The following is a 72089-nucleotide window of genomic DNA, read 5'->3' as shown; positions in this document are numbered from 1 at the left end:
TTCACCGCATCCACTAAGAGCTTTCCATCTTCTACGATATAGTTCTTCCATTTCCCGTTGTACCCCAATCCTACATATACAAATCACAAAATACTGTCTCTAACACTGTGTCTTCCTCTGATCTTACCACATGACCTGCCCATCGTATCCTGTTAGCTTTTATATGTCTGACGATGTTACAGAGTCACCAATTTAATATTGCGGTACATTCCCTACTCCTCTGTTAATTCATCTCTTTGAGGGCCAAATGTCGTTCTGAGAACATTCCTTTCAAATACCTGCAGCTTTTATTTCCCGCTTATGTGGAGTTCATGTTTTACTTCCATATGTAACAACTGGATAAATAATTGACAAATACAGTCTTAATTTAGATTGTCTTTAATGATAGGGACTATAATGCTTTATTTCCCGCGACTCTCCTTGCTGAGACCTCTTTTTCAATGCAATTGTCATCTATGATTACTACCCCCAGATATTTAAACTCTTGTATTACTTTAAATTGTGGTCTTTAATAGTTATGTTCTGCCTAATTCTTGGCCTTGAATTTTTTGTTTGGTTTCTAGCATGTATTTCGTCTTCTCTTCATTTATGTGAAGAGCAGATTGCCTGTTTTCTCCTCAAGTTGTGACTGCACCTCTCTCACGTCTGTAATAGAATGAGCGAATGCATTTAGATCATCACTATGAGCAAAGGCCAAGAGTAGTTTTGATCCCCGATTCGTTTTCTTCCGAATACCTTCTGAATTCAGAATGAGTCTCTTGAGCAAGATAATTGATATAACTTTATATACTGTGATAATAAGCGGTACGCCATTATAGTTTCGAAATTTCTCTTTATATTGTTTCTTATGTATGGGTGTTATAACGCTTCCATTCTATTTTTGGTATTTTAGAACTTTTCTGTTGTTGCCATACTCTCAGAAGTTTGTCATAAAATTTTTGAGGTAAAACGTTTCTTCCTTTTTTATTAATTCTGCATTTATACCATCACTTCTTGACCATCTGTCATCTTTAAGAGATGCTATCGCATAAGAGATGATATCGCATTCTTTATTATATCAGATTAGTTATTAATGTAAATTATCATGAAGTAAAATTAGTAGAGTAAAAATGTATAGTATAGTAATTAGTATAGTAAAAATGCATCATAAAAAATGAAAATAATGATATAAATATTCTTAAAATACCAACCATAATTTGGATTAATGCTGAACCATCCTGTATGATTTTCTTGTAATTACAAGATCTCATTTATTTAATAACTATCTCTTTTAGTATATAAATGGGTTTGCGTTTTTCGAAATTGACAAGTTCTGCGGTCTGTGGTTCTTAACAATTTGTTTTTTATACCTCACAAATTACGAAATTTCTCATGATATACATGATAAAACAATATAAATATATACATCTTAAATACGATGTAAGGTCGATAGTCGGAGAGATAGAAGCGGATTTTGTGCGTGATAAGTAATATGGAAAACCTATACGGGGATATGTTGAATTAGTTGTGTACATGACTTTCACCAACGGCCGGAAACCAGAGTTGGGGCCGAGGGTAGTTATAAGGGGTCAAAGTCGCGGATTTAATTATTTTTTTTATGACGCTCATGATCGAGATAGTGCACCAAAAATTGGGAATAAGTAGGTCATGACGTAACTAAGTAAAATCTCTAGAGGCGGAACGCTGCGTGGCCGACAAAGGGGTGGGGGTAGGGGTGAATATAAAAAATATAAAGGTTTTTTTGCGACGTTCGTGATTGAGATAGTGGACCAAAATTTGGGAATAAGTAGATGATGACATTACTAAGTAAAATCCCCAGAGCCGGAAACCATAGTTGTGGATGAGGGTAGTTATAAGGGGTCAAAGTCGCCGTTTTTATTATTTTTTTTTGTGACGCTCATGATCGAGAGAGTGCACCAAAATTTGGGAATAAGTAGGTCATGACGTAACTAAGTAAAATCTCCAGAGGTAGCAGTCTGCGTGGCCGACAAAGGGGTGGGGCAGGGGTGAATGCAAAAAATAAAGGGGTTTTTTGCGACGTGGGTGATTGACAGAGTGCACCAAAATTTGGGAATAAGTAGACCATGACATAACTAAGTAAAATCCCCAGAGCCGGAAACCAAAGCTGGGCATGAGGGTAGTTATATAGGGGTCAAAATCGCCGTTTTTATTATTTTTTTTGTCACGCTCATGATCGAGATAGTGCACCAAAATTTGGGAATAAGTAGGTCATGAGGTAACTAAGTAAAATCTCCAGGGGTGGAACGCTGCGTGGCCGACAAAGGGGTGGGGGTAGGTGTGAATATAAAAAATATAAGGGGTTTTTTGCGACGTGCTAGATTGAGATAGTGCACCAAAATTTGGGAATAAGTAGACCATGACTTAGCTAAGTAAACTCCTCAGAGCTGGAAACGAGAGTTGGGGATGAGAGTAGTTTTAAGGGGTCAAAGTCGAAGTGTGTATTATTTTTTTTGTGACTCGGCACAACAGTTGTCCCCCACGCAGCGTTCCGCCCCTGGAGATTTTACTTTGTAATGTCATGATCTACTTATTACCAAATTTTGGTGCACTACCTCGATCACGAACGGCAAAAAAACCACCATATATTTTTATACTCACCCCTGCCTACCACCCCTTTGTACCCCAAGCAGTGTTCCGCCCCTGAAGATTTTACTTAGTTACGTCATAACCTACTTATCCGAAATTTGGTGCACTATCTCCATCATGAGCGCCACAAAAAAAATAATAAAAACCGCGACTTTTACCCCTTATAACTATCCTCGTCCGCCACTCTGGTTTCCGCCTCTGGGGATATTACTTAGTTATGGCATGGTCTTTTTATTTCCAAATTTTGGTGCACTATCTCAATCACGAACGTCGCAAAAACCCCTTACATTTTTTATATTCACCCCTGCCCCACCCCTTTGTCGACCACGCAGCGTTCCACTCCTGGAGATTTTACTTAGTTACGTCATAACCTACTTATTCCCAAATTTTGGCGCGCTATCTCGATCATGAGCGTCACAAAAAAAAATAATAAAAAACGGAATTTTGACCCCTTATAACTACCTTCCTTCCCCACTCTGGTTTCCGGCTCTGGGGATTTTAATTACTTATGTCATGGTCTACTTATAACCAAATTTTGGCACATATCTCAATTACGAACGTCGCAAAAAACCCGTTATATTTTTTATATTCACCCCTACCCCCACCCCTTTGTCAGCCACGCAGCGTTGAGCCCCTAGAGATTTTACTTAGGTACATCATGACCTACTTATTCCCAATTTTTGGTGCACTATCTCGATCATGACCGTCATAAAAAAAATAATAAAATCCGCGACTTTGACCCCTTATAACTACCCTCGGCGCCAACTCTGGTTTCCGGCCGTTGGTGAAAGTCACGTACACAACTAATTCAACATATCCCCGTATAGTTTTTCCATATTACTTATCACGCACAAAATCCGCTCCCAGCTCTTAGACTACGACCTGCACCGATCGGTTTAATGGATAAAAATTATTGGATATATGTAATTTAGTAGGTTAAAAATTATCAAAACAAGGGGTGCCCGATATAATCTTGTTCTGACTATAATTAATTAATAATTAAAAAATTACTTTTTTTTCTCTGAAGAAGCACACCATGCGTTGTTCTGAAGATAGCAAGAGATCGAAATGTGCATAAAAAGATGGTGATGGTCTATGAAATCAGATTATCGTAAAATGTCTTTCATTTAATAAAATAACTAGTTTGCAATCTTTCTTCTATGTAGAAAGCTGTTGTTAGGGAAAAACTTACCAAATTATGTAGAAATGCAGAAACAGTTGTAACTATTTATGTTTGGTTTTATTATTCATATTCACTCTCCTTCAGCCAAGCCAAGTATCAGCCAATTTTATATAAACAGTAGCTTTTTCTTCTTCTTCTTCTTTTGGTGCCTATTCGTTTCGAATATAGACGATAATTCTGGCTATAATTATTTTATTAACAGATGCTTTAAATAGATTAGTTGTTGTTGTGGAGAACAATTTTCTCAGGTTCTTTAACCATGATACTCTTCTTCTCCCAATTTCTCACTTTCCGAATATTTTGCCTTAAAAAATTACCTTCAGTTATCTGTATTTAGTGCCGTTTCTTATTTTGTGTCCGAGATATTCTAACTTTCTCCTTTTAATGGTATACATCACCTTTATTTCTTTCCCCATTCTTCGTATTACGGTCTCGTTGATTATCTTGTCCGTCCATGATATTCTTAGGATTCGCCTGTATAGCCACATCCCGAAAGTTTCAAGATTTTTTCATCGCTTCATTGAGTGTCCAGGATTCAACTCCGTAGTATAATATTGAGAAGATATAACATCGTAGGAGCCTTACTTTTATCTCCAGATTAAGATTGCGGCTTTTAAAAAGTTTGGCCATGTTATTGAATGCACTCCTAGCCTTCTCTATTCTACATTTTATTTCTTGTGAGTGATCCAATTGGTTATTTACTGTCGTTCCAAGATAGGTATACTGTTTTACTCGGTCCACTAGTGTTTTCTTGATAAGCAGTTAGGCGTCTCTAATTTTATTTTTTTATTTTATTTCTAGATTCTGCATGCTGACACCGTAGACTTCAGATGGTAAGTTTTCTTGACCTTACCATGATCAAATATTTGCTATATTGTAATGTAATTTTTCGTCTGAAAGTCCTTTGTTCTTGTAATAGATGTTTTTAACTTTTCCGACCTCAAAAACAACAGCAAAGTTGAGCATTTTTCAACAGTCAAACAAGGTTTTTTTTCCATCAATTAAAAAATCTGCATAAGAAATAGAAGTATTTTTATATCGTACATGTGATCCATCTCTTTTCATAGTGGTATTTTAAACCTTTTGGCCATAGCTCTGAAGATGGCTTTATAAGCCGAAAACGCTCAGCTAGAAATTATTTAATTTACACACTTCAAAAGTACACTTCTCCCTATTTACCTGTAATTTTATTTTTGCTGATGACCATAAATTTCTTTTTTGATATATTTACTTGTTTTTTTTTTAAGTTTTATTTAGGTATACTACATTGAAATGTTACTTTTTTGGTATTCTTTTAAGACCTTTCACAGATATTATTTTAAAAATCTAATATTGCAGATGACCGTAACCGCAAAACTTTCAGGAAATTGAATTTATGTGGCGAATATGGCTATGTAATTATGTGTTTGTTACCTGCCAATCTATTATCAAATCTCCAGGTACGACCGGTGTGTACCTAAGTTTTTTCTGATGATGCGATTTGCGTGTATCGATCGATGATAAATCTAATAGCGGTGTGGGCGGTGATGCGATGTTTTATACATTATTGGAGGTTTGACGAAAATCAATTTTATTTAACAATAAAACAATGAAAACTTTTGCTTTCAAAAATTCTACAAAATTTATTAAAAATTAATGTCACTACAGGCGTTTCGGCAGAGTACCTTTCTCATGAGATGTGTTTTTATTATGCACCTACCCTTTATAGTCTTTAACTGAATAAGTTGAGGAGATTGTATATCTTTGTCTCAAGTTAATAATTCAGAATTATATCTATATTTTTTATTTAACAATTTTCATCGATTTTCATTAGGATAGCTCAAGGCATTTATTTTGAATGTGGACGATTTGAAATTGGTCGTTAAAAGAATGATTATGATCTAGAAGGTGAAGTATATGTTTTTCTATTATTGAAAGCCCTTTTGTGTTCTGTTATAAGTTCGTTTAAGATTCTACCAGTTTTTAGGCAGTGACCACAAGTTCATATACACCACTGTGTGTAAATGCTTTTTCTTTTGACCTTTTTGGGTCTTAATATATTTGCTTAAGTTGTTATTTGTCCTGAAGGCTGGTGTTATTTCGTTCTTTTTTTATATGTTTGGCTTTGTTAGTTGATATTTTGCCTCTATATATGTAATAGAGAAGACACACAAAAAAGAAAGGAATAACACCAGCTTTCAGAACTAACAACAACTTAGGCAAATATATTAAGGACAATAAAAACCAAAATAAAAAGCAATTACAGAGTGGTGTATACAAACTGACTGATGTGGTGACTGTCCAAAAACTTACCTTGGTCAAACTAGCAAAACTTTTGACAAACTCATAGCAGAACACAAAAGGACTTTCAATAATAGAAAAACAGATTCTACGTACGGACTTCACCTTCTAGATCATATTCATTCTTTTAAGGGCACCCGGCACCCGAATTCCCATTTAACGACAATGTTAACATTATGTCACATAACTCTGTAACCGAAGCACTTAAGGACCTAATTTTTTTTTATTTTGAAACTAGATGCATTGTTTAGTCCTGCGTAGATTTTTGTAAAGTTAAAGTGAAAGAAACATTTATTTTAAATTTTTTTAAAATACTCTTACAAAAAAACCCAAAAAAGTTTAGATTTTATTTTTATTTTACTTGTTTCTGTACATTTTTAATAAAATTTTACGAGGTATTTGATATTATCTAACTTCAACTACTATAAAAATTTAAACCTTCTATCATCTAAGGATCCAAAGATATTTGACATCAAAAATTAAAAGCCTAGTATTTGGGAAATCGCAAAAACATAAAACACTCTAATAAGTCTAATAGGCTATAAAGCTACCAGTATAAATACGGTAAGTTAAGTGCAGACGTTAAAAAAACAAATAATTTTATAACCAAGGATATTTTTTCTGTAATGTGTTATATATCGTTGGAAAGAGAAGATTTCAGAATAATTTTCAATCATAACCCAAAAAAAAAAAAAATGTGTGTGTACTTTGTACGCACGTAAGAAGTTATGCTTCTATTATAGATTCCAACGAAATCAATATGTACTTTAAACAGATTATTTATATTTTATTTAAATATTAAACTAATTTTAATGCTTACTACTTTCCAAAATTTTTTATTAAAACAATACCGAAAATTAAAAAAATAAAAGAATAAAACACACACAAACACATTTAAAAATGCCACAAATAAATGATTTCTGAACAGTAATTGTTGGCAAAAAATTTAACTACATACGCATTTTCTGAAAAAAAAATTATATAACAAATATACTTCCAGTCATAAAATGTATAAAAAAAATAAAAACTTGCATTGTGGGATTCGAACCCGCATTTATTCGGGTACCTAGGATTTGAAGTCGAAGCCTCTACTCATTTTGCAACCGACACGTACCTGTCATGTGCGAAGATAGGCCAACTGAACCTTTTACTGTTTGACAGTTCTAAATTTAATCAAATTAGTTTGATTTTTGTGGAATTAAAATATTAATTAAAATACAACAAAACATAGAGTAAGAAAACAATATATTAGGTGAAGATTGGTAGAAATTATGTTGGTAATCAATTTATGTAAATCAAAGAACATGACCTACTAGATAGGTACATACATTTTCCAAATGGGTACCTAAGTACCTATGTAATTTGTTATTACAATACTGAAACATTTACAATAATTACGTACCTTTTGCTTTTAAAAAGTATTTAAAAAGTCAATACAATTATAAAATTGCTTTTTTCTCTGTCCTCACAACAATAAAAACTAACATACACAACATTTGTTTACCCATAACCGACATATTGAACAATTGTTGACAGGTTACTATAATTACCCAATCAAGAGCCCGTATAGCGTTAGAGCTGCGCTAAGGATCAAGACTTTTGATGAATTCGCGCACATATAAATTTACTTCCAACGCGCCTAAAGAAGTATAACTTTAAAAACTTAAAAAATTCAATTTTCATACTTTGGCTGCCCTTAATAACCAATTTAAAATTCTCCATATTCAAAATAAAGACCTTAACCTTATTATAATGGAGTGATGGAGTTTAAATATCTAGGCATCACACTATCTAGCTACGTAAGGCTCGAAACAGAAGTGGAAAATCAAGTGAATAGAGCAATCAGAGACGCAGGTTGCCCGAGGGCCGATATTTCCAACCGCACTTAAGCCAAAGCTTACTTTAAGCCTGAGCTTAAGCTTAGATGCCTGTATTTCCACTTCAATTTGAGGCTTAAGCATAGGCTTAAAAGAAATAATTTTAAGCTCTAGCGGGAGTTGGTTTAAGCCTTTGCTTAAAATTTGTTTTCTGTTTTTTTGTGGTTATTTCTATAGATTAATAAATTAGAGTTATTTTAAACTTTTGCCTAATAACGTTATTATTGGATTATTAACGATTATTAAAATAAAATTCTTACTCAATTTGGAAGGTTTAGGCACATGAAAATTATTTATTTCTACAATGCTTGGTATATTTATTTTACAAAAATAAACTTACATTCCAATTTGACATTTTAAGGAGTATAACCAATAAACAAAATTACAAAGATGGATCTTCTATTGCTTATGCAAAATAACAATAAAACATATAGCCAGATAATATATAGACAATATACTGACAACACATGTACCATGTACACAAAATTAAGTGAAGTAAAAATGAGACAGATACAGATGACAAGATAAAAACAGTAGTGGTTTTTACCTCACAACAGTTAGTTCTGCAGCGGGATTACGAACACTCGATGCGAGATCGCAAAACGAACCGTAGGCAAACTCGATGCGAATACGCATCGAAGCCAAAAAGTGATTACGAACTGGGTTCGAGTAGACTGTCAGAAAATCATCGGCAATTTTCGTATTTTTGAACCTACGGGATAATATTTCGAACAAATGGAATGATGTGCACGTTATATGCCAAGTAATTTCTCTCATTAACCTCAATAATTATTACAATAGAATATAAAATAAAGTTTTTATTACATATTTAATTGTTATAAACGTTTATTTTATATTCTAAGAATGGTAGAGTGATAACGTGTACCTAGATATAAAAATATATGATTTTCGAACTTGAGTAGAATTTGAGATTAATTATGATTTTTTACCGTTATTAAAGATTAAATGGCCAGGGAAAGATGGGATACGTTATATAAAAATATTACTAAAAGTCGTAATGGTCACTGCTAACTACCTATTCACTTCATCGAATTCTGTCTCAGAGCTTTCCTTCTCACATATTTTTAAAGTAGGAATAAGTATTAGAGAACTTCTGTCCGTGTAATGAGTGTAATAACACCTCACTGGGAGATTTAAACAATATATTTTTTTAATGTTCAAAACATGAGAATTATTATCAAAACCGTATAATCTAAATATCGTTTGATTAACGATTTACATTATTTTTAAATTGAAAAAGTCAAAGTATGAAGTAAGTAGGTTATGTCATTATGTATTCACTTTTCTTAATTTTTATACTTGGACCGGCAAGAGAGAAAGCGTTATAGGAGATCAGCGATCTATCAGAGAGAGATAGATAGTTCGAGTTGGCAACTCGACAGGGTCGTAGGTATCGAGCAGTGCCTTCGAGTTGACTCGCATCGACAACGTAGGGAAAGAGGTTTTGTAATCACTCCCTACGGTAAACATGGCGGATACGATGCGTATCGAGTGTACGTAATCCGGGCCCAGACATTTTGACATATTCACAGGTACCAAACCAATTAACTTGACAGTTGAGGACCAGTTTAGTTAAGGGGGTCATGGAAATACCAGCTTAAGCTTCTCCTTTCACTTTTGACACAGGCTTAGCTAAGCAAAAGCTTAAGTAGCCGTTGAAATACCGGTCCTAAATGACACAATATGGAAAAATGAAAATATCGGAAAAGAAATGAAAGGCAGAATTTACAAAACAGTCATCATACCAATAATGACATACGCGGCAGAAACACGACCGGACGCAGAGAGGACAAAAAGATGAAAATGCATGACATGTGCTAGAAAAAAGTTATAAGTTTTTAATCTAATATCATATAAACCAATATTTAAAATACCATTTTATATCCTACCAGAATATAAACAATGGAAAACCTTCCCTGGTTGCACCATCCGAGGCTTCTAAAAATGCAAGACTATTCTGGGACTATAGGAAGATGAGGGAATTTTATAATTTATAATTCACATCCCATTTGCTCAGGCGGTAAATTTCCAGCGAGAATGGTTCCCTTAGTACTCCAAATAGAGTAAATATATAAATTAAAAATGAATAAACATTTTCAATTTCGATGCAACCCGAAACTGCAATCGTAAATTTTCTAAACTTTTTTTTATTTATTTTTGTTTACTCCAAAATGTTTTAAAACTGCCTTTTTTCTAGCATTATTGTAAGATTTTTCCAAAAACAAAAATGAAATACTGAAAAGAGACAAAAATGTATAAAGATACAATGTTAGAGCCATGCCTAGTTATTGCCCTTTCTCCAATTAAAATTTTAAGTTTTCGAAATAGCACGTTTTTCTTATTTTTCCTAAAATTGTATAAACTACACACGGATTATTCTTGCAGGGACCTCTTCAACAAAATTAAAAATTCGATTGATATTCAATATTATGGCGGCTGTACTTTACGATTTCCCATAATGGTGGAGGTGCCGGTTTTTGGTAACTGCATAAACCCCTTTATGTTTATTTTTATTTTAAAAAAGTAAACATTTACATTTACATATAGGTCTGGATCCCGCGTATGAAAAAAAAGTTGATTAATAGCAAGCTGAAAATTTGTTAATAGCTTAAGGGTGTCTAGTCGAATAAACTTTGATATATGGGAACACTGAAACAGGGGTAGTTTTAATTGTGGAACAGGTTAAAAATTTGGAACGGTTACAGCACGAAAACGGCACATTTATTTTGTCCGACAGAACAGACTTAAACTCTCTGAACAGAGATTAAACTCTCATGAAAAAATCAGACTGCTATTTATTACCTGTATAATTCCTGTCATTTGACATATTCTACATGTTTCACTCATTAAAACGCCCATTTGGTGATAAATAGCAGTCTGATTTTTGCATGAGAGTTTAATCTCTGTTTGAAGAGTTTAAGTCTGTTCTGTCGGACAAAATAAATGTGCCGTTTTCGTGCTGTGGCCGTTCCAAATTTTTAACCTGTTCCACAATTAAAACTACCCCTGTTCCAGTGTTCACACATATCAAAGTTTATTCGACTAGACACCCTTAAGCTATTAACAAATTTTCAGCTTGCTATTAATCAACTTTTTTTTCATACGCGGGATCCAGACCTAATAGCACTTTTGAAAAATACAAATATTTTATTGTGAAATCTTACAGTCCGTTATACAGTTTAAAAATTTTGATAAAGTTTATTGTTTTAGTAAAGTTTTCTATTAGATTTTTTTTTAGATTGTGTTGTATTTTCGCTATCCTTATATTCATTATATTATATAATATATTATTATAATCATCACTATATTGCACTGAAATTGGTACACATGTTGCAAATTGAATGAGGTTTCTTATAGTCCATGTGGTGAGACCGCTCCCGTCTGAAAAACATTTCTAATTCGGTTTCTCTGCGGATTCATATTCAGAAATGTCCCCTTTAAACAAATCTGAAGGGTGCCGGACGGAATTTTTGGGCAGAAATTGTTTAATTAAACAAATACATGAGATAACCTTTTATTGCTCCAAAAAATATATTTTTAGGTTTTTTGGGTCTTTTTCTAAACAAGAAAGGTATCTTATGATATTTCTCAAAAATTGACGGTTTTCGAGTTATAGGCGATTTAAGATCTAAAAAATTGCGAAAATACGCATTTGCGAGGCTTATGCCCGGATGCACCAACAGATCTTAAGCTTAAGTCGAGAATATCATAAGGATTAATATAATATAATTATAATAGATTACAATAAGAATAACATAATATAATAATAGATATAGTTAATAAAAAGGTAAGAATCTAAAATTATGGTGCAACGTAAGTGATACTCAAGGAGGCCCTATCTATAAGTAGAGCTTAGCTGTAGAACTTAGCCCTATCTATAAGTGGAGCTTAAGATCTGTTGGTGCAACCAGGCATAAAAAACTCATATTTAAATTAGTATTTTTAAGGGTGCCAATAACTTGGATTAAATTTTAAACATTCCTTTTCAAGATTCCGAAGAGTGATCGGATCTAACTTTAGTTTGGACCGTAGTTTTTTAATTGTTAATTATGCGTGTCCATCCGGTTTATTTGCCGGTGCGGCGCGCACTATTTTCAAAAATCTCCTATTTCCCTCCGAAAAATATTTTTTCTAGATTCTTTGGGACATTCTAAATAAAATAAGTTTCTTGACATTTTTCTCAAAAGTTACTAGTTTTAAAGTTATAAACGATTTAAAATGCAAAAATGTGTTTTTGTCATTTTTCGGATATTAAATCGCTTATAACTTTAAATCTATTAACTTTTAAGAAAAATGTCAAGAAATTTATTTTATTTAGAATGTCCCAAAGAATCTAGAAAAAAAATTTTCGGAGAAAATAGGAGATTTTTATAAATAGTGCGCGCGGCACCGGCAAAAAAACCGGATGGACACGCATAATTAACAATAAAAAAACTACGATCTAAATTGAAGTTAGACCCGATCACTCTACGGTATATTGAAAAGGAATGTTTCAACTTTAAGCCAAGTTATTGGCACCCTTAAAAATACTAATTTAAATATTAGTTTTTAAGCCTCGAAAATGCGTATTTTCGCATTATTTAGATATTAAATCGTCTATAACTCGAAAACTGTCAATTTTTGAGAAAAATCACAAGATACCTTTCTTGTTTAGAATAACCCTAAAAACCTAAAAATATATTTATTGGAGCAATAAATGGTGATATTATGTATTTGCTTAAAAAATTTTTTTAAACAATTTCTGCCCAAAAATTCCCTCCAGCACCCTTCAGATTTGTTTAAAGGGGATAGTTTTGAATATGAATCCGCAGGGAAACCGAATTAGAAATGTTTTTCAGACGGGAGCGGTTTCACCAGATGGACTATTAGAGAATATGAGCCAACAGTAGCGTGTCATCAATATAACTTCGAGAGATAACGAAATAATATAATTCTGCGAAACTTTGGCAACAGTGCGTCGAGATTATATGACATAACTTAAATATTGTGACATTATACTCATAGTTGCGCTAAATGGAAGTAATAGAAAACAATTTCATTGCAAGTAAATATATTTATAAAACTAAACCAAAATACAAAGGCTATTACACTTAAAAATCTGACGCAGGTTTGTCAAAATGACAGTGACTATTTCTGTATGTTGTCTAATCAGTTATTAGTTATAATATATTCGATTTCTTGTTAAAGATAAACAATTTTAGTAGTTCCAATGTGACACAAAATCTAGGCATGGGATGAAAAAGTTTATTTGAAGAAAGTGTATTTTTTTTTGTTCTCCTTAACGTTGGTACAGGCTCGTTTTTTAATATTTTATTTAATTATAGAGTAACTTCCACATACTCATGTATTTCTCAAATTAAGCTCTGTACCGCCATTCTTTACTATATTACGAATATTATGTGTGCCAAAAATCTCGACAAAATATTCAAAATTAAAGCCGCAATCTTGGAACGCCTTTTCCGTTTTTAATGACGCGCTAGTGTTGCCTCTTATGTGTCATGTGTAGGTTTTATATGACCTAGCCGCAATTTGTTGAGGACTACTTGGCCATGTCTTTGAGCTATGGGTGGTAGTGAAGAAGACATAATACTTACTTGTTTTGATAATTTTTAGTTTTGCTTCTATGTGGTTCCATTTTTCTTGACAAACTGTATTAATGTAGATTTTTGTTAGTTTTTTTGGTCTAAACATGGTATGTTTGGCATTATAGGAATTGCCATGTTACTGAGACTTTCTTAAGTTTTTGAAAGTTGATTTGATATTGTACAACATGTCTTTTTTGTGCTCAATTATCATGAGTCGGATACTACATCAGTCTGTTTTACACCATTTAAAGGTATTTCGAGACAAGTTGATAAAATAAAAATAATTATTGTTGCTGGTACATTGGTTCAGTGCGTTGGAGATTGCTTGAAGTTGTCAAGTATATAATATGCTACATTGCTACAGTCCTTTGCCAGGTGGGTAACTCGGCAAACTATGCTTAATGCTTTGGATGCACCTCAGTTGGTTTAATTGAATTTTACTAGTAGTTTATACATCTACAATTTAGTTTGCTTCTAATTACAGCTTTATATTATAATAGTAGAAGAATAGTAAGAATAGCACTGCACCTCATATGTAATAAATAGGAAAGACTTTGCCTAGATTGTAAAGGAAAAGTGTATTTGTTTTTTTACCTTTGAATTCAGCTTCTTTGATACTCTCTTTTATCGGTATATTATAGCAAAAGATTCAACAATTCCAAGTAATTAACAAGGTCAACACATTTGTTAGCATTAAAAATTAAATTACATGTATGGTACACACATGTCCATCAAACACCCTTGCAAATTAAACCCTAATGGGCTTTTATTTTGGTTTTTGTTTGCAACAATCGGGCTGTGTAAACATCAGGATTGAGGGTTGGTGATTTTCGTATTCGCGCTAGTAATTTCACGGTTCGTCTGCTTATGCATTTGTCGCTAAACGAATCTGGAATTGGGTATTACTGGCATCAAAATGATTTTGCAGTTGTTTCGCGAAATTAGTATATGATTGTTTACAAAAAAGAAAAAAAAAGCAATTAGGCTTTATTCCAAAATATCCGATATTTAATAATAAAATATTCGTTTGAGAGTGTTTTTCAATTTTCTGCCATACAAATCGAATTAAAAAATTAAATCATAGGTACTCGATTTTCAGAAAACCAGAGCTGAAATAGATATTCAGAATACACTGCAAAAACTTTTTTTTATTTTTAGTTTTATATTTGTTAGAATATTTCGGAAAAAATATATATTTGATTGCTATAAAACTTGTATGATATTCCCATATTTTTTTATACAGTGCTAGTCAAAAGTCCGTACCCCCCTCGTATCTTTTAAACGGTTATACCTATAATAGTGAAATTTGGAGGGAGGAAATAAACGGGCGTAAGTCTCTTAACTATTCATGACAGGTGACGTAATTTTGACAGATGACTTTACCGTGCCACTGTGACAGATAATTTTTAATGGAACCTTATGGCAAGTGATACCTCGTTTAAAAGGTATTGAAAATACCCATTCAGTCATACTAATTTTGTTTGAGTTTAAGCTAATTTTGATGAATAAATGGAATAAATATAAAATTGTAGATGAAGTAAAAGTCAGACTTACTCTCAATTTTTATTATAACTTCCGACGACCGGTTTCGCTCTTTAAACTTTGTAGAGCATCTTCAGGTCAAAGGTAACAAGTTACAAAATGATTCGGATACAAGGTGCCATTAACTCAGTTTTCATTATCATGATGTTTCTTTTAAAGTTATGTTAACGGGATATGGTGGAATAGACGGGCGATGCAGCAAAGGTAAACAAATCTATGGGAATTAGGAGTTCTTGAGGGTGATGAGATAATTGGTGGAAGTTAACCAGCAAATCTGTGTCTGTTGTTATGTTTGTGTAAATCAAATTAGTGAATGACTTTTTACAATTTTAATGTGTGCTGATTTTAAAGGTTTTATTTTATTTTATTTTATTTTAATTTTATCTATATTTATATGTATATTAAAGAATTCTATTTATTATTAATGTAAGATTGACAACGTTTGGATCGTAAATGTATTAAGTAATTATTGTGTATGTTAGAATTTGATTGTGCAGTTGTAAAAAGATTATTTTAAGGTCAAAACCAGATCTGTGACGTGTACTGCTTGTGTGGGACTATTGTTCTAATAAGAGGAGTAGGGTGATCGAAAGTTTATTAATTGTAGTTAAATTGCCATATTGGCAGTCAAATAATAAAATAATAAATAGCAATACAAAAGGTGGATTTAAATTAAATTAATCACCCTACTCCTCTTATTAGAACAATAGTCCCACACAAGCAGTACACGTCACAGATCTGGTTTTGACCTTAAAATAATCTTTTTACAACTGCACAATCAAATTCTAACATACACAATAATTACTCAATACATTTACGATCCAAACGTTGTCAATCTTACATTAATAATAAATAGAATTCTTTAATATACATATAAATATAGATAAAATTAAAATAAAATAAAATAAAATAAAACCTTTAAAATCAGCACACATTAAAATTGTAAAAAGTCATTCACTAATTTGATTTACACAAACATAACAACAGACACAGATTTGCTGGTTAACTTCCACCAATTATCTCATCACCCTCAAGAACTCCTAATTCCCATAGATTTGTTTACCTTTGCTGCATCGCCCGTCTATTCCACCATATCCCGTTAACATAACTTTAAAAGAAACATCATGATAATGAAAACTGAGTTGATGGCACCTTGTATCCGAATCATTTTGTAACTTGTTACCTTTGACCTGAAGATGCTCTACAAAGTTTAAAGAGCGAAACCGGTCGTCGGAAGTTATAATAAAGATTGAGAGTAAGTCTGACTTTTACTTCATTTAAAATGAACTCTCACATGCAACCCATTCAAGATAAAATTGTAGTTTCACATTTAATTAATAAAAATTAAAAATTTCGCATATGCTTACTTGTCAAAAAGGTTGAGGTTGACGTAAAAACTACTAGAGAATTAAAAAAAAATGTGTGTGTACTTTGTACGCACATAAGAAGTTATACTTCTATCATATGATTTCTTAAAAATAAATATACTTTAAACAGTTTGTTTTAATTTTTTTTAAACACCAAACTAATTTTGTGCTTACCGCTTTCAAAAAAAAAATAATAAAAGTATAGGATTGCTCCGGATTCGAACTCAACACCTCTCGATCTCTAGCCGAATGCTATACCAAATATGCTACGATGACAGTGTCTGTATCGGTTCGGACGTACCTAATGACAATTCACGGTAACAAACAGACAAGTATAATAAATATACAATAAAATGTTTTAATAATACTCATCTTACTCCTGAGGAAGACAAATCCAAAGACACAAAAAATATAATAAATATATTTACTAAAAACACTAATATATTTTTTCACACCTTTTCTTGCACTGATATATTTAAACATAACTTGAAAGATTTAACAACTAAACGCCATACTGTCTGTGTGCGCATGCGCGCAGTACCATGAAATTTTACTCTCAATCGCGCCTAAAGAAATATAACTTCAAAAACGTCAACTTTTTTGACAAAAAAACCGTAGGCGGACATTTGAGTTTTTATTAATTAAATGCGAAATTTCAATATTATTATTATTTAATTTATTCACCAAAATCAAAACCAACTAAAACCCATAAAATTAGTATGACTGAATAAGTATTTTGAATACCTTTCAAACGAGGTATCACTTGCCATAAGGTCCCATTTAAACTTATCGGTCACAGTGGCTCTGTAACGTCATCTGTCACTATTACGTCACCTGTCACGACTAGTTGAGAAGCTTACGTCCGTTTATTTCCTCCCTCCAAATTTCACTAATATAGGTATAACCGTTCAAAAGATACGAGGGGGTACGGATTTTTGACTAGCACTGGATAATCTTTTTTACGAGAACAATAATTTAAGGTTGTTCTGAAGCTATTTCCTTGTGGCATTTTTATAATTAAGTATTTTCTATGGGACATAAGCCACAATTTTACTAAAAAATGAATTTATTAACGTTTCGAAGCCCAAATCGGGTTTCGTTCTCAAAATACAAAATACTATTAAAATAAACAAAAATGTTGTTGCTAAGTAAAAAAATTTTTCTAATAAATTTGACTCATTTATATTGGTAATTCAGACGTATATTATACATTTTAAAGTAGAAGACTTTAAAATGATATCGCCAATATTTATGAGTTGCGTTCCTGGGATGAATTTACTAAAAGATAGTTCATTCGATTACATGAAATCAATCCCAACTCAAGAATATCCGTCGCAAAATAGAACGGTATCCTACAACATTCACAAAAAATAATACGAGGAAAATAACAATACCATATATAAAAGGACTACCCGAGAAACTTAAAACAATAGGAAATAAATTCAACATTTCAACAACATTCAAAACAACAAACACATTGAGATCTATTCTATCTAAAACTAAACCTAACAATGAACAAGAAAGAACAAAGAATTGCATTTATAAAATACCTTGTGAATGCGAACCATTTTATTTAGGTGAAACATCAAGACCATTAAACGTTAGAATAAGTGAACATCAGTCTTATATTAAAAATAGAGACTCTGCTAGATCTCAAATATGTCAACACGCATGGGATAATGAACATAGAGTTCAGTGGAGAGATTCAAGTATAGTCCTGAAAGAATCAGATAGTAAAAAGAGAAAAATCAAAGAATTGGCTCTAATTATGCTAAATGAAACCAATTGTGTCGCAAATTCCTCGGTAGAATGCAGTAAGATGTGGTTACCCATACTGAAAGAGGAAGTCAATAGAAAGAAAATACCACGATTAGTAAGTCAATAACATATCGAGTTAGTAAAAATTTTATATTTTAGTATTACTTATTGTATATCTATGTATTATTAATATTATTTATAATTTAAACATATTAAAGTCAGAATTTGGTATTAGTTTTTTGAAGGTAAATTAAATGTAAGACCAAATACTTACGATGTCGGGATAGTATCACGAGGTTTTTTCCTGGTTTTCCCTCGTGATTTACTATGGAATCTCTAACGCGAGAATTTTACTGTCATCGATGCATTTGGTTGTCTTTTTAAAGATAGATCACATGCTATGATTTTTTTGCGACGGATATTCTTGTACTATCTTTTAGTAAAGTCGTCCCAGGAACGCAACTCATAAATATTGGCGATATCATTTTAAAGTATTCTACTTTAAAATGTATTATATACGTCTGAATTACCAATATAAATGAGTCAAATTAAATAAATTATTAGAAGAATTTTTTTACTTAGCAACAACATTTTTGTTTATTTTAATAGTATTTTGTATTTTGACAACGAAACCCGATTTGGGCTTCGAAACGTTAATAAATTTATTTTTTAGTAAAATTGTGGCTTATTTTCCATAAAAAATACTTAATAATAATTTAAGGAGTGGAAATTTAAACATCAAATTATATTAGTTATTTAAGAAGGGAATTTTCATTACATCAATAATTGTGACTCAATCTCACACAAAAAATAATATTTAAATGTTAGGTAAATATAAAACAGTACCCCTAATTTTTTGTTTAATGTAGAACAAAAATCCAGTTGTAATACGCATTCGTTTTAAAAATTAAGTATTTCTGTATTTCACCTAACACCGTATCATACAATTTTCTCTGTGCATTTGATAAATTTGTTAAACACATCAAGTTCTTTATCTTTTTTACTAGGTCTATCTCGTTTCCGCTGCGTCCATTCTTTGTTTCTCTTTCTTTTTAATCGAACAACATTTAGTTCCGTACATCATAGATCTTATGACTGTTGTTTTAAGTTTCTCTTCAGCTTCAGTGGAATTTTTCTCTCACACATCACACCACTCGATTTCTTCCACTTCATCCATCCAACCCTAATTCTGCTGCATGCGTCCCAACCTCCTTCCTAATTTCCCTGTAATATTTGTTCTAGGAGACTCCTTCTTATTGAGTGCCCACCGCAGAATTTATTGAGGAATATCTATCATATGTTTTCTCAAGACCAATGAATACTATATGACGTATGTTTCTATATTCCTGTATTTTTCTATCAACTGCCTTGTTATGAAAATTGCACTGTTGTTGATCTACTTTGCATAAATCCAAACTGATTATCGGAATAATATATATAATATCGGTTTACAATGTTCTTCGACGTTTTCCGATTTCCAATCTCCATCCCGTTCTGTCATTCCATAAATCGTCCTCGAGTTCTCTGTCCCTGATTTCTCTATCAACTTCTTCTCTCCAACTTCTTCTAGGCCTTCCTGGTCTGCGCCTTCCTCTTGGTTGCCATTTGAGGATTTGTCTTGCTATTCTATTCTCCGGCATTCATATCGATTTGTTAAGTAAGAAACTCGCCTCAGCCTGCTATGCTATAAAATCTCTTTCGAAAGAATTCAATTTAGCGTCTTCTACACTAACATATTTTTCCTTGTTCGAGTCTCATCTTCGATATGGTCTTCCTTTTTGGGATTCTAGGTTCTAGTACAGCTGCCCAATTAGATGTTATTTTTAAATTACAAAAAAGAGTAATAAGGTATCTGTTTGGCCTCAGAAGAACAACACATTGCAGAAGTTACTTCAAAGATCACGGAATTTTAACCCTTACATCTTTATATATTTTAGAAACTGTTTGCTTAATTCGTAAACATATGCATGTCTTTCCAGCTAGGCCTCATCATGACTACTCCACCAGAAATTCAGATTTTGATGTCTATTTACCGATCCCGTCCTCTGAGTTAGTAAAGAAATCTATATTATATTCCCCAAAAAAACTATACAACCATCTTCCTTTACAACTCAAATCTGCAACATCTTTCCCCAAGTTCCGTAAAATGACAAAAGCTCATCTATCTAAAAGACCATATTATTCAGTAGAAGAGTTTCTTAATGACTAACTAAGAAATTACAGTAATGTATAATAACCAAACTTATCTATATTTGGGTGTCACATGCAGCAGCTTAAACTTATTAGTTCCTACGTCTATAGTTTACTTTGTTATATATGTTCACTTTGCAATTTCTATTAATTGTTCCAATATACCGATTTTGTTTTTTTTTTTCTTTACTTTATTAACTTATATTTTGTATTTTCGTATTTTTTTTATATTGACGATTTATCAAGTTTCAGAAAATTGTATTTGTTATTGTTATTGTTAGATATTATGTATTTATTTCTTCTGACTTTATATTAAGCTTTGTCCATAAAATTTGTATAATTTTCAGTGACAATAAAGCATATTTCTATTCTCTTCTATTCTATTCTATTCTTCTTACGTGTCCGTACCAGCTGAGTTAATTCGTCCTGATGTCGTTAACAATAGTATATGTAACCCCCATGATTTCTCGGACTCTGTCGTTTGTTATTCTGTCGCGTCTAGATATTCCCACCGAACGGCGCTAGAAGTCCAAGAAGTTCTGTTGCTCTAAGAATTTTTTCTGTTCTGTCTTTTAGGGGCCAAACTTCGCAATTGTATGTTGTGATGCTTTTTATTATAGTGGTATATATTCTTCTTTTATTTTCCTTAGAAATATTTTTATCCCACAGTACGCTGTTCAGTAAGGATATGCCTTTCCTTCCCTGTATATTTTGTTCCTTAATAGCTGCATCTAATTTTCCGTCTTGAGTGATATTTACTCCCAGGTATTTGTAGTCTTCACATCATTTTATTTCTTGATTTTGCTCTACTCGGGGGCTATGTTGGTCTCCTCCGATACTCATGTATTCAGTTTTTTCCATATTCACTTATAGGTCCCACTCTGTAAACTCTTCTAATAGTTTTCACATCATGTAACTAAGATCTTCAAATCTTCAAAACTTCAGAGTCCTGTGCGATGATCACCTGGTCATCCGCAAAGCACAGCGTGTACAAAGTTGAGTCCGTTAGTGGTATGCCCATATTCGTACATTTTTTCTTCCATTGGTTGTGAGCTGCTTCGAGGTATATTTTGAATAGTGTTGGGAGATACAGCATCCTTGAGTTAGTCCTTTAGTTACTGTGAATCCAGGTGTTACGAGATTTCCCGTTTTAATTCTTGTTGTTTGTTGGTAATACAACGTTGTTACGGCTTTAACAAATTCTATATTTACATTTGTTTTCTCCTGTGCCTCCCATAATTTAACCATCGGGACAGTATCGTATGCTTTTCTAAGGCCTACAAACATTAGATGGACTGCTTTCGGATGTTTCTCTTCTATATTTTCATGGTCTATCGTTTTATAGCTCTTTATTTTTTACATTTTTGTTTATCTCACTTCTTGGTATTAATATATCCAGCACCTCCTACTTCTTCTTCTCGTAGCACTACAACCCGGAGTGGATCTTGGCTGACTGCACACCACGCTTCCATCTCGTACAGTCGCCCATTATAGTTGGGTAAGTGGGTAGGTCCATTGTTCTTAAATCGGATGTATTATCTCTCTATCGAATTCGTAAGGTCATTCTTCCTGTCGGGGCTTCCACCCAGATTCCTCCCAGGACATGGCCTGCTAATCTTAGATGCTAGAATTTAATCTCCTGGACAAACTTGTACCTGTCTCTCCTAATACTTTCCACACTTCGCCAGGAATATTATCTGGTCCAACAGTTTTTTCTTTAAATAATTGATGGATTCGAACATTTGATGGAATATTTGATGGAAGTTCATTTTATCTAACAATAAAACACTGAAAACGTTTGTTTTCTATATTTCCACAAAATTTATTACAACTATGTGACTACAGCTGTTTCGGCAGAGTGCCTTTCTCAAGTGATGATCACTTGAGAAAGGCACTCTGCCAAAACAGCTGTAGTCACATAGTTGTAATAAATTTTGTGGAAGTATAGAAAACAAACGTTTTCAGTTTTTTCTTTCTTTAGTTTTAGAAGTGATTGAACCAATTCTCGTTTGTACGAACTTGACATATGAAGTTAAGATATGGCTATACTCTGGAAGACTGGCGTTAATCTTTGGGAATGATATAGAGGATAAGATATTTAAGCCAATTTTTTGTAATGCCGGAATTAAATTTTTTGGGTTAAACCATGGTGCAGCTTATAAACTGTCTGAAATTTGGATTATATAAGTAGAGGCTTTGATCATTTTGGGTATAAAATTTACTTGGATTTTAAATTATAAAAGTGGATAAATTTACATTTAAATTAAGGACGTCAAAATTAAAACATTTTCTGGATAATGCTAATCCCATTGGTCAACGAAAACTCATAGTTAATACTGTTAAATAACTTCCACTAAATCCTGATTTATATCCAATTAACAAATCATTTTTACCCCTGTGGTTAAATCCTCTAATAGATTACATTAAATACCGACCTATAAGGAACAAGGAGGCCGGGATTTTGGCCTTACGTCATCTCACTGGGGATTATTCTGTTATGTATATGTCGACATTCAACATCCCTTGACATATTTCATGTACCTGTATGTGGTTACATGGTGAATGTTTGTGTAACATTAGGGAGAATTTACTTGTTTGGTTTCACCGTCACGGTTTAAAGGTGTAATTACAAAAGGCAGAGTTTATTTAGTTTATTTGTAACAGTATTAACTAGTTTCCTAAATAATTACACTTTTATAAAAAACAACTTTTTCTTATTCTGAAGCTATATCCTTGTGGCATTTTTATGATTAACTACTTATATGGGAAATAAGCCACAATTAAATTGAAAAAATAATTTTATTAATAAAATTATTTTTTCAATTTAATTGTGGCTTATTTCCCATATAAATATTTAAAAATAACTTTTTATAATAAAACGTTTTCATTATTTATAGGACCCAATATAAAATTATAAACTATTTTGTTATACAATAATAATTAAATATTAATAAAATTAAACATAATGATAATTAAATGCAAGTTGTATACACGATTTTTTCTATGATCATTCACAACAAGCAAGCAAATTAAGTAGTTTGTCAGTTTGACAGTTTGTTTACATATTGTGAACTGTCAAAGCGTATGTATTTGACTCGCCATTGGTCACTGAGCGTGTGCCACCTTCATTGCGAATACCATATCGTGATTCTAGTCCATTAAAATGTTACATTTAGGTTGCATTTCTTAGAGGAGTCAATTTTATTTTTTTAATGTGTAGGGGGGTTCAGTAGAAGCTTAAGTTCAAGTTTTTGGGGTCGCCACCCTTGTCCCCCGGCCGCCATATTGGAAAAAGGGGTGCAAAGGGTTTCGCACTGTATCTTCTAAACTAGCAATCCTACAGAAAATTTAATTACACATAAAATGTAGCAAGTTCAATTTACTACAGTTTTATATCTATTACTTTTTATCGTCAAGTGACCAACAAAAGAGTTATAAACAAAAATAAGAGAAAATTTTTTTACAAGTTTCCTTTTGGAGGTTATAACTTTTTTTCCGTTCATTTCACAATAAAATAACATCATAGCGATTTTGTAGAGGATTTTTCAAAGAATAATTTTCACTATAAAGTTATTTAATTATATTTACTATCTAGGTTTTACAGCGCTCCAATCTTGACCAGATTCTCGAATTCTCATAGGAATACAATAAAAAAAATACTCTTCTATCTATACGCTGTGAGCTCGTAGGTAGAGGGGATAATGAAAAATTCGCGAGCGCCAGTAGTGACAAGTTTGTAAACCTTTACTGGAAATTTGCTTTTTGACGTTCTGCATTAAGAGTTGCATATTATAGCTTTTAAATGTCTCACGAAAGTTGTTGTATTAAAGAGTATTAAAGAACTGTGTATTCTACAACTTTCCTGTCGCTAAGCATAAGGTGATTTAACGACAAAAATGGATTGATGCAATTAGAAAAAAGTAAGTAAACACAATTTTAATTTTAAAACGGTAGAAAAGGAGCTAAAGGATCGGTTAGTACACTCTCGAATTTTGACGGTTTTAATTTTACAATCCAATCCTGAAACAAAATTTGAATGCGTGAAGATAACGACCAATCACAGCAAACGTAGGATGCCGTTAACTGTTATTCATAAGTTAATATTTAAGAAGTATTATACTATAATTATATTAAATTATTATACGTTTTTGTAGAATAAATTTTTTCTAATATTAGTTGTCAACATAAACGTCAAAACGATAAGCAAAATCTATGAATAATAAATTCTGTACTTACTGCTATTAATTATCGTTTACAATCCAATTACTTCTTTACGTTGTAAATATTACACGATAAGAATTAAAAAATAAGTTTGAAACAACTATTATTTGCTTTTCTACTGTCCTCATTAAAATTCCGGCCGAAATAGGAACACTAGTCAACCGTTAGATGGCGATAGCAGCCATACCAGCGAAACTCACAGAGTATAGGCAACACTTTTTTCTTTCCAGAAAATTTCAGGTAAAAGTTATACTAGTAATCCTGTAGGTAGGTGGCGATACCAGCGAAGCTCGGAGCGGATATATTAGTCGAGCGGCAGCAATCTTTATGCCGACCACGACAATCAAATTTAAGGTGAATGACCTAGAATTACTGAATTGGTTAGAGAGGTATTATGTTCTTTAAAGACTACTGCGTCTCCTGGATCGGAAAATATTTCACCATTGTTATATCATAATTGTGCAGATAGTTTAGCGGCTCCAATGGCAGCTTTATTGGCCAAATCTTTGCAAACAAATTCAATACCAGCTTCATGGAAATCTGGTATAGTAACACCGATATATAAAAGTGGAAATAAACTCCTTTCGTCTAATTATCGCCCAGTAACAGTTCCACCAACATCAGTTAAAATAATGGAAAAATTAATAGCTAATAAATTAATATCCTTTTGGTTAGAGCATAATGTTATTCCAGTCTCTCAACACGGATTTCTGCCGAACCGTTCAGTAACTAGCAACCTTCTTCACTCTCTTAATGAATGGACTTTATCTTTGGACCGATATGAACCGATTGACATTATTTATATAGATTTTTGCCATGCATTTGATAAGGTACCCATACAAAAATTAATGCTGAAGCTAGAACATTACGGCGTGCGTGGTGAGTTGCTATTGTGGTTAGAAAACTTCCTCTCTGAAAGAACTTTTTCGGTCAAAGTGGAAAATGACTGCAGTGTTCCACGTGCGGTAGCCAGTGGTGTCCCTCAGGGATCAATATTAGGGCCTATTCTGTTTTTGTTGTACGTATCTGATTTAACGTGCGGATGGCAGTCAAAATCAGTTTCATATGCCGACGATTTAAAGTTATATTACTGTCCCGATATTGTTAATACTCTTCAGAGTGACCTTAATCAGCTATCAGAATGGAGCATGAAATGGGCTATTCTATTAAATTCGCGTAAGTGTTGTGTTGTTCAATGTGGATATAAAAATCCACATATAACATATTTTTTGGATGGAGTTCCTCTGAAATCGGTACAGGAAGTTAATGATTTGGGCGTTATGGTCAACCAAACGTTAAGTTGGTCTACTCAAACAGCAAAAGTAGTCGGTAAAGCTAACTCTGCTTTATACCTCATATCAAAAGCTTTTCCTAGAATGTCTCCAGACTTGTTTTTGAAACTCTATAAAAGTTATGTCAGACCTCACCTGGAATTTGCGGTATCTGTTTGGTCACCTCATTTACAAAGAGATATTAATTTATTAGAAGGAGCACAACGAAGAGCTACTAAGCTACCTTTTAATTATGCAAGATTAAGCTATGAAACTCGATTAAGAAAGCTTAAGTTGTCTCCATTGACTCATAGAAGAGAGAGAGGTGATTTAATATCTACTTACAGAATTCTTAGGGGAGAATTTTGGGGAACATCGAATTTTTTTAATATCAGCGAAGATGCTAGACTACGAGGTCATCACTATAAATTGAAAAAGGAACCTTTTAAAACTACTGTAAGGCAAAACTTTTTGGTAAATCGAGTTTTTGATAAATGGAACAGTTTAAGTGATGACGTCGTAGGGGCTATTAGCTTAAATAGTTTCAAAAACAGGTTTGATGAGAACTAACTGGACATTGTATGTGTAATGTTAGCAATTTTTGTTAAAATAGTTGTTGTAAAATATAAGGGTATATTTTGTTTTTTTTTTATGAGAAAAAAATTTGTAATTTTTAGGTATACTTACCTTCTAATTTTTGTATCTTTTTTAATTTGCTATTGTTGTAACAACTTTTATGAAAACCAATTCTTTTGAATATTTACTTTAATTTAATTTTTATTTTGTAAGAATTTGTTTTATGTTATATTATTTAGTTTAAGACCTACAATTATTTTGTATTCTGAGCCATATAAGCTTTGCTTTGGCTCGATATTATTGTATAATAATAATAATAATAATTTTGGTCTATTTTTATGTTTTCGAGGTCGCTGAATACGAATATAAAGTTTATTTTTATCTAGATTTGGTGGAACATGTTCAAAAATCAAATTTTATACAAAACTGCCGAAAATCAATTTTGATGATTTTTCCAATTTACCTCGTTGTATCTTTGGTCGCTGTAAATATTTCCTTTTGAAAATTTTACTGTTTAATCTCTGAAGTATGTAAATAACAATGGGATTTGTCCTAAATATTTAAACACATTAAAAAAGGAGTTGTTAATTTTTAAACATTTTGTTACATTTTTAACATTTCGTTAGTTTCATGTTTACTTAAGAAAGTTGAGTGACAAACTTTTTAGTTTATAATTTTAACCAACACAACAATAAAATATAATTCATGAAGAAGTTTTTTGGAAAATTTTAAGTCAAAATATACAATAGGAAAAAGGTTATGTTACTTCATAAACAAGCGGCACACCCCAAAAAACGCTTATATCTCGAGATCCTGACCACGGTGTGGTGAATGGCTAATTTTGATCATACTTTATGATTTTGATAACAAAAATTCGTTTTTTGCTCTTCTTAAGAACTTTGCAATATGCGGTTGCGTCATTCTTTTTCTGAACCGGCGAATTTGTCCTCAAACAACTTCTTGGGCCGTTTCTATAATATATGCTTCGGGTTATAAGTTTTATAGTGGGGCGCAAGGTCAAAAACAGATTAATAATAGCATAGGAATGTTAAAATCATAATAAATTGTATGAATAAAAAAATATATAGATAGAAAATAAGCCTAACTTTTGTTTTTATTATATCCCTATGAGCATTCGAGAATCTAGTCAAGTTTGGAGCGCTGTAACCCCTATATAAATAAATAGAATTAAAAAAATTTACAGTGGAAATTGTTCGCTGAAAAACCCTCTACAAAATTGCTATAATGTTATTTTATTTTAAAATAAACTGAAAAAAAGTTATAACCCCCAAAAAAATCTTGTTAAAAATTTTTTACATATTTTTGTTTATATCTTTTTTGTTGGTCACTTGACGATAAAAAGTAATAGAAATAAAATTATAGAAAATTTAATTTGCTACATTTTATGTTTTCCGTAGGGTTGGTAGTTTACGAGATATAGCGCGAAACCCCTTTGCACACCATTTCTAAGATGGCGGCCGCGGGACAAGGGTGGCGACCTCAAAAACTTGAATTTAAGCTTCTACTGATCCCCCTACACATTAAAGAAATAAAATTGACTCCTCTAACAAATGCAAGGTACGGCTTAAAAAATGTAACATTTTAATGGAGTATTCTGTTTGTTAAAAATCTGTATCGTAATGAAAATCTGTATCGTAATGAAAATCTATATCATAATGAAGCTCATTATGATGCAGGTAGTGAAATCATAATTGATATATTATAGTAGATATGATAATAGAAAAAATAATTTTGTAATCAATTTTTTTAGAGACATAATTATTTCTCTAGCGGATTTAAACTCATATAAATTAAAGAAACAAACGGGTTTCGAACTCAGGACCTCTCGATCTCTAGTCTACCACTCTGCCACTGAGCTACCACATATCGATTCGTTAACTTACTTTAAAATGGTATTTAAATGTCATTACATTAGTCACATTTTTAAAATAGTTTGAAATTAAAAAAAATCGATTTATGCCTATAATAGTAATTACATATTGCATTGTTAGCTAGTTCTGAGCTATTCTGAAAATTAGATGCCTAGGAAACATAGAACTATGTTTAAAATGGATTAAAAAATTTGTGGAGATAGTGACAAAGACAAAGCCAAGTATATAAAAACGTTTTAAAAATAATCTTATTCATAAGAGATATCATTTTATTTTTAATTTTTAATTTGTGAAAAGGGTGAATGTGTATTGGATCATTCCCCGAGACAGGGGTTGAATGAGACAGTCCTGTTTAAAGGTGTTTACGATATTTTTCACCTTAGTGTGAACGGCCGTAGCTCAGCGGCAAGGTGCTGGCTTCATAAGCTAGAGGGCACAGTGCGATTGTCGGCACCAACAACCACTAGGAATCCAGTTCCACTATCAGTCTAGTTAGTTGCTCGTTACCTCTCACCTTAACACTACGTGCATCTTTCGAGCAAGAATGAAATACATCCATATGATTGTCTTTTTCTTCTTCTTTATCTTTTTGTGTAGACATGTGTGTTTGTGTGTATCGCATAGTGTGTTACCATCGTTTTTTCGAAGTGTTTTCATCTCTGCTGTTTCTATCATTATTTTTGTCCTTTCTGTATTAGGTCGGGTTTCTGCCACATATGTCATTATTGGTGTGATGACTGTTTTGTAAATTCTACCTTTTACTTCTTTTCCGATATTTTCATTCAGGCAGCCTGCGGCTCTGCTTGCTTTATTCACCTAATCTTCCACTTCGGTTAAGAGCTCTTCGTAGCTAGATAGTGTGAGGCCTAGATATTTAAACTCCATACTTGTTCTATTATCTGACTATCCAGCTCTTTTTTTTTTTCCTGGAAGCCGTCTGTTGTGAACCGGTTGTACTGCAGCCACTTGGCTTATTGTACATCTTCCATTGTTTATGAAACCCATTCCAGAATTCTGGAACCCTGTACCAGCTTGTACAGGTCTAGTGGGTGGGTGCCATATAATTGCATGACTGTGAGGCATTGGATCGGAGGCGGCAAACACTTTTCGGAGACATCGAAATGACTCCAAAATCCAGCTCTTATTTACACCTTATTAGATTGAGACCATACACTTTATTAGTATGGGACCATACACATGGTTCTCAATAATCCTAACACATCGACTTAATGTCGCTTACTTTATAATGTTAAATACAACAACAATGTAATTTAGAGCTTTCTACACCTAATGAAGTGGCTAGTTGTAAATAGGTACTTATTTTTACACCGGATGTAAGTAACCATATTTTCCAATTTTTCATCAGTAAAAATTTTACCTTTTGCATTAAATTTAACTGGTTTACTTATTTCCAGATTCACACTGATGATGGTCAGGTTAGACCGAAAAGGTTTTGTGTTTTGTAATTTTTCACTATCGTGCGGATAAATTTTAAAGAATTTTTAATAAATTCATACATACCTACATCTATATACAACAGAAGTGTTTACTTCATTCTACGTTGTCTTACCGAAGGTATATAGCCAACTACAGGGTTTACCCTTTTTAAAGTTCTAATAAACCATGTCTTTGTTAACTGATGATATAAAAAATAAATTTAATACTATATAATAAAATATATTGACATATATTATATAAAAAAAGTAAAAATATAATGCAAAAACAACCATTGTCTCTTTCTCTATTATCTATTTTTCTTCTTTTTATCTGCTTTACCTTTTTTACCCTTAGATTTGGGTCTAACAAGGTCACGTATGTTCTGCAAGAAGTCAAATCTATCTTTATAAACTTGATCCATCATCCACACAGAGTCTTGCTGTATATCTATAAATTACATGATAAATATTCAATACAATAATTATTAATCTGTTAATTGTTGATATAAATTACATTAATTATTGTATTAAATAAACTAGTTTAAGTAATTTTATTTACAGTTTATATACCACTATACATTATATTAAGAGCCCGGGCAGACTGCACACTTTTTAATCGGCCGATAGTTTAGTCGGCTTCTTAATCAGTACAGAGAGGTATGCATCGGTGAATCGGTGTAACGTGCGCATCTGCATACCTCTCTGTACTGATTAAGAAGCCGACTAAACTATCGGCCGATTAAAAAGTCTGCAGTCTGCGCTGGCTCCTAATATAATGTATAGTGGTATACAGGGTGTCCCGAAAAGATTGGTCATACATTATACCACAGATTCTGGGGTCAAAAATAGGTTGATTGAACCTTACTTACCTATATATAATAGTGCACACAAAAAAAGTTACAGCCCTTTGAAGTTACAAAATGAAAATCGATTTTTTTTCATATATCGAAAACTCTTAGAGATTTTTTTATTGAAAATGGACATGTGGTATTCTTATGGCAGCAACATTTTAAATAAAAATTAAAGTGAAATTTGTGCACCCCATAAAAATTTTATGGGGGTTTTGTTCCCTTAAACCCCCCAAAACTTTTATGTACGTTTCAATTAAATTATTATTATTGTGGCACCATTAGTGAAACACAATGTTTTAAAAACTTTTTTGCCTCCTAGTACTTTTTCGATAGGCCACTGTTTATCGAGATATTTTGAATATTTGTCAAATCCACCACATATTTGTATATGGTTAAGTACGATTATAGAGACCTGTTAATAATCTGAAAATTTATTTATAATTTACATTTTTAGGTATATTTTGAAAAAGAAGCCACATCTCGATAAAAGGTAACTTAACAAAAAAAGACTAAGAGGCAAAAAAGTTTTAAAAACACTGTGTTTAACTAATGGTACCAAAATAATAGTTTAATTAGTTTAATTGGAACGTACACAAACATTTGGGGGGTTTAAAGGAACAAAACCCCCATAAAATTTTTGTAAATATATTAAAAAATAAGCCGCATCTCGATAAAAACTGGCTTATCGAAAAAATACTAAGAGGCAAAAAAGTTTTAAATACGTTGTGATTAACTAATGGTACCACAATAATGAACTAATTGGAACGTACACAAAAGTTTGGCGGGGTTTAAGGGAACAAAACCCCCATAAAATTGTTATATGTTGGACAAATTTCACTATAATTTTGTTTTAAGATGTTCCTGCCATAAGAATGATACATGTCCATTTTCAATAAAAAATCTCTAATAGTTTTCGATATATTGAAAAAACTCTATTTTCATTTTGTAACTTCAAAGGGCTGTAACTTTTTTTATGAGCACATTTGTACTAAGGTAAGTTAGGTTCAATCAAACTATTTTTGACCCCAGAATGTGTGGTATAATTTATGACCAATCTTTTCGGGACACCCTGTATAAACTGCAAATAAAATTACTTAAACTAGTTTATTTAATACAATAATTATTGTAATTTAAAGTGGTATGCATTAGTATGCAACACTTGAACCTAACTTCAGCCCGTGAGTAATGACCAGTAAGTAATGAACTATTACTCACGGATAAAGTAGTGGGTGTTATTATCTATTCAAAAATAGTGAATAATGAACATGTTATTAAACGGTCGTGGAAAAAGTTATTAATCTACTCGTATACTACATATCATAAAGAAAGGGTTCTAAATCATTCTTGAATATTTCATTTAAATACGAAAAATACCTTTAAACCAATTATTAAACGTCTCCAAATCGGCGATGTGCTCATCCATGAACTTTTCCATATTTTTCGCCTCATTTGTTAGATCGGACTCGTAGAGGGAAACCTCTGTCAGTATTTTTTGTATATCCTGCTCCACGTCCTGCGTGGATTTAACCATCCTGAAAACAACAAAACAGGAAACGAAATAAATTTTCGTATCAACTCACTAGCTCCGACAAGCGCAAAATTGTATATTTTGCCACACGACTTGAGTTAAAGGAGTTTCTACAAATACTTTGTCATATTTTTATATTAGGGGAAATTGAGTAACAAATAGTATCATTATTGTATTTAGATAGACTAAAAGTCTAAAATGTCTCCTAACAAGGTTGCCTCCCATATAGTATCTCTATCCAGAGCTCCACGAGATCGAACACATACTACCAACGTGAAAAGAGACTTATGGGCATTAAAACAAATGAACAGAACGAACTCCGAATATTCAGCAAGAATACTTATTTCTGAAATCACACATGCGCTGAAAGAAATGAAATCAGGTAAAGCACCTGGCTTTGATGGTATCCATCCAGAGTTCTTGATACACAGTGGTGCATACACGAAACAGTGGCTTGCAATGTTCTTTAATGATATACTTCAGTCAGGTAACATTCCTTTCTCACTTAAGCGAACAAAGATAATTGCAATTCCGAAACCGGGCAAATCAAACGATAAGCCAGAAAACTACCGCCCCATAGCTCTACTCAGCATGGTATATAAACTATTAGAAAAGCTTCTCCTCAACAGAATTAGTCACAGGATACTAGAAAATGTCCCCATTGAACAAGCTGGTTTCCGCCCTCATCGAAGCTGTACGGACCAAGTGCTGTCATTAACAACTTTTATAGAAGCTAGTTTTCAAAAGAAACAAAAGACAGCAACAGTATTTATAGATCTAACAGCAGCATATGATACTGTTTGGAGACAGGGATTAATATATAAACTGGCCCGCATTATCCCCTGCAGAAAGATAATTAACCTCATTGACAACATGCTGACCAACAGAGCCTTTCAGGTTATAATGGGAAAGGAGACGAGTAGACAGATGAAACTTAACAATGGTCTTCCACAGGGTTCTGTCCTAGCCCCTTTACTTTTCAGCCTCTATATTGCTGACATGCCTGAAACCGAATCTCGGAAGTTTGGATATGCTGACGACTGGACCCTTGCAACAAGCCACCAATCTTTAGAAACTACAGAAATCACTCTCACGAATGACTTATCCATCCTCAGCGAATACCTTAAGAAATGGAGACTACACTCAAGTACTACAAAAACTGAAGTATCAGCTTTTCATCTAAACAACAAGTTGGCAAACAGAGAATTGCGAGTGTATTTTAATAACAAGCTGTTAAAACACAATAAATACCCGAAATACCTTGGGGTTACTCTAGACAGAACGCTCACCACCAAAATTGAAAACACGCAACAATATAATACAGAAACTCTGCGGCACTACATGGGGGTCCACAGCATCAACATTAAGATCCTCTGCTCTTGGCCTGATATATCCGGTGGCAGAATACTGTGCTCCAGTGTGGCTCAATAGCAGGCATACCCACCTGGTCGACACCCAACTAAACCGTACTATGCGTATGATAACAGGCACAATTAAGCCCACCCCTACAATGTGGCTACCTACCCTTAGTAATATAGCACCACCCAACCTACGCCGCGAACATGCATTGGTTAAAGAATATAACAAAATAATGGACAGTCGCCAGCTTTTAGTCCACAACGACATCCCCGATATTCTTGGAAACCGTCTCCGATCCAGGTTACCCCCTCTACAATCTGCTCAAGCGCTGCAGCAATCCAACTTTGACTTAAATACCCGATGGAGAGAAGATTGGGAAAGTAGGACAGATCCGCATTACCATAGTCTACCGGACATCATAGGGAAACCTGGCGAATTTGAACGTCCCCGTAAGATTTGGGCACCCCTTAATCGAATTCGAACAAACTGTGGAAGATGCGCCGACTCCCTCCACAGATGGGGTAAACTCCCCTCGCCTTCTTGTGACTGCGGCGCTGCAAGACAGACGATCAGTCACATTGTTCAGGACTGCCCACGCATAGCATACACAGGCGACCCTATAGACTTTGTAATGGCAACCGAAGGGTCAATCGAATATATAAAAAAATTGGATATCTGTTTGTGATGCATTGTATAATGCATAAATCTAAATATATTCTGTGATATACTTAAGCCATACGCTAAATAAAAAATTAGATAGACTCAATAAAATGAGTTTAGTTACTTACCAAAAAAGAGTTAGTGGATGTGTTTAAAGAAAAATAGTCAATATTACATTCATCTAAGTGAGCGAAAAAGAACAAAAGTCAAAAACTAAGACAAAAGGACGTTCTGTCGTAATACGTAATAATACACAGTTTGGATAATAATGTTTGGATAAGTTAATATAACTACGGTTAATCAACCCTTAAGTGACCACTCGGTCTGTCCTATGTAATAAGTGATACATAGTGTACAAGGAATGTGATTAGTAACATTAGTGAGAATAAAATAAAAATATTAAACTTACTTGAATCCTTCTTGACTCAAATTTGTTTTGGAATATTGGGCAATATCAATTGGAGGTACAATATACTCCTCAAAATCTTTTCCATTTATACTTCTTGCTTCATGATTATTTAGAATATTGTTATTTAGTATTAGATTTTCTGTAAGAAATTCTTTCCTTAAAATTTTCATGAATAAAATTAAAACATGACATTACTTCACGAAATCTACAATGCCTTTGATTATTTTTGAAAAATGTTTAAAAATTAAAAAGGTTTTAAAAGGAGAAGTGGAAGACTTAGAAGGAAATGGGGAGATGAGATGGAGGAAATAGGAAGGAATAAACGGAAACTTATTAAATAAATAATGAAGAAGGCCAAAAATAGAAATTTGTGTAAAAAAAGGTGAAGAAAGAACCACAATCCTAATCCGATGCCTGAGAGGGCAAATGTATATGAGAGTTATATAGCGTATTTTTTAAATATGTAGATCTCTTAGATGATGGCTGACTTACGATATGGGATAAAATGATACACTAGTAAACATTTTAAATTTTACAATTCAAAAGGCTAAAAAGTAGATTTTGACAATATGATTGTTCATTGAATTATCAAACCTTAATATTTTAGCTGTATTATACCGATGTGGATCATTCTCATACCAAGCCATTTTGGTACGGATTATGTAATCTTCTTTATCTGTATTTATTGTAACTGTTACGTCTTCAATATCACCATAATATAGAATTAAAGTTGAAGACGGATTACCTGGTGGTTTACTAGATCGTCTAGGTTTAAGCAAATCATAATCAATTTTAAGAGACTTCTCCATTTCACTTGAGTAGCTGAAATATAATTAAAAAATATAAAAAAATATATTTATGTAACTTATCAAAATTATTTGAAAAAATAGTTATTTATGTGCATAAAGAAGAATAGTAAATAAAAAACAAAAAGAAGAAAACAACAAGAACCTTAGTCAAAAGCCATAGCCAAAACAGCAAGCTAGATAAACTGATCAATATGATACAGAGGACAAGGATATAAAGAGAGAAAGAGTATACAAGAAAGAGCTTGGAGAAATAAAAAGAGAAATACAGCAAATAAAACAGGGGAATTAAGCAAAACAAATCAAGAAGGGAAAATGGGAAAAGACTTGAATGATATAAAATTTGGAGAGATTGCAAAGGGCGAAGAAGAAGAAAACATTATAATTTAGGAAATTCCAATGGACACAGATGATAGAAACCTGCTTAAAGGAGCCATAAAAAAATATGAAAAAAGAGAAGAGGTTAAGATAGAAGAGGCAAAAAACTAGGTAATAAAACATGCTTGGTTAGACTGGAGAAGAGACACGAAAAAAGAAATGGTTATGCAGATTGAAAGTGCAAACTGAATGAACATAAATAATGATATAAGAAAACCGGAATTATATATACAAGGAAACTTAAGACAAATAGCTAGAGAAGAAATACAGAAATATACACAAGAAATACCACACTTATTGCCTAAAAATGAAGAAAAAAATGTCTTCTGAATTCTATAGATTAACCATACTAATATTAGCGTTAATAAAATCCAAAAATTATTTGTCTAGTGCTACATACATCAAGAAACTTGAAGCATTTAAAATGTGGTCATTGAAAAGAATGATGTGCATACCGTGCATACCGAGCCTGCGTGAAAAGAGAACTCTTTGGATTAATTAAGAAACGCAAGATTAGTAACCTTGGGCAGAAATTAACCCGCGAGTAGTCGCGCCGTTAGATAGAATCTCACATTTTGCAATTTTGAAAAAAATTCGTAAGTGCCTCGAGGAAGGGTGTAATAGTACGTAGGAATTTTTATTTATTTTTTTTTTCTTCTTCTTTTTTTGTGGAATTTATGGCTATGGGGAAAGCCAATTAGCTTTAATAATTGTTAAAAATAATATTTCTAATATAACAAGTGAATAAAAATACTATAAAATAAAAATTTGTTGTAAATCCGTATTTAAATTCGTATTTTGAGATAGAATCTAACACGCGACTATTCACGTTACAGAAGTGAGCGCGACTACCGGGTTAAGACGAGCAAAATATGAAATACCACACTTAACCCTACAAAAGAAGATCGAAGGTAGGAGGGGTGTCGGCCGCAATCAACTATCCTGGTCTTTTTTGGGAATTTCTAAAATAAAAAGTACTGCACCAATTGTTTGAAATTTTGCACGAGCATTTACTATAAAAAGAAGTATATATACAACAATTTTCATAAAAGAATATTAAAAATTAAACGATTTATGCGCCATCTACTAGCACCGTGAAAATAAAAACATAGCTCCACTTCTGCCTTGATTGGGACTAATAGAGATTCTGAAACATAAAATTTCAAAAATATTATTGAAACATAAGGTATTTTCTATACCATCAACTAGGGGTTTTTTGATCGCATAAAAAATGTCAATTTGGCGGTTTTTGAAACTGAAAATGTTTTAGCTAAATTAAAAAAAACACTTCGTCATTTTTCCAAATTTTAATATTTTTCAAAAATCTTAGTTGATGGTATAGGAAATAATTTATATTTCAATAATAGCTTTGAAATTTTATGTTTCAGGATCTCTATTAGTCCCAATCACTGCAGAAGTGGAGCTATGTTTTTATTTTCACGGTGCCAGTTGATGGCGCATAAATCATTTAATTTTCAATATATTTTAATAAAAATTGTTTTGAATGTACTTCTTTTTATAGTAAATGCTCATGCAAATTTCTAAATCAATTGGTGTAGTACTTTTTATTTTAGAAATTCCCAAAAAAGTATATGAATTTCGTACATTTACACTAGGATAGCCCCTTAAGGATTGGACAGTAATACACAACACAGGCGAGTTGTATCACGCCGATAAGAGCAAAACCTTAGAAATAAGTAAAGCTCGGATTAACAGGCAACAAAAATTGAAGAAAAAGGCGCCTATATAGGCAAAGATTTTTATTAAAAAAGGCAGAAATATTAACATTTAGGCAAAATATAGGAAATAAAGGAATATAACTTATTATTTATTGTACAAAGTGAATTAACGTAATATTAACTTAAGGCAGGTATATTTACACATCATAATCATAACATTAGTATAAATAAACTAGTAACTAAATAACTGTTAATTAATAATTAAACATTGTAACCACTTAAAATTTTATCATTAATAGAAACAACTAAATGTTTTTCAATATTTTCGGTCTTAAAACTATGTCTTCGATCACTTAAAATTAATTTGTACATTGAAAACGAACGTTCGACATCGACAGATGTAATTGGAGCGTATTTCAGAGCGGATAATAAATCTGGCATAATTTGTAATTCCTCGGAAAATGTCCCATTCAAAACTTAAGCAACATTAGATAAAAACGAAAAACCTTCATTATTGTCAAAAACATATTTAATTTTTTTTTTAAATGAATTGACCGTTGCTTCCAGGTGCCGATTTAATTTTCGTCTTTAAATTATCTATTAATTTTACTGACTCACATAAATTTATCTCTTGTTTTTCTAATAAGGTAATTGTGGTAACTATTAATTTATAATTGTCATTGATATAAGCGAGTTCCTGTTTCAATTTGGGATTTTTTAATATTTTTTTTTGCTTCTCGAATGGCTTTCTGAAATATCATCATAAAATTCTGACATAACTAATTCTATTTCATTGCAGTGTTCAAAGTAAAAAAACTGCTTCGAGCCAGGTTCCCCACCTTGTAAATACTGGTTTAGGTGGCAAAGGGACACCGGGAAGTCTTTCTTTATATATTTGCACCCTCAACGGGGCCTTTACAAAAACTTTTTTCATAAAATTTATAAAATTATTTACCAACGGAAACAGATTTCTTATTTCTTCAGCAATTCTATTTACCCCGTGGGCTACACAAGTGCAATGAATTAAATTAGGATAAAAAATCTTTAAATTAACAGCAGCTTTTAACATACAGTGAGCACGTAAAGGTTGGAATAAATTAATTTTCTTGAGAATGGACGATTTTGGAAAAAAATCGCGAAACAGGTCAATTTTTATTTTTAAATTACGACTTTTTGGCATATATATCATACTAGTGACGTCTTCCATCTGAGCGTGATGACGTCATCGATGATTATTTTAAATGAGAATAGGGGTCGTGTGATAGGTGATTTGAAAGTTAATTCAATTCTGTAGTCAATAATATAAACACTAAGATAATTATTTATATAGGGTGTCCACAAAAAATTTTTTGGATTAAATTTATTGACATAAAAAGAAGAATGTATGTAATTTATTTAATTCAAAATACATTTTACAGCTTTCAGAAAACAGAAAAGCATGTATATCTGAAAAATAATCATTGCTTTTCGCTTAAATTAAATGTTCAAATTGTCACGAGGCCGGTGGGTGGTTGCTTTAATATTGAATTTAAGCAAAAAACAATATTTATTTGCCAAAAAAACATTTGTTCCTGTTTTTTGATAGCAGTAAAATGTATTTTGAATTAAATAAATTACACATATTCTTCTTTTTATGTCAATAAATTTAATTAAAAAAAATTTTTTTTGGGCACCCTGTATAAATAATTGTGTTTGTGTTTATATTACTGAATAAATAATTAAATTACCTGTCAAATGAGCTATCGCACGACCCCTATTCTCATTTAAAAAAATCATCGATGACGTCATCACGTCCAGATGGGTGACGTCACTAGTATGGTATATATGTCAAAACGTCGTAATTTAAAAAAAAATTGACTTATTTCGAGATTTTTTCCAAAATCGCCAGTTCTTGAGAAAATGAATTTATTCCAACCTTTACGTGCTCACTGTATATGCCGCAGCATCTGAAAGCATTAAAACTATTTTATTCACTGGTATAGGGTTGGGTAAAAAGAGGTTTGTTAAACTATCTTGTATAAATCGACTTATTGTTAAATTGTTTGTTTTTTCCAATTCTTTAACGGCAACTAAATAAGGATTTCTCGCAAAGTTTTCGTTCAAAATTCGAATCATTAAATTTGCTATATACCTGCCGCATACATCTGTCGTTTCATCCACGATAATATACAAAAAATTGCCCTCTAACTCCCGCTTAATTTTTGAAATACATTCCACATAACATTTTTCCACAGTATGTTTTCTCAATGTACTCTCGTCCGGTAAGGATTTATTAAGATATTTTTCGAAAAAGCATTTAAAACTAGGGTTATTAACTTTATATAGAGGAATGTTGGATGCAATCATCATCTGGCATAAATCAAATTTAAATGCGTCTTCCTCCTTTTTTTTTTGAACTGCTTAAACTATCCCGCAGAGATATTTGGGCTAATTTAGAGGAATTTAATTTTTCCAAATTACGTTTATGAAGTGGGGTTCCACAAGTACTTTTTACTACTTGAAATCTGAGAATTTAAAAAAAAATAATTAGAATTCTAAAACCGCTTTAGAATTTAGTTATGTTGTGGGACGAGAAAAAAAGAGAAAAAATAAAACTTACCGATTTGCCGCATGGTTTACAAAACGCTCCACCTCCTTCTAGAGAAAGTTCCGAATAAGGTGCGATCCATAGCCTTAATTTAGATGTCATCTTTTCACACAAATATCTAAAACGTTTTAAAACGTGTTCTTTGCTTTTCGGTATACGCAACAAAACTAAACTAGGATATAGCAATTTGTGACTAAACTCTGATACAGTAACCGACTGTACAACTGATAATAAACTAATAAAGCTTAGGGATTTCCAAATAGTTAACCCTCAAGTCTCGATCAGGTACATTTTCCTAGAAACTTGTTATATAAACAAACCATTGATATTTTATTATTGACCCAAAATTTTATTATAGAATGGTTTAGTAATAGAATAATATCATGGGTAGTACCATGAAATTTTAAAAAAGGCACAAATAGGCGGAATTTACGAAAAAAGGTAAAAAGTGCAAAAAACATTTATAATAGGCAAAATAGGCAAAAAAGGCATTTTGCCTATAATCCGAGCTTTAGTAATAACTAATAAGATAGTCTTCTACGCACTTTGGTGTATGGCATGTTAAGGAGAAGAAGAAGTGCTACAAAGTCTTACTTATCCAAAGACCCAGTTCGAGATTCAACAAAAAGAGATTCTATTTCCATTCTTCGTATTCTTTCCATTTCTACTATCTGCCATTCTCTATATGTTAAAGGCCAAGAATTATCCACAACAAATACTTCAATTATATACGTCATTTCATTAACATCGTCGAGGGAATATTTTGGTGAAGTTGTTGACGGTTTTTTTGGAATTATGATCGATTTGCCTTTGGATGATAAGTGAGAGCTTTTGCTATCGGCTAAAAAAATATTCAAACACAGAGTGATTCATATATGTGGCAAAAAGTTTATCTAATGCCAACCCCTGCTTTTGAACACACACACACACAGAGTGGTTCAAAAACTAATTGTAATTGTATATTTAAAAGCCCAAATTTTTACGTTTCACTTCGTGAATATAATGTCGGTCCTTTCGAAACTATAAACTATATAAACTTTCTTACCCATTAAATTTTCAAATTAAAGGTGCGTTTGGTTCACAATTTAAGCATTTTTCTGTTTTCCAACTAAAAAGTCTCATTTCTAGTTCCTTTAAGTCCTGTAGGTACTCATCTGCGACTGAGGTCGCGGAGACCGCACTTAGTAGCAGTACTAGCGTTAACAAATACGTGAACGCCAGTACTTCTGGCAATATAAAGCAACATACTATGTGTAACTGCATAAGGTCACCTCAGGAGGCTTAAATATCGAATGAACATGTTTGATACGTCACATTAAAGTTAAAATTAAAACAACCACACCTTTTGTGTTCTCTACCACCTAAAGGCTTGATTAAATGCTTAAAATTTAGGTTTTTTTTATCAATTTTAATAATTCGTTTAGCTCTAATATTGCAGAATAATTAAACAAATGAGAGAAATCGTTAACGACAACGTGTGTTGGCTTATGTATGAAGCAAAAAGCTCAATTTTTAGGCGGTCAAAAAAATAGTCAGGCTCGGGCCGAGAAATCCACTAAGTGAAGATGAAGAAGTTTTATTTTCCCGAAAGTAAAAGTTGGAATGTATTTGACAATTAGTTTAAAATCATAAAATATTTTTAATGTTTTCTTTTCTTTCTTCTTAACTACATATTATACAGAGTGAGTCTGTATTTTGGAATAAATTCAATAATTCAAATACTAATTATTTTTTTGAAAAATGCTCAGCCCTCTCGATTAGTATGTCACATCTAATGTTTTTACATACAATTATAATATATACAGGGTGTCCCAATTTAGATATATGACGTCATCGTTAATTTTCTTAAATCGCAACACTATCATTTTGATAGTTATTTTGATAGGGTGTGAGATATGTAAAGTTATACATAACTACAAAATATCAAATTTTTATTCCCTACCATTTACAGGATAATAAAAAATAACCAAGTTATGTCTGTAGATTGGAATAATTGTTTTTTTTTTAATGCTGAGACCTGTCGATTTTGATAGCTATTTTGATAGGGTGTGTAAAGCTATACCTAACTGCAAAATATCAAATTGTATTCCCTACCATTTACAAGATATGTCATATCTCGAAATTGGGACACCCTGTATAGATTATTATTGTATGTAAAAATTTCGATTTGAAATACTAATCGACATGTCCGAGCATTTTTCAAGAAAACAATTATTATTTGAACTATTTAATTTACTCCAAATTACATATATAACTGTTATTTTTTATTATCTTGTAAATGGTAGGGAATAAAAATTTGATATTTTGCAGTTATGTATAACTTTACATACCCTATCAAAATAGCTACCAAAATGACAGTGTTGCCATTTAAGAAAATCAACGATGACGTCATATCGCTAAGTTGGGACACCTTGTATATGTTACGGACAATGATGTAAATTGGCCATTGACTTTAAAGACGGGGCATTGTCGTGAATGTCCATTTTCTCTGGTTATTAACGACAATTCCCGGTCATTAACGACAATAACATTAGCTATTGGCCAATGTTGTAAAAAAATAACCTACAGTTATTAGAGTTTTCATCAATAACCGGTCAATAACTATAAACAATAAAATTAGGTAAGATGTCCTATTATTTTTTTATATAAGATAGCTTTGGAAGGCTCTTCATTCTTATTTGTAACACCATGGCATTTTGTAACACTTTTTACCTAAATTTACTACGAATAATTTCAGCACGAGCACAGAAATGAAGCAAATAATAATCATAACCTATCTTTTAGTCTAAACAACATTGGCCGATTAACAACGGGCATTGTTTACATTGACCGGACAATGATGGAATTGTTATCAAGAATTTAAAATTATCATCAATGTTCGGTTTCTATAGACAATAACGTTAATATCCGGCCATTGTCGACAATGACTAATTCAACAGGCCATTGTCGATATTGGCCGGTTAACGTTATTGGCCGGATTTACCTTATTGCCCGTAACATATACATTATTATTGTATGTACAAAATTTCGACTATAAATACTAATGAACAGGTCTGAGCATTTAAAAAAAAAACAATTATTATTTGAGATATTGAATTTATTCCAAATCACGGACTCAGTCTGTATAACAAAACGTATATTTTGTGAGGTTGCAAATTATTTCATCAAAAAGTTAATTAAAAAATGAGACCTTGTGCGCTAAAATTGGACCATCGGGTTATTTAAAAGGGCTGAAAAGTTCGGGACCAAAAGTGGTCGAAAAGTAAAAATATTGCTCTTATATCAGCTATAACCGAATTATAAAAAAATTCTGCTTACATCGTTTGGAACCTTTTTTCGAAGGAATAACCTGAGCAGAATCCGAGTTAGACATGAAAAATGATTTGCTGTCCATATTATTCCCAAATCTTTGGCTTCTCCTCTTAGACTTTAATAGGACAAAAGGAATAGTTACTGAACCAGAACCGGAAGTTTCGATTATAATTTGGTTAGGTTGCATGATGTTAATGATCTTCAGAAAAATTTTTACTGTCGGGTAACTGGTGGATAAATGTAAAGTCATACGAGAGTCACTTTTTACTTTAACTGTATATCTAAAAGAAAAGAAATCAATTCAAATTAAATAGTTGCAGATATAGAGTCATATGAGTCATTTGTACTTTAACTGTATATCTAAAAGAAAAGAAATAAACTTAATAAAAATATACGATTCCGCTTTGATTCAATTCGAGTCCTTAACCCGTGTTTCTAGGTTTATCCATTATCAAAGAGGCCTTGTAAGGAGTGTTCAATTTTCACATGCCAAAAATATTATTATATTTTTTACTGTGTTTAATCTCTTATTAAAACCCTTAACTTTAAATAAATCTCAAGCCAGCCCTGTTCAATAGTACCATTTCATCACTCCTATTTCTTACCCTCTCTCCTCACCCTTATAGACGGACAATAATACTTGGACACTTGGAATCACGACAGAAGAAACTTTTCCTCTTTCTCATCAGCTGGTCGAACGGTCAACACGTACCACACGCCACGAGGGTGCAACCTCTTTTTTTCTCTACGATATTTTCTGAGCTGTACCGCTCATAGATTGACGGTACAGCCTTTCTTTTGGGCTGAAACGAACAATCAAAAGTCGGACACGAACAGTTAATTCGGGAGTGACGCCATACACGATTTCGCAGCAGTAAAAACGCGAGGCACGTGGAACGAGAACAGTCAACTCGTTTGTGTAACCGGCTCTAGTGTTCAACAAGGCTTCACAACTTGGAAAGAATCTTTATCTACATATCAATATTGTCTGTATAAAATCTTTATACTCCCGCTTGAATCAGTAAACTAGCAATCCTAACTACAGTCCACAATCATGCCCTCTGAAAGTATACTATCACATATGTAGAAGTTATCGTACAAGAAGACTGAATTGAACCAAAATGCACCGATTCGTTGGTAAATATATTTAAATATTTTACCAACGTATAGCTTTAACGACCTCTAAAGAGATAAGATGAAGTGAATGTCGATAAAGATTGAAGTAAACTGTGAACATGAGGCATATCCATGCTATCGGACGATGCTAGGAATCTATTCCACCAAAGCATCAGCAATTTACCCATCTTTGCACTCTACGCCAAATAAATTTAAATTAAATATTGCAGATTTTTGATACTGCTCAGTTTCTTCAGGTTCTATCTCCTTTTCGGAGAAGGACAACAAGATGGAAATCTTAGCCTTATTTGCAGCTGCAGTTACTCATGATTTTCTTGTAAAATCTTTTATAAAAATTGCTTCTTCTGTTTTGGTAGTTTTTCTTCTGCTATATTGTTTTGATAAGCAAAGTTCCTGTTGAATCATGTATTGTTTCCAAATTATCCCACCAGCCTTTTCTATGTCTGGCAGACCTTCTCAAAATTGATGAAATACGATTTCTACGGAACACAAAAAGTAATATGGAGAAAAATCGGAGGACAGAGAAAAGAGATAGATGTACTAATAAAAGCGAAGCACATTCAGAAGGAATCATGGACGGACTACTTTCAATACTTATTTGCTAAAGGTGACAATGATGAACCACCAACACCAACACCAACACCATAAGGGACGATAAACGAACAAATAAACATTGAGGTGAGAGAGGTATATAAATGAAGCATTAAGCACCTCTCTTTTTGAAATTTTTGTTAAAATAAATTATTACTGAATAATAAAAAGCATAAAAATAAAATAATCTATTCTTACCTGCCGATGTAGTTATTATGATTGGGTATATAGTAATCGTCAAAAACTATTTTCTGTGAAGCAACATTTGTAAAATATATCATTTCTTCAGTGTCTTCCTGTTGGCACGCATACATAACCTTAAAAGTAACTGTTTTTGACGTTTCAGATGTGCCAAATGCAACAACGGTGTATCCATAAACATTGGATTTGTATTCGTTGACTATAACGTTATTAAGATACTCTTTCATTTCTTTAGCGTTGTCATTATCAAATACCCGTACCACGTATTGATCCATGTCGCAAAATACGTGGATTCTGATCTGAAAAATAAACGAACTGATTATTAAATTAAAACTAAACTGATTTTTAAAACTTATCTGAATATCGCGAGTGTATGTAACTGTGATATTGGTAAGCCTTTTTAATACTTAATTTAGATATCGTCTTCTCCTTCTTTCTTTTTGTATGTAGGCTTTAAAGCCTGTTTCTTCTTCAATGTTAGCCTCCTAAATTGTTTAAATTATTGCACCACCTTTTTCTTGGTCTGCCAATACTTCTCGTCCATTTGGTGACTTATCTGGTGCTATTCGTATTATCCTATCCTGTAACATTCTACTAATGTGCAAGTTCCATTCCTGTTTCCGTTTTGTCACTCATCCATTTATGTCTTCTATGTGCTTCTATCTGCTATGTGCATGCTCTTCTTATGTTTCGCTTTTCTCCTTATCCAACAGACTTTTCCCTGATATTCGTCGAAGTATTTTCATCTAGGTATAATTTCGATATAGGTTTAATTTCTGCTTTATAGATTCTTGTTTTTTGTGTCTTATCTTAGGTGTTTGTTCTTCCAGATTGTTTCGTTAAGAGATCCCGCCGCTTTACTTGCTTTTAAGCTTTGTTGTCGTACTTCTTCTTGAACATCTCCGTAAGTAGTTATCTATTCCTAGACATCTAAACCTTGCTTCCTGCTTTATTATTTTTCCATAAATTTCGATTTTACATCGTAGTGGGTATTTAGATGTCATATATTTGGTTTTTTTCTGTTGATAATATCATATTGTATTTCTTGGCTGTTGTATTGAAGATGTGTGTTAACTTTAGAGATCGTCTTCTTTCTCGGCTAATAATGCGGCGTCGTCTACATAACATATTATTTGGATTTCTTTGTTTCCCATTCTGTAACCATGACCTTTACGTAGTGCTTTTATTATTCCGTCCATTATCATATTAAAGAGGAGTGTTCTTAACGGGTCCCCTTATTTGACTCTGCTTTGTACGGGTAAATATGGTCTGTATAACATAATTAACTCTCCTAACTCATTTGAACCACACCTACAGTAATAATAACTAAAATCATTTTACTAATTTTTCACATCTACATACCTTATTTGTCCATATTTTGGTCATTTGAGCCGGATATATAATTTTAATCACTAGCATAATAATTGCTTTACTCAATCAATAATTCTTTGGATAAAAGTACAGTATCTTTATCAAAATCTTTTCCTAACTACACTTTTGTAATAAAAAATTAGATGTTTGAAAAATTCAAGAAGAAAAAGCGAAAAAGAAATTAATACATACCGAAAATGAATAACCATTTTCATGGCTTGCAAATTGTAGAAGCCTCGGAGGTGTAACCAGAGAAGGTTCCCATTGTTTTCATTCTGGTGGGATATGTTATATGCCATTAGAGTGAAAACTTAGTCTTTCACATACCGAAAATTTTCCCATTTTAAAATTTGAAAAAAAAACAATATAGAGAAATATTAACATTGTTCTTAATATAATGTGTATATGATCAAAACAACACACTAATATTATTACCTTTATTGGGGGGCCAGATCTAACAAGAAATCCTTGTCTTGTAATAAGATTCCATCCCTTTTCAACGTTAATAGTATGAAAACATTGCGTTACACATATTTTCTTTAACTTGTCCTCATACCATGCATAATGCTGCTGAAATTGATTCATGCCTGGGTTCTCGATAAATTTACATAAAGTATATGCACCTATAAAAATAAGTTCCAATGAAAGAATATAAGACATAATATCCCGAGAAACTGAATGTTTGAGTCGGAAATATAAACCATCATATTCTATGGCTATACTTTTTGTAGAAAATAAACTGCTCCTCGTAATCTGCAATTTCTTTAGGATTATAATGATACCCTAGCTGAATCAGCTATTTCCAAATAGACATAGTTTTGTTCCTACAGGATGGGACTTCCCACATTACGGCGTTAAGGTACGAAATTACTTAAATAATGTTTTACCAGGCAGGTGGTTAGGTAGAAGGCAATCTGTATAGTGGCCACAAAGTTCTCCAGATTTGACTGCGTTAGACTTTATTTGATGTTGATATTTGAAAATAAAAATATAGGTAGTTTTGAAAAAACCCACTGAAATCGACCGAAACTTGATGAAACAACAAACACTTACCCAAAATCTTATTATGCTCATCAAACTTTTCACAAACTTTATACAATGTCTCTGCCGTTGTGGAAAAACGTTTTGACTTCGCGTCATGGTGACTTGTCATAATCCTTTCATAAACTCCTCTGAAAAATGACTGGATTTTTGTAACATGTTTGTTCATAATCTCTGCATATTTATTTTCTTCTCCATAAAGTGGATAACAGTAAATCGATGGATCTCGAACTACACATCGACAGGTGTCATCGAACTGCCATTTTCTAAGTAATATTTTGACAGCTTTCAAGGTTTCCGGTGCAAATCTCGTGGTTATTATTTCAAAAAACTCTTTTAAAAAGATATCGTGAATAAGGTTTGTATCATTTTTACTTAGGTTTTCTTGTGGTTTATAGCTTCTGTAAAAATCTCTAAAATTATAAGACATACAATAAAAAAAGTTAAAGTGTAAAAGTATTCTGTTGTACATTAGAAGAATAATATAAACGAAATATATAACGAAATAAATATAAAGATATAGACGATTGCGTCTAGACTCAATTTTCAACTCAAGTTTCTCACCATTATCTTACGAGTCTTTCAAGCTCTATAGTAGGGGAGCCCAAGCGGGGATTTTTGCAGTTACTCGAGCGCGTCAGATTATTACATGGGGAGAAACCTTGTACCCTGTAAATGTACCCCAACCATATATTGGCTCTTAATACAGATGAGTTCTGTATTCTTTCATTTTTCCGACTGTACTTAGATTTGGGTACTCGACGAAAGAATTATACATTCAATTACCTATAACTCACTTTCAGTTAACAATGAAAGGTTTTTCTAGTAAGGAGTGTATTTGATTTTTTATTAGCCTCAATTTTGATAATAATAACTTTTTTTGCAAAAACTTATAGTTTTTGAGTTATTTATGAAAAATAAATTAAATACATACATTTCTCTCACAAAAAATTAAAATCTTTGATATTTAATACCTCAAAAAGTTTTGATTTATTTTACTAAATTTATATAACAAATTTTGCTTATAATTTGTCCCTCTATGGAATTGTGGGTTTATTTAAAAAAAAAAATTTTCACCCCCGAGGAGGGGTGGCATCCACCCCCAGGGTAAAAGCGCAAGTTGGCACCATGTCACCTTTGTTCCTTGAAGTATCTTCTAACTACTCACCAATTTTCATGCAAATCGATGGAGGTTCAACGAAATCGGAGGTAATAGCTCATATCCACCTTCAGTGACTTCACTAAATAGGAGTCCCCAATTTTTATTGCAGATTTAGATTCTTTGTGTAAAAATAAGCAACTTTTATTCGAGACATTTTTTAGAATTATGGATAGATGGCGCTACAATCGGAAAAAACAATTGTTGGAAATGGAAAATTAAATTAAAAAAATGGAAAGTCACCCACTTTATGGAAAATTTAACTTAACTTTTTTTGGTTTTAGGACCTACTCTTCACAACCCAATGGGTCCCCATAACGCTCGAGTAACTGCAAATTTAGCAGTTACTACTCCGCTACTACTACTTATCATCAGAGAGACTTGTGAGAAATAAACTAGTTAGTCAATATTGAAACACAAATCATCATTCTCTTTGCCTTATCCCTATGCGGGGTCGGCTTCCCTAATTGCATTTCTCCACACAATTCTATCTTGGGCCATATCAATGTTAATCCCCTTTACCAACATGTCCTGCCTTATCGTCTCCCCCCAGCTCTTCTTTGGTCTTCCTCTCCTACTCCTTCCAGGAATCTGCACTTCAGCTATTCTTCGTATTGGGTGGTTAACGTCTCGACGTTGAACATGACCAAACCATCTTAACCTATGCTCTCTCATTTTGGCATCAATTGGTGCCACACCTAGACTTCCCCTAATATACTCATTTCTAATTTTATCCTTCTTTGTCACTCCACTCATCCATCTAAGCATTCTCATTTCCGCCACATGCATTCGCTGTTCCTCTTTCTTTTTCACTGCCCAACATTCAGTTCCGTACATCATAGCTGGTCTTATGGCTGTTTTATAGAATTTTCCCTTCAGCTTCATTGGAATTTTTCTGTCACACAACACACCACTCGCTTCTTTCCACTTCATCCATCCAGCCCTAATTCTACTGTATGCATCTCCATCTATTTCTCCATTACTCTGTAATACCGATCCTAGGTACTTAAAACTATTGCTTTTTACAATCATTTCACCATCCAAAGATACCATTTTATTTGTAGTAGCTCCATCTTTAAATGAACATTCCAAATACTCTGTTTTTGTCCTACTAAGTTTTAAACCTTTTTCCTCCAGAGCTTGTCTCCACTGTTCCAGTTTTTGTTCTAAGTCTCTTTCACTATTTCCTACTAACACGACATCATCAGCATACATTAAGCACCATGGAATGTTACCCTGTATTTTCGCTGTTATCTGGTCCAAAACTAATGAGAATAAATACGGACTAAGCACAGAACCTTGATGCAATCCTACTTTCACATGAAATTTATCAGTCTCTCCCACACCTGTCCTAACACTAGTCGTTACTCCCTCATACATATCCCTCACAATCTTTACATATTCACCAGGGACTCCTTTCTTATTGAGTGCCCACCACAGAATCTCTCTTTCTCAAGATCAATGAATACCATATGAGCGTTTGTTTCTTTACTCCTGTATTTTTCCATCAACTTCCTTATAATGAAAATTGCATCTGTTGTTGATCTACCCTGCATAAAGCCAAATTGATTCTCGGATATTTCGGTTTCTTCACGTATCCGTCTATCAATTACTCTTTCCCATATTTTCATGGTGTGGCTAAGCAGTTTTATAGCCCTGTAGTTTGTACATTGTTGTATATCTCCCTTGTTTTTGTAAACAGGTACCAGTATAGTGCTTCTCCATTCGTCTGGCATTTGTCCAACTTCCATAATTCTATTAAATAGACCTGCTAGCCACCTTGTTCCTGTCTCTCCCAATGCTCTCCATACTTCCCCAGGAATATCATCTGGTCCTACCGCTTTTCCTTTCTTTATTTTTTGAAGCGCTTGAGCCACTTCCTCGTTGGTTATTTTGGTGACCATTGCTGCTACTGTCTCCGTTGACTCTACAGGCTGTCTGTCAAATTCTTCATTTAATAAGCTGTCAAAGTACTTTCTCCATCTCTTTTTGACATCCCTTTCGTGAACTAGTATTTTATTATTTTCATCTCGGATACATCTAATCTGATTAAAATCTTTTGCTTTCTTTGCTCTCTGTTTGGCTATTTTATATATCTTCGTTTCGCCTTCCCTGGTATCAAGTTGATCGTATAGGTTTGAATACGCTTCTGCTTTAGCTTTTGCTACTGCTACTTTCGCTTTCTTTTTGGCGACCATATAGTTTTGAAGATCTATGTCCGATCTGGTTTCTTGCCACTTTTTATATAATTTTCTCTTCTCTTTTATGTTTCCTTGTACTTCATTTGACCACCACCAAGTCTCTTTATCTTCAAACTTCTTTCCTGACGTTTTCCCAAGTATTTCAATAGCCGTCTCTCTAATAATATTGGCCATTTTTCTCCAAATTGTGTTAGGGCTTCCTTTCATGTTCCAACATATTTTTTCTACTATTCTTTCCCTGAATAGACCTTCCTTCTCATCTTTTAGCATCCACCACTTGATTTTTTGTGGTCCTCTCCGATATTTTTGTTTAGTTTCGCTTTTTACTTCGATGTCCAGAACAAGCAGCTTATGTTGTTGGCTTACTGTCTCACTAACTATTACCTTGCAGTCCTTGCATTCACGTATGTCTTCTTTCCTTATCATGAAGTAGTCTATTTGGGATTGATGTTGTCCACTTTTGTAGGTAATAAGTTGAGTTTCTCTCTTTTTAAAGAATGTGTTAACAATCGCCATATCCAATGCTGTTGCTAATTCTAGCATGTCATCTCCAGCTTCATTTCTAGTTCCAAAGCCTAATCCCCCATGTATTGTTTCATATCCTGTCTTGGCTTGGCCCACATGTATTGAAACACAAATACTAAACTTAAAATATTTCTGATTACACACCTTAAAGCAGCCAAAAATCCTTCTTTTATTCCAAAAGAGTATATCAGGTTCTCTAAATCTTCTGTGAATTTACAATACGCATGTTTAAATAACAAAGGGTCATTGCTCATCAACGTCAATGTCTCTTCCAGATTTCCAATGCAGAGGTACGTATTAGAGAAGAATTGTAAACAATAAGATCCATTGGTTTGGATCCAAATCATCAAGATGTGTTGTCCTGCTTTGAGATTCAGTACGTAACTACTTGATCCTGTTGTAGAAAGTTCCCCAATATACTCGTTTACCTGAAAAACTTAATATTTAAAATATTTAGAAACGCTCTAAAAGTGAAATTGTTTGAAATTAAGTGTTCTATTATAATTTTCTTGTGTAATTATAAAAAAATCTTTCTTCTCTTCGAATTTATATATTTTTCCTTCTGTAATTATTGTCAGATATTATCCTTGTATGACCCTTGTATTTAAAGCTTTTTATATATATTTTCAAAAAACCTTTTTACCACATAGTGGTGTAAGGCGACAATACATTACATTATAATACAATACAAAAACAACGTAATCTTAAATTTAACTAATAACTGCTTTACATTTATATTATGTACTGACCCATTACTTCTAATTTCTAGCCAGCGTTGCTTCTATCCACGTTGTTCCCCTTTTCTCGATTATGTTGCCTAGTGTACTGTCCCAGGTTTGTCGTGGTCTACCTTTCTTCTTTCTTCTTTGCGTTTTTGCCTGCCAAATTTCTTTCACCGGTTTTGTCTGATCCATTCTCTGAAGATCACCCCACCAACTGAGTTGCCTTCTCTATATAAATTCTAACGTTGACTCGATTTCCAAATCTTCTCTTATTTGAGTGTTCCGTAGTCTATCTCTTTTGGTAACTCCTGGAACTCGTCTAAGGTATTTCATTTCTACTGCCTGTATTTTAATCTTTTGTCGTTCTGTTAGTACCCATGACTCGTAACCAAAGGTTAATACAGGTCTATATATGGACTTACATTATTTTTTGTTTTTCGTGTTATTTCTTTTTATTTATGAATTTATTGCTCATTGCATGGTATAGGTTCATTGTTTTTTGATTTCTATTATTAATTTCTCTTTCCTGTCTTCCGTTGTCTTCTAATTCTACTCCTAAGTATTGGAATGTTCGTGCTTGTTCTATGTTTACTTCTTCTATTTTTATGTTTATCTTTTCTTCTACTTCCTCTTCCCCCATGACCATAACTTTTGTTTTATTTTTATTAAATGTCATTCCATATTTTTTTAGTGTTTCATTCCATTTTAGTTGTTTCTCATTTTCGGCCAATATGACGACGTCATCGGCGAATGCTCCTTCTGAAATGTCTACTCTTCTTAAATTTCTATAACCCACATGCATTTTTTTTACTTTTACTTTACATTCTTTAATTATCTCATCCATGTAAATTATAAACAGTGTTGGACTTAATCCTCCTCCTTGTCTAAGTTCGTCGTTCGTAGTAAATGGTTTTGATGTTGTGTTTGGCTGATGATATAATTCACATTGTTGTTGTAAATGTTCTTAATTACCCTTATCATTTTGTTACTTATACCTCTCTTCTCTAATATTTCCCATAATTTTTGCCTTGAAAAGCCGTTTCAAGATCTATGTAAGCCATATATATTTTTTCTCCTGTTGCTGATATTTTTTTTCTATAATTTGCATGATTGTAAATATATGATCCTGGGTGCTTCTGCCTTTTCTGAAGCCGCTTTGTGATTCCTCGAGTGTGCTGTCAAATTTTCCGATTATTCTTTTGTGCAGTATTTTTTCCTATATTTTCATGGCAGTGCTTAACAGTGTTATTCCTCTGTAATTGTTGCAATCTGTTCTATCGCTCTTTTTATAAATCGGCACTATCTGTGCCTTATGCCAGTCCATCGGTATCTGTTCTTCTTTCCAAACTGGATTAAATATTTTTAATAATAGCTCTGTTGCATTTTGTCCCATTTTTTTATCATTTCACTGGTTATTCTGTCATAGCCTGGTGCTTTTCCGTTTTTCATTTCTGCAATAGCTTCTTGCAGTTCATTTATGGTTAATAGGGTCTACATTGTCTACTTCTATTCTTTGGTTCGCTACATTGTTTTCTTCAAGATAGCAGTGAGTTTGTAGCATCTCTCGGAAATATTCTCTCCATCTGTTCATTATTTCATTTTCTTCTGTAAGAATTTCGCCAGTTTTATTCTTTATATGTCTTTTATTTCTTGAATTATTTATTTCCTCATTGATTTTAATACTCCATAGAACAGTTTTTGATTCTCTTTACTGTTTGTTTCCATATTTTCTCCAAATTCTGTCCATTTGTCCTTCTTTGACTTTGTAACCACTTATTTTACTAGTCTCCTGTGTTTTTTATATTCTTCATAGTTTTCTGGTGTTTTGTTTTGTAAGTATATTTTCCAAGCATGTTTCTTTCTTTTAACTTGTTGTTTTATCTCTTCATTCCACCATGCAGTTTGCTTTCTTTTATTGCTCTTTTTACTTGTTCCACATACTTCTGTCGCTGTATATAGTATTATCTCTTTGAAGTAATTCCATAATTGTTCAACGTTTTGAGCCTCTCTATTTTCTTTAGTATCTTCTAGTTTTTGATTTATGATCATCTGGTACTTCTCAGTATTCTCTGTATTTCTCAACTTATATGACCTAATAGTTTCATATTCTTGCTTCTTTTCTTGCATTTAAAGCTTTTTACGAACACCTAAAATTCTATAATAAAATTTTTATTGAAACCTTATTTTATTAGTACCTTTTGTGAACTCCAATTAAATTTTGATATAACAATAGAAGATCCAGGTATGTCTCGTTTACTATAAGGTTGAACTTTTTTGTATATATCTGGGTTAACACTAATTGTTTTCGGCTCTATATTCTTCTTTATTCTTTCCATAAACGTTGTTGGGCATACACCACATTCACCTTCTGGTTCAACTACCCTGATCACAGCTTCCTTTTGTTTTTCGATAAAGATAGAATCGTTTATAGTTTGACTAGAAATAGTAACATGTTTTTTTATTATTCTGTTATTTTACAAGTACTGTAATTATTGGACGATACGATCTTTTATCACTTTGCGTTTAAAATGGTTGAAAATAGTTAAAGGGATAGACGCAAAATTTCGGCCTCAGTACTATTTAAATGCATTCATTTTTTTCGGATCCTGAGAAAAATAATATGTATTTTTGAAAAATGTAAACGCAGAATGAAAGATTACGTTATTACCGAGGGCCAAATGTTCCTGAAAACTTCTATAATGGTTATTTTAATAAGTTACAAGGACAAAAAAAAAGAGAAAATTTAGTGTTATTTTCAATTTCAAATATCTCATTCAAAAGAAACTTCTTGATTATTCTAAGGGATTTTCGGCCCTCGATAATAATGTAGTATTTCATTATTTGTTTAATTTTTCAAAAATATTTATTAGTTTTTTCAGAATTTGAAAAAATTAACACCATGGCCGAGCGGATATTTTCCAAATCGAACATTCGCTATCTTTGTCATACAACGTACTCAGTCAAACAGAATGTGGTGACAAGACAGTGACAAACAAAGCTACTCAATATTTTATACGGTTTGAGGAATATTTTGAGTTGTTTATCAAATAATATTGATAGTGTATTTGATAAGTATTTGATTAAAGAGGTGAAATTAATAAAAAGTTAATTATTGTTTATTATTTATGGAAGATTCAAGTAGAGAATACACCTATATACAGAGGATATATTCTGCCATCCAAGTATTTTGTTGTTAAAGATGTTCGAAATATATCTAAGCGTTCCATATACACACACCGGCAAAATTAGCCGAACATCTTAGAAATGGGACATGTTTGATGTTTCGAATTTCATAAACCAGTGGTCCGATTTAAGTGATTCTTTTAGTATGTTATAGCCTTATTATTTAAGAATATCGTTGTAATAATATTGATGCTAGACAGGTAAATATCATTTTATACCGGGTGTACCAATCATACTGTGTTTTTTTCTTAAAATTTGGAACACCCTGTGGAATATTCTAGCATATGTAAAATATCAAAATTAATACTCGATAGCATAATTAGGCTTTCTTAACATTTTCATTTTTGATTCATTTACTTATGTGAGACAATAAAAAAGTTATGTGCGTTAACAACTATCCATGTTTTTCATCAATAAATCCTCATAGTAGGGGAGGAAAGTATACTAAATTTGCAGTTACTCGAGCGTTATGGGGACCTATTGGATTGTGAAGGGTATGTGCTAAAATCAGAAAAAGGTCAAGTTAAGTTTTCCATAAAGTGGGGGACTTTTCATTTTTTAATTTAATTTTCCATTTGAAACAATCATTTTTCTCCGATTATAGCACCATGTATTCATAAATCGAAAGAACGTGTCGCATAGAAGTTGCTTATTTTTACGTAAAGAATCCAAATCTGCAATAAAAATTGGGGGCTCCTATTTAAGATTTTAAATTAAATCCCCCACCACACCACCGTAGGGGCTCGTGACACCCCACGGAGAAGGGTGAGGGGTAAATTAAAAATTTTTAAATACAAACCCTGCGATATTTTGCGAAATGAACATCAGATCGTAAAACTGCAAAATACACCTATTCAATATTTTTCAAAAATCTACCGAATGACACCAAACACGAGCCCCGCGAGGTTGGGTGTGGGTTACTTTAAAATCTTAAATAGGAAACCCCAATTTTTATTGCAGATTTGGATCCTTAACGTAAAAATAAGCAACTTTTATTCGCAACATTTCTTCCTATTATGGATAGATGGCGCTATAAAATCGGAAAAAACGATTAGTGGATATGGAATATTAAATTAAAAAATGGAGAGTCCCACACTTTATGGAAAACTTAACTTTTTTTGGTTTTAGCATCCACTCTTCACAATCCAATAGATCCCCATTACGCTCGAGTAACTGCAAATTTAGCATACTTTCCTCCCCTACCATGAGGATTTATTGATAAAAAACATGGCTAGTTGTTAAAGCACATAACTTTTTTATTTTCCACCATAAGCAAATTAATCAAAAAAGAAAATGTTAATAAAGCCTAAGTCTACAATCGAGTATTAATTTTAATATTTTATATATGCTAGAATATTCCACAGGGTGTTCCGAACTTTAAGAAAAAACACAGTATGATTGTTACACCCGGTATAAAATTAAATTTACCTGTCTAGCGACAATATTATTACACCCATATTCCTAAAAATTAAGGCTATAACATACTAAAAAAATTACTCAAATCGGAAAACAGGTTTAGGAAATTCGAGACATCAAACATGTCCCATTCTCAAGGTGTTCTGCTAATTTTGCCGGTGTGTGTATTATTAAAAAATTATTTTATCACTTATCTGTTCTCAATTGTATAGTATATAAATTATTTTAATTACTTAATACATAGTTAAGTGAAAGAATAATCATATTAATTAACTGAGTTACATAATTTAAGCGATTATACAAGTAACGGTTATCCAAGAACATTCAAAAGCCACCTCTAAGTTAATGATGACAATGTCATTGTCAACTAATGTTTACACCTCCATACCAGTGAGAATTTTACTACAAGTAATTTGCCGTGTAAAGAAAAAAGTAGGGATAGACGTAAAATATTTGGGCCTACGCTCTTAACTTCAAATTGTAAATGGGAATCTACAAGTATTTGGGAATAAAATACAAACCTTAAGTTAATAACTACAGTTTGTTTGAACAATGAATCACAAAATAGATACACGGGTTTATTTCTACTTTTTTGCGGTATGACAGGATATATAACTTCTTTCCATTCCAATCCATGCAATTGTTCCAGTCGTTTCGCAAATGGATATCTAGTTTCCTTCTTAATGTTGTCACTACTTGTATTGGACACTCTTGTCTTGACTTTAAACGAAGATCCTCTGTGGTAGATCGTTACAAGCTGCAATGATTTGTAGATATCCTCGTAGTCTAACCATTCTGTGATATCTTCATAGGCAAAGGTTGTTTTCACTTTTTTAGATTTCGGTAATTGATCTGATTTTTTAGTATCTAAAACGAATTAGATTTGAATAAATAGTGAGCATGTAATTTTGCAATTTTATTGAGCCATATTACCCGTATGCACGCCAATGGTGAATATATAATTGTTAATTTTATGTCAAAAAATAAGCGATAACCACCTCTTAAAACCTATCAAATTTCATTTGCATGTCTCAACCGGTTGTAGAGCAATAGATAAATCGTCAGTTTGTAAGAAAGGTTAACATCCCGTATCTGGCAAACGAAGCATTTGCGGACATATATTTATAAAGCAAACGTTCATTGTTTTTTCATGTAGGCTTACCCCTTGTAAGTTTGTCGCACTTATTTAGAAACACCCTGTATTGATGATACTAGGGTGACCAAATCATAAACTTGAAAATACGTGACATTAAGGGCCTCTTCAGGGGCCTCCATGGAGAGGTAATCATTGAATCCTGCTCTTTGCCAAATAATTTGAGACATAAACCTTTTTCAATTTAGCTTCGAATATGTAATTTAATTTAAAATGTAGGGCATTAAAATTTAAATAAAAACAATGATTTTGCATCTTAAAAATGGGACAATCCCGTTTTACGGGACGTTTGGATACCCTAGATTAGATTACACTAACATATCGATGCTACTGTCTAGATAGTATGCGGTCTACCTTGAGGGTGCGATCTACCTGAAGGATTTTCACAAAATAATGAAATGCGAGAAAACTCTTGTAGAAAAAAATATTTATTCACATGTAATAAACATTATCAGCAAAATAAATAAATTGAGGTTGATATTTGCCCATACCCTGGGAAAAGACTATGGTGTTATTTATTATAATTGTAGAAAAACTAAATTTATTCCAGAGAAATAAAGTTTTTGTCGGGACACTTGACCAGCCAGGCTGCAAATGGATTTTGTACTATAAACCTAATACACTGAACGGCACAAAAAACGGCCACCCCACAAAATTGGTCATTTTTGATGTCTCGAATTTCCTAAACCTGTTGTCCGATTTAAGTGATTTTTTAATATGTTATAGTCTAATTTTTTAACAATATCGCTGTAATAATATTGTTGCTATAGAGGTAAATTATCATTGTATACCGGGTGTACCAATCAAACTGTGTTTTTTGTCAAAGTTCACCATACCCTGTGGAATATTCTACCATTTATAAAATACTGAAATTAAAAGTAAACTAAAGCATCAGGTTTTCTCAACATTCTGTTTTTTGATTGATTCGATTATGTTGGATAATAAAAAGTTAGGTACTTTAACAACTAGCCATGTTTTTCATCAATACAGGGTGTTTCTAAATAAGTGCGACAAACTTTAAGGGGTATTTCTGCATTAAAAAATAATGACCGTTTGCTTTATAAACATAATGCCCGCAAATGATTCGTTTCCGAGATACGGGATGTTGAATTTTTTCTTACAAACTGACGATTTATTTATTGCTTTAAAACCGTTAAGATGTGCAAATGAAATTTGGTAGATTTTAAGAGACAATTATTGCACATTTTTTGACATGCAATTAAGAATTTTATATTTTCCATTGGCGCGAATATGGGTAATATTACTCGTAATATCACCCTCATGCACGCCAATGGTGAATATAAAATTCTTAATTGTATGTCAAAAAATTCGCAATAGCAACCTCTTAAAACCTACCAAATTTCATTTGCATATCATAACCGGTTTTTAGAGTAATAAATGAATCGTCAGTTTGTAAGAGAAAATTCAACATCCCGTATCTCGAAAACGAAGCATTTGAGGACATATTAATGTTTATAAAGTGAACGGTCATTATCTTTTCATGCAGAATTACCCCTTAAAGTTTGTCGTACTTATTTAGAAACACCCTGTAATGATGAAGAACATGGCTAGTTGTTAAAGTACCTAACTTTTTTGTTATCCAACACAAGCGAATGAATAAAAAAACAGAACGTTAAGAAAACCTCAAGCTGTAGTTGGGTTTTAGTTTCAGTATTTTATAAATGCTAGAATATTCCAGAGGGTGTGGTGAACTTTGGGAAAAACACAGTTTGATTGACATATCAAATTTTTCTCTGACGCGCAGTGAATCATATGCACTTAGTATTCTGTAGAATTTCGAATGTGATATAATAAACAAAAAGTTAGAGGCAGAAATATTTAAAATAATAAAAAATTACAATATACATCGATGGACTGAAGTATCACATTTTCATTAATAAACAACCATCCCTTTGGCGCACTCATGTGTATATTATCGCATGATATATATTTTCCACACCAGCGGCATGTATTATTTAATAAAAAATTGAGGTCGTTCATTTTTCGTTTGTTTTTAATAGAATAAATAAAAGCGAGTGTATAATATTTTACCCCAATCCAATTTAATTAGGTAAAGTCAAAATATTTCATTGTTGACAAAAAAATATGTTGATGAAAAAATATAGTATTTTTACTACAAAAACGTTATTACGTAGGTCAAAATTTTTGACGTAAGAGAACTGTCAAAACATTAGAATGTGACTTTTCATTATTGCCGTGTTTATAATAAACATAGCAATAATGAAAAGTCACATTCTAATGTTTTGACAGTTCTCTTACGTCAAAAATTTTGACCTACGTAATAACGTTTTTGTAGTAAAAATACTATATATAGATATTGTATTTCATGGCAAAACAAAACACAAACTATTTTTGTTTGCTTATTCAGAATGTTACTGCATATACAAGGGCTACTTCACGTATTATAGCCCATAAAAGAAAAAAGAAGACGTAAAACTGCAAACAATATTATTAATAAAATGTCTATAGTCTTAACTGGGAGATAGATAAGGGTAGAAAACGTTATGAGACCAGCCAATCCAGTAGAATTTGTGTTTTGGCCCTAACCGTAAACAATACTGTTAAAATGATCGGTAGTTTATGAAAAAGCAATAGAAAATCGCTGAAAGGTTTCAAAAAGCGCAACTAAACCCTTTAGAAGCGTTCAAAATGTCTTACCCTACGGCCAGACGAGCGATAATTACAGGGCTGTAAGAGTAGCAAAATAAAGCTCGAATAATGTAGGTCCTACAGTGAGTATAGTGAATGGCCACTGCAGCGATGCACTATACTCCCCCTTAAACCCATTTTTCGAGCTTCATTTTACTGTTATTATAGCGCTGTAATTGTCGCTTGTCTGGCCGTAGGGTTAATCTGATTTAATAGTAAGGCTACGATTATACAAGCGACAATTATAGCGCTGTAAGAGCAGTGAAATGTAGCTCGAAAAATGGGTCCCACAGTGAGTATAGTGGATCGCTACAGCGATATTTACAGCATGGTCTGGCTATCCATTATACTCACTGTTGTACCCATTTTTCGAGCTTTATTTTACTGCTCTTACAGCGCTGTAATTGTCACTTGTCTGGCCGTACACTTACTATTAAAGCAGATTAACCCTACGACCATACAAGCGATAATTACAGCGCTATAAGAGCAGTAAAATAAAGCTCGAGAAATCGGTCCTACAGAGAGTATATTGGATAGCCAGACAATGTTGTAAATATCGGTGCAGCGATCCATTATACTCACGGTGGGACCCATTTTTCAAGCTTCAATTTACTGTTGTTACAGCGTTGTAATTGTCGCTTGTTTGGCCGTAACCTAAGAGGCTGTAATACAACCCCCTCCAAATTCTGCTCAATTGTATTCACGTAGTGGAATGGAGAATGGTATGAAAGTTAACTAATTAGAATCAAATTTTTTATAGTTATAATTAAAATCAGGTCAAAAATCGCATTCAAGTAAAAGTGTTCACGAATTTGCATATTTTGGGACAGTCAGATACTTCTTCTTTTTCTTCTTCTTCTTCTTCTTCTTCTTCTTCTTCTTCTTCTTATTCTTCTTCTTCTTCTTCTTCTTCTTCTTCTTCTTCTTATATTCTTTTGCGCCTTTTAAACTGTCTCAATGAACTTACCTGTTAATACAGCGGTATCTATATTGTTATCTTTTTGAACCATAAAAGAGTATTTATCTCTGAATGGGTCAACGGTTAAAAAACTTTTGATTGGTTTTAATGGCGCTCTTGGGTTTACAATTTTCTCTTTAATAGCCCAATCGATCCACCTGTATCTTTTCCAAGGCTCATGCTCTAAAATAAATAGAACACTATTACAAATATTTCCGGTTGGTCTTCCTTCATGTCACGAAGGTTTTGGTTTTTAAATTTTGAAAACTGTAGCCGATTTACTTGGCCCTCTTTGGGCAAATGAATCCAAATTACCTTCATCTTTTGTCGGTTTCAATAAAGGTACAGTACGGGTCTGAGGTACTAGCAAATTGTGGGACCAGCCTTTGTTTGATTCGCTAAAAATAAAAATGTAATTTAAAAAAATCTACTACGCAGGGTGGATGTTATGAGGGGCGAAAGTTTTAACTAATTGCAGTTAATAATACATGGAAGAATACAGGCTAAAAGGAGTCATGGAAGAAGACGCATCTCCTGATTAAACAATTTGAGAGATTGGTTTTAGCTGCACCTCTGTCAATCTCCTTAGAGCAGCGGTATCGAAAGTACGAATTGCCATGATGGTTGTTAACCTTTTTAAAGGAGATGGCACATGAAGAAGAAGAAGAAGAAGAAGAAGAAGCGCAAATAATTTTTTTGTAAGAAATTATCCTAGTGTTGCTACACTACTGATAGCAAAATAATGTCCACCTTCATTAAACCTACTGAGTAACTTGTAATACAAATTTCGGGTAGAAAGCATTTAAAACGTGGTTTTACCTACCTATTAGAAATTTCGAAGTTCTCCCCCGCCAACCCCTGGTAGGAATTGCATTTATAATTTTAAGCAGTCCTTATCAATTTACAATTCGACCATTCTGGTTGTCGTATTTATTAGTTTAAGAGTTATAACTCTCGCTTATTTATGTTGAAAGTATCAACTTGCAATCCAGCAAAGCTGGAAGCTTTGAACCCGATTTTGAACAAATCTTCTGTCACAAAGGATTACTGCTGCTATATACAATGTGTATATCTCTAATTTTTTCGCTCAAGATTTGTGTCACTATTCTATTTTATTATTGTTAGTATGTATCTGGTTGCCGTTAAAACACGATTATATTAATCGGAACTAAGGTAATACAGTAGCGATCAACAGGTAGCCAAAACGCGTTCCAAGATTGCGGCTATAATTTTGAATATTTTTTCGAGATATTTGGCACACGTATTCGTAATATAATAAAGAATGGCGGTACAGAGCCCAATTTGAAAAATATATTAATATGTGGAAATTACTCTGTAATTAAATACAAAATTAAAAAAACGAGCCTGTACCGCCATTAAGAAGAACAAAAAATACACTTTCTTCAAATAAACTTTTTTATCCGATGCCTAGATTTTGTGTCATTTTGGAAATACTAATGAAATAAAAAATTTTAGTAGTTCCAAAATGACACAAAATCTAGGCATCGGATAAAAAAGTTTATTTGAAGAAAGTGTATTTTTTTGTTCTTCTTAATGGCGGTACAGGCTCGTTTTTTTAATATTGTATTTAATTACAGAGTAATTTCCACATATTAATTTATTTTTAAAATTGGGCTCTGTACCGCCATTCTTTATTATATTACGAATACGTGTGCCAAATATCTCGAAAAAATATTCAAAATTACAGCCGCAATCTTGGAACGCGTTTTCGCTACCTGTTGATCGCTACTGTTTTCTCTTAAAATTATTCAAGTGTAGTGGATGAAGCTATACATATATTTGTGAATATTTCGTTGTATTATGAATTTATCCAGTTAATAATATATTTCCCTAAGGGTACTTGGATGATGTATTAATCAATTACGTTTCAGAGGTTGTAAGACAATGAGTGATTTAGGATTGTTGTCGTATTTTAAAGCGTGATTTAATGAAATGCTCTCTAAATTGGTGTCACGCAAATACGCAATAGATTTTGCATGAATTTTACGCAATACAATGAGTTTTTAAAAGCAGTAAAAGTGGCGAAAGATGCAAAATCTAAATCAGCATTACAGAAGGTAATAATCTTCTTCTTCCTTCTTATTTGTATGCTTTAAAGTCTGTTTCATTTTCAATATTAGGCTCCTAAATTGTTTAAATTATCGCACTACCTTTTTCTTGGTCTGCCAATACTTCTTCGTCTATTTGGTGACTTATCTCGTGCTTTTCGTACTATCCTATCCTCTACCATTCTACGAATGTGTTCGTTCCAGTCCTGTTTTCGTTTTGTCACCCATCCATTTATGTCTTTTACATTGCATGATTTTCTTATGTTTTCGTTTCTCTCCCTATCCAAAAGACTTTTCCCTAATATTCGTCGAAGTATTTTCATCTCTTTTGTTTCTAGTAGTCGTCTCGTTTTAGATGTGAATCAGTCTTGTCTCCGCCGTGTATGTCAATATAGGTAATAAGGTTATAACTACAAAAATATAACACAAGAAGTTGACGTTCTTGCGGAAAGTTACTTCTGTTTTTCTTATAAAGATTAAGAAGAAGAATTTGTTTGCATGAATCATGCTGAATTTGTTTCGGCGCCTAACAAAAAATCCTTTCACAATCATCTTCATTAAGCTCTTGATTTAAATGTGCATGATATGGATGCATCTTGTTCTTTTTTATAATTCTTCCTAAAATACGACCATTAAATTCAAAAGTATTTCCTTTTTAATAGACTATAAATAAAATAAATGATGAATGCTTACTTGTCAATTGAAATTCCAAGTGTCAATATAAAACTATCTGAATCAACTTCTTGCTCTTGTGGTGGTGGTGTTCTTTGAAATGGCTCTTTTTTTCTGACGCTACTTTTTTCTCTCTTTACACTTTTTTTATCTTTTTCGGTTTTATCTGTCACAGTATCACTTCTAGTTTCACTTTTAACGCTTTTATAACTAATGCTTTTATTGCTTTTTTCACTTTTGACACTCATTTTGCTGCTTCTTCCCGATAAAGGAGTACCTTTCTTACTAGGTTTTTGTTTAATTTCACTTTCCAACCAAGTGTATTGGCATGTATGATCCAAGCAAAGTTGCCATACTGCAGGGTTATCCATATCTAAAAAAATATATACTTTAATAACCAAAAAGTTCTATTATCTACTATACTGCTATCATTGTTTATATACGGAGATAGTTAGTCAGCCCAATAGGAAAATATGTTTGATTCAAATTGAGACAGCCACCAGATGCCCTCACAATTTTTGTCAGGGTCGCAATGTCAAAATGCATAAACACCAAGTTGGATACGATCCTATTCATAACACCCCAACTCGCATACGTATTAAGAAAAATAAATATTAATATAGAAGAGTATATGTAGAAAATGAATTAATGATGCTCTGCTATATAATGTATAGTAAAATTCAATTTCTAAATATATTCTTCCATATATATTTATTTTTCTTAGTATGTATGCGAGTTAAGGTGTTATGAATAGGATCGTATCCAACTTGGTGTCTATGCATTTTGACGTTGCGACCCTGACAGAAATTGTGGGGACATCTGGTGACTGTCTCAATTTGAATCAAACAAATTTTCCTATTGGGTTGACCAACTATCCCTACATAAACAATGCTGCTATCTTAACTCTCTCTGTGGTGTGTCCATTTCTATTTACAAAGCGATCCTGCGCATGTGACAGACAAAGATGCCTAGACTACTAAAATTGAATATTGTTCATTGATATTGGCGATACACCTCGATGCACAGAGCGGCCCATACCTTGCATGGTATACCCTTTATTAGGTCTATGATTATGTCACGTTCTATGCCAAATTGTAAATTAACTTTTAATGTAAATTTAATAAATTTAAAATAGCTGCGATCGTCTAGCGGATAATAGTTGAATTATGACAGACAGTAATGTAGATTACTTATGTCAAGTGAATGTATGTGGTGAACTTATGGACTTAATAAAGGATAGACCAGGCAAGGTATGGGCCGCTCTGTGCATCGAGCTGTAACGCCAAGATTAATGTACAATATTCACTTTGATTGATCTAGTCATCTTTGTTTGTCACATGCGCGGGATCGCTTTGTAAAAATATCGACAAACCACCGACTGACTGCTGCGCGTTGCGCTATCTTGCTCAGTATGCCTTGTCTACCCTTAATATGTCTATGGGCGAATTCGTATGACTTCAACCGAAAAAACCAGAGATATGTAAAGAAAATAGATCAGGCTAGTCATATGCCACTCAATGCATCGGGGTGTAACGCTGATATCAAGTACGGTGGTCTAGCTATCTTTGTCTGTCGTGCGAGTGTGAGCGTATCTACCAAGAGGTGGGAATAACGGAACGACAGTGACACACAGGCGGCGGCCATCATATGCTAGAGAGAGAAAGCTAAGCGCCGGTAGAGAGAGATAGATAGACCACCGACCAGAACTGTTCCGCGTTACGCTATTTTTCGAACTGGCCTAATCTATTCTGTTATATCTATGGAAAAAACTGTCTGACCATGCATTGTATATAAATATATCGTTCTTCTTCTTACACATCACATGTGGCGTAACCTAAAAGATACTTTTCTCTCTAACACATTGATTTTCTTATGCCTGATTGATTTATTTTTTTCGTGCCTGCTTTGGTTATCTACTACAAATAGAATAGAATATGTAACTAGAATGTTGTTACCTGTTGTATATATTTTGTTTGGAATCCAACCTGTTAAACAGTGAATAATATCAAAATCTAAAAGCTCCTCTTCTTCTGTCCAAGTTAAACCCGCTAGTATCATGAGAGCTTTTGAAAGCAAAAATGGCCATATTTCTATCACTCTATCTGCTTTCTTTTCTGATTTTTCCTAAAACACCAAAATAAAGACCGCGTATCGCTACAATTATTATGCTCTATACTGAACTCTTCTTTTCTTTATTTCTTGTTTAGAAAGTGACTCTTTAGATTTTCCGTCTTTTTTTCTACCAGTTAATTGGGATCCCATATCTTCTACTATCACTGAAGTTGATGGAGGAATAGGACAGGAAGGAAGCATTATTTCATTTTGTTGGTTTACGGGAATCTTATCACTGACGAATATTTTTCTCCAAGATCCCATCCAGTACAATCTTACTACATATTTTCCTAAAATCGAAAAACTATATTTATTATAACCAGTGCGCATCCCATTTTTGAACCATTTGAATTTTTGACAACCACTAGTTGTCAACATTTAACATTCTAAAAATCTGTTGCTTTCTTTTGTAGTACCATAACACAGTCGTCTTTGTAATAGTTATTGTCTAAAATAACATATTCATTGTAAAAATTAATTTCAAAACCCATAAAATAAATAGATATATCCTCGGCAGTCTCGGCACGGAGCAAGAGAAATCTCCTGCAGCCAACTGAATGATATAGTTCTAAATGTCCCTTGAGGTAAACCTTATTAACCTGTAAGGTTGTAAGGTAATTGTAAAAGTCCGTAAGTATTGTATTAAGCACCTTGATTTTCGTGTTTTTGATTTTGTTCGTTTAATTCTCGTTTTTTTTTTATACCTAAACCTTTTACTTACCTACTGGATTTGGAGTAGGATTATGTGGATAACTTTTTCCAGATTTACAATTGCAGTAAATGTGATTCCAAGGTCTCCACGGCTCTTTGTCAAACGAGGGATTAAAACTAGGAGATGTATACTCCACAGAAAATTGTTTCTCATTTCCTAAATAGAAGAGTGTTTCAATACTGCTAATAAAACTTCTTACAAACTTAGAATGTAGTAAATGGCTGCTGCCTGTTCGAAGATCCGGGTATTTTCCTGTTTCGTTTTTTATTACTAAATGTGCCTGAAAATAATATACGGAAAATATTTTGAATATATAAATTAATTAAAAAAATATAAATAATTTCATTTGCTTACATCCATAAATACTTCATCGACTTTTTTCCATTCATGAGCATGTAGACTTGGAGGCAAATATATTATACGTTGATCGTCATAAGGTATTAACTGCATGGTAGATCCTTTCTTGTCTACACTATTTCTACCCCCATTTACCTGTGAAAAAATCATCGATCATCAAGTAAATATCCTATACAGGTTTTTAAAGGTTCTAAAAGGTATATAAGGGGAAGCCGTTGGCGAGTCCTTGAAGAGGTATAGTTGATTTGGCTTTGCTTTTTTTAACAATCATCGAAAGTGAAAATTTCTATTAGTAAGAATCTAAAACAAGGTTGCTGCATAGCACCTACACTCTTTAAAATATATCTAAATGAGGTGCTCTCTCTGTGGAGAAGAATGTGCTGCAACATTGGAATCCCAATCAAAACGATAGGTTGTACACGATACACTTCGCTGACAACCAAACCATTCTAGCTGAAGACGAGAGTGATATAGACTATATGATCAGAAAACTGGAGGAGTACACCAAGTAGGGCCTCACAATTAATACACAAAAACCGACACCTTAGTTGTAGGAGAGAAACCAGAGAAACCTACGAATTGAAAAGGGATCTATAAAATCAACAGAAACCTTCAAATATTTGGGAGTCCAAATAACGTGAAGAGCAGGGGGTAACGAAGAAATACATTCCCGGATTGACCAAGCAAGATCAGCCACCAGACAGCTACATGGAGTATTGTGGAATAATAAAATAACAAAAGAAAATAAAAGAAAAATTTATAAAACAATAACAGAAAGTATTGGGTTGTATGGCGTCGAACTCCGAAAATTAAGGGCATGAAAATTGGAGACGATGTTCCCCACTCAATAAACTTCATAGGGTGAGAAACGAAGATATTAATAAAGAAATGTAAATTGAGCTTGAAATAATCAGACATAATCGAAGCCGAAAAACTTACTATAGTCACCTTCAAAAAATGCCTAAAAAGAGATGGAAAAAAATAGGAAAATGGACTCCGCCCACTAGAAAAAAACGAAGTAGACCAAGACGATCCTGAAGAGTGGATGTCGAAGATTCAATGACCGCCAGAGATCTAAAAACTGAAGACGGCTTCGACAAAGAGCGCTGGAAATTAGGATGTGAGAAGCGGCGTCAGCTGTAGAAGACTTGCTTATTATATTAATATGATATACAGGGTGTTTGGTAAAGAATGGGCCATAGCTTAACCTTAGATTCCTGAGGTTAAAATAGGTCGATTTAAGCTAACTTGCTTTAGTACGAAAGTTGATAATAACCGAAATACAGGGTGTCAAAGTTAAACTATTATTTTATTTATTCTTGAATATTTTCTGGCAAACATGGGATAACATCATGAAATTTGGTACGCGGGGGCTTTTTTGATGAGAAATCTAAATTCGCCACCAAAAAAGATGTATCACCCAGAGGGCGCCACATACGTCTTTAGTGCTCATTTAATACGTTCAGTTTTTTTATCCCCCAATCTACATACTTTTTGAATCAAAATTTTAATTCTCTTTTTATACTTAATAGAGGTATACTACATTCATCTCGCTAAACTCAACTGTTTTCGAGATAAACGCATTTTAAATCTGCGACACAACATATTTTTATGCATAATATCATTGTAGTTAGAACCGAAAAATAAACTTGAAACCATAGTAATTGTGCCAGGACCTCGATTTTTGACCCTTCGCTTCGTTATCGGACGTATTCACTTTGTAGCTGTTTAGTGTACAAATAGCGAATGATCAATAACGAAAAAAAGGGTCAAAAATCGAGGTCCAATTCTGATATTTATGTCATTGCCCCGCAAATTCTATTTGAAGAAATTTACGAATCATTTTTGTAAATTTTTATGGTTTTAAGTTATTTTTCAGGTGTAACTACAATATGCAAAAAATTAAGTTGCCCCGCAGATTTAAAATGCGTTTATCTCAAAAACGGTTGAGTTTAACGAGTTGAATTTAGTATACCTTTTTTAAGTAATATTAGAAGAATAAAACTTTTGATTCAAGAAGTATATAGAGTGGGTAATTAAAAAAATTGACCCTATGTAATGAGCGATGAAAGGCGTATGTGGCTCCCTCTGGGCAATACATCATTTTTGGTGATGAATTTAGATTTCTCGTCCTAAAAAACCCCCGCTTACCAAATTTGGTGTTATTATCCCATGCCTGTTAGGAAATATTCAAGAATAAACAAATGAAAAGTTTAACTTTGACACCCTGTATATCGGTTATTATTAACTTTTTTACTAAGGTAAGTTAGCTTAAATCGACCTATTTGAACCTCAGGAATCTATGGTTAAGCTCTGGCCCATTATTTACCAAACACCCTGTATACAGGGTGTCCAGAAACTCTACCGACAAACGAAGACAGGAGATTCCTCAGATAATTTTAAGATAATTTAACCCAATTCACCTAGTCCGAAAATACTTCCTAAGGGAGCTAGAGCTCTTTGAAGATGGCGTCATGTAATTAGTTTTTCTTAAATACCTCCAGAACGCTTCTATTTAGAAAAACGAAAATTGGTATACATATTTACTTTCCAGAAATGAATCGATTTCATCCATTGCGAATTTCAAGTACAGGCCATAGGCGTCCGTTTTGGGTAGGGCAACGGTTATTTTATCGCCTAACTTTTTTGTCTTTAATTTTTAAGCATTTTTGACTCTGAATTATTTATTTCTGAGTTATTCTAGTACTAAAAGGTACTCTTAGTTTAAGTCGATAGGATACACCGTTTTCTAGAAAAATCGATTTGAAAATTTTTCGTCCCTTGAATTTAAAAAAGAAGATTAAAAAAACTATTTAGAAAGATGAAAACTGGTACATTTATTTATATTCCAGAGATTATTCGATTTCATTAATGGCGAATTTACAGTACCGGTCATAGGCGTCCGTTTTGGGTAGGTCAACAATTCTTTTATAGCATACCTTTATTGTCTTTAATTTTTAAGTATTTTTGACACTAGATTACTCAATTATAAGATATTCGAGTACTAAAAGTTACTCTTGCTTTAAGTTGGTAAAATACATCGGTTTTTTTTTTTAATTTTTTTAACTTTTTTTTCAAATTCCCAAAACTAAAAACTTTCAAATCGATTTTTCTAGAAAACGGTGTATCCTATCGACTTAAAGTAAGAGTACCTTTTAGTACTAGAATACCTCACAATTTATTAATCCAGTATCAAAAATGCTTAAAAGTTGAAGACAAAAAAGTTATGCGATAAAATAACCGTTGCCCTACCCAAAACGTACGCCTATGACCGATACTAGAAATTCGCAATGAATGGAATCGATTAATTTCAGGAAAGTAAATATGTATACCAATTTTAGTTTTTCTAAATAGAAGCGTTCTGGAGGTATTTAAGAAAAACTAATTACATGGCGCCATCTTCAAAGAGCTCTAGCTCCCTTAGGAAGCATTTTCGGACTAGGTGAATTGGGTTAAATTGTCATAAAATTATCTGAGGAATCTCCTGTCTTCGTTTGTCAGTAGAGTTTCTGGACACCCTGTATAAAAGTGAAAAAAATCATTTTTGCCTATAAAACGCTTCTTATACATTTTTGAGAAATATAGTTGAAACAAAAGTTGTATTATATCTTCAAAAATTTCATTAATTTGCGTGTTTCTAAAATACATAAACAATTGACCGGGATAATTGCAAAAAACCTTATTTATTTTATTAGAATTTTAAAAAATTACCCCTGGAGAATCCCATTTCTCAGAGTTAATTTCTGTATCCAAAAATTCTGGAAAAGGTACATCGTTAGGAGCTTCTGCTTCGTAAAGTTTTGAACACAAATCCGCAACTGCGGATTCTAGTTGAATATGGGAATCTTTTACTTTTGCTGCTCTGGTGCCAGATGACATTTCTGACAATGTCAAAAATTGGAAGATGTGATCTAGCGTAGTCTATTAAACAATAAATTAAGAGTAAACAGTAGCGATCAACAGGTAGCAACAAAATATAACTTCGGGAGATAGTATCATAAACTTTGGCAACAGTGGTAATCTTTGACATTATCTAAGATTAATATTTTGACACTATCATAGTCGCGCTAAAAGGAAGTAATAGAAAACGATTTTATTATTAATAAATAGATATTTATAAAAATAAACCAAAATGGGTGAAAATTTTATGTTAAGATAGTTATTTAGAAAGGTATTTGCATGAAATATCTAATAATAAAGCAATAATAAATAATCATTTTTTGTTGTGAAGCGAAACAAATTTCGATTTTCGCATAATTTTGGCACGGTTTTTAATGGACTTTTTCTTGGAAGGTTTCACTTTATTTTTCGTTTGATTTACTTTTTCCATTTTGTTAAACTATTGATAATATTTTTAGAATAAAAAATCCTCCTAAAACTTTATATACTCGCATTAGAATTCGAAATATTTTTAGGTGAAATATACTTACCTACCTACATATAACTAAAACTCACAATTAACAA

General features: G+C 32.8%; 1 protein-coding gene across 1 annotated transcript; it reads right to left on the bottom strand.

The window, feature by feature from the left end:
- Positions 1-30048: 30048 nt before the first annotated feature.
- Positions 30049-71504, bottom strand: LOC114335005 (androglobin-like). Its single transcript, XM_028285157.2, has 20 exons — positions 71337-71504; positions 67623-67760; positions 67278-67548; positions 66626-66846; positions 66400-66568; positions 64466-64817; positions 62019-62101; positions 61713-61886; positions 57444-57789; positions 54519-54759; positions 51746-52029; positions 47729-48129; positions 47111-47298; positions 45302-45603; positions 43382-43656; positions 40658-40904; positions 35208-35435; positions 34614-34769; positions 32032-32189; positions 30049-30254 (listed from the first exon to the last, which is right to left on the bottom strand). The coding sequence occupies exons 1-20, from the start codon at positions 71502-71504 to the stop codon at positions 30115-30117; spliced, it is 4542 nt and encodes a 1513-aa protein (XP_028140958.1). The 3' UTR covers positions 30049-30114.
- Between the last annotated feature and the right edge of the window lie 585 nt (positions 71505-72089).

The sequence above is a fragment of the Diabrotica virgifera genome, chromosome 1 (genome assembly GCF_917563875.1).
Source record: "Diabrotica virgifera virgifera chromosome 1, PGI_DIABVI_V3a".
NCBI classification, from domain to species: Eukaryota; Metazoa; Arthropoda; class Insecta; order Coleoptera; family Chrysomelidae; genus Diabrotica; species Diabrotica virgifera.
The sequence above is the reverse complement of the archived record's forward strand: the minus strand, read 5'-3'. Positions and strand labels throughout refer to the sequence as shown.

What these genes read in the sequence shown, in the direction of transcription:
- LOC114335005 (XM_028285157.2), bottom strand. Translation starts at nt 71,504, where the DNA reads ATGTCATCTGGCACCAGAGCAGCAAAAGTAAAAGATTCCCATATTCAA. An exon ending in GGATTTTTGGCTGCTTTAAG is followed by an intron (nt 48,130 to 51,745) that starts GTGTGTAATCAG and finishes TTATAATTTTAG; the next exon opens with AGATTTTTACAGAAGCTATA. An exon ending in CATAATAACTACATCGGCAG is followed by an intron (nt 43,657 to 45,301) that starts GTAAGAATAGAT and finishes CTTTTCTTTTAG; the next exon opens with ATATACAGTTAAAGTAAAAA.